Source organism: Triticum aestivum, chromosome 3B (assembly GCF_018294505.1).
Source record: "Triticum aestivum cultivar Chinese Spring chromosome 3B, IWGSC CS RefSeq v2.1, whole genome shotgun sequence".
In the NCBI taxonomy this organism is placed as follows: Eukaryota; Viridiplantae; Streptophyta; class Magnoliopsida; order Poales; family Poaceae; genus Triticum; species Triticum aestivum.
In genome coordinates, this window is record NC_057801.1 from 111,327,861 (window position 1) to 111,399,949 (window position 72,089).

The window sequence follows — 72,089 nt, forward strand, 5'->3', positions numbered from 1 at the left end:
CATCTCCAAAAACCACCTCCAGAGCTATCTTACCGACCGGGTAGGCCGATTTACTAGGCACCACTCCGTGAAAAATGGTGTTCGACGGTTTAAGATTCTTATCCGTTAACCCCATATGCCGGAAGGTTTCATAATACAAGATGTTGATACTGCTCCCTCCATCCATGAGCACCTTGGTGAACTTATAACCTCCAACCTGCGGTGCGACCACCAACGCCCGATGACCCAGATTATCAACCCAGGGTGGATGATCTTCCCGACTCCACACAATCGGCTGCTCAGACCAGCGTAGATAACGGGGCACCGCCGGTTCAACGGAGTTCACTGCCCTCTTATGGAGATTCTGATCGCGCTTGCACAGACTAGTAGTGAAGACATGGTACTGTCCACCATTTAACTGCTTCGGATTACTCTGATAACCTGACTGCTGCTGTTGCTGATTCCCCTGTTGATTATAACCACCTTGGTTGCCCTGATTGCCTTGATTGCCCTGTCCACCTTGGTTACCTTGGAAACCTGAACCGGAGTTACCTCCACCATAACCCGGCCCGTGAAACCCGGGTCCTGAACGGCCAGATGGTCCATGATCATACCGGAAGAGATCTGAGTTTTTGAATTCTCGTATAATAAAGCAATCCTTCCATAAGTGCGTAGCTGGCTTCTCTTGCGTCCCGTGCTTTGGGCAGGGCCGGTTCAATAGGCGCTCCAGATTCATCCCTGATCCGTCGCCCCGTGGGGGCGGTTTACCCTTACGGCGCTGTTTATTACCCTGTATGTTGGTGTTAGCCACAAAATTAGAATTATTGTCCGCTTTGCGCTTACCGTTATTCCCATGACTCGCCTGGTTATGATACTGTCCTTTTGCGCCGACATTCTTCTTTCCCTTCTCCGGCTTCTCATCATCAGACTCGGGATCCTTGGTACTATCAGAATCGTCGTACTTAACCAAAGCTGCCATGAGTTTTCCCATATCATTGCAGTGACGATTGAGTCGTCCCAACTTTAACTTCAGCGGCCTAAACCGGCAATTGCCCTCCAACATTATGATCGCCGAATTAGCATTGATACGGTCCGACGAATGTAAGATTTCTGAAACTCGATGCACCCAATGGGTTGTTGATTCGCCTTCTCCTTGGACACAAGCGGCCAGATCCACAATTGACATGGGTTGCTTGCACGTGTCCTTGAAGTTAGCTATAAACCGGGCCTTCAACTCGGCCCATGAAACGACGGAATTAACAGGCAGACTCTTTAACCAAATGCGAGCCATTCCATCCAACATCATGATGAAGTACTTAGCACATGCCGCTTCATCCACATCCAGCATCTCCATTGCCATCTCATAACTCTCAACCCATGACTCGGGGGGTAAATCGGCAGTATAATTAGGCACCTTACACGGGCCCTTGAAATCCTTGGGTAACCGCACATTATGTAGAGCTGGGGTGAGATATGGCACCCCCCAAGAACTGAAAGCCATTCCTTGTTCCACTAACGTTGTCGGTCGAACCGGAGCGGTTTGATGATTCACATACTGCACTGCCAATTCGGCCTCCCGACGCGCTCTACCATTATCCACTACATCTTGAGCATTCACACCACCACGCGCCGGATTATGCCCTCAAGGGGCGTCACGGTTTCGCGCACTGCTTGACACAGTCGGTTCATCAATGTGCCTGCTGTAACTCTTGCTCGGGCGAGGGGTTGAATTGATTCTGTCTTGGCTATATGAATAGGCATGCTGCTGTACCATAGCTGTTTGAAGGAGATCCCTGGCCCGCCGCGTCTCAACCGCCGCTGGAGACTCGCCCTCCATTGGAATAGCTGCCAATCGAGATGCCGCGGCAATCATGTTATCCAAAGGGGTGGAGAAGTGACCTTGTGGGGTCTGCATGTACTGCGGCGGGTTATCTGTTTATCGAGCCGGGTCCATCACCCGTGGCTGATCCGGCGCTCCGGTCCCAGGTGCTTCAGTCCGGTTTACTGCTGCCGGATTACTGGGTCCTGCTCCTGGTGTGTTGAAGAGATTCATTGCTTCATAAACCGGCGGCAGGCAAGACCGGTGCCTCCTCCTCAACACCTCATTCGAAGCGTTCTGATCCAGCATGAGCCGGTAATTCTGCGCCTGGATCTGCTGTGATTGAGCATCTAAAGCGGCCCGTTCTTCAGCCATCCTGGTTTCCTCAGCTGCCAAGTCCTCCTTGGCCTGAGTTATCTGATCCCGCAGCTTCGTGACCTCCGCATTATGGCGATCTGGAGTCTCTGGGGTAACTGCTGTGGTCAACAATGTCGTCCAGGCGTCCAATAAACCAAAGAGAACTTGAGTCGGCCGGCGCGCAGGGCCTCCTGCCCCGGCTGCCGATCCAGAAGTCAAAGCTGCTGCAGTTGAAGATTGCAATGTGGGCTGTGTAGCGGCCATGAAAATTGCAACCCGGTTTGGCGGTTCAAAGGGGTCCGGAATACTTTCGCCATCGGAATAGCCCCCGAATTGGCCATCTTGTAGCTGGTATAGTGACTCGGTCTCGCCGGTGGATGATTCGCCATCTGAGTAAACGACCGTCTCACCATCGGACACCGGTTCAGATTCCGCACCATGGATGAATCCCATGAACGCACGCTTCATGGCAGGCTGAACCCGGGCAGGGCTCGCATGCTGAGCCGTCTCGATAAGGTCGGTGCAGATGTCCGGCTCAGGGCCCGGTTCGCCGATCTTGCTGATGAACATGTGAATTCTGCCAAAGGGGACCCGGTACCCGTACTCAATTGAGCCGGCCTCGGGGCCCCAGCCTGCGTCGTCGATGTAGAGCTTGCCGCGACGACTCTTGGTCATCTGGCCAACCGCGTATCCCTTGAGTCCTTCAAAGTTGCCCTTCAAGAACTCAAAACCATCATGTGATAGCCCCACGGTGGGCACCAACTGTCGTGGAATCAACACGTCAGATGTCCTAGTGAGAGGACTTAGTCGTGGAGCCATCGCAATGAGGTTAGCTTAAAGGGGTTAAACCGGACAAGGACACGGGGAATTTATACTGGTTTGGCCCCTTGCGGTGAAGGTAAAAGCCTACAATCTAGTTGTGATGGAATTGATTGGGTCTCGATGAGCAGGGAGCGAATCCGCTTTACCTATCTCTCGAGTTGTTGTTTCTTGTCCCTGAACCGCTGCAGTGTCGTCCCTTTATATACACAGGTTGACGCCCAGCGGTCTGTAGAATATCGAGGCTGGCTCATACACGTGTCCGGCTCGGTTTCTACCTTTCCCTAACTTACAACACAAGTTACATATCTCATGTCAGTTTATGACTATGGGCCCTAATCCGCCCTTGGGCCCTAAGCCTCTAAGCTTCAATAGTAAAGCGCCATATTCCTTGTCTTCATGGGCTTCAATACGGATGAGCATAACTCGGCCCCTCCTGGGATGTTTATACTCAGTAGTTATATCCCCAACACTAACCATAGCATGAAACATATGGATCCAAATCAGCCCCTTACGAAGCAACACATAAACTAGGGTTTAAGCTTCTGTCACTCTAGCAACCCATCATCTACTTATTACTTCCCAGTGCCTTCCTCTAGGCCCAAACAATGTTGAAGTGTCATGTAGTCGACGTTCACATAACACCACTAGAGGAGAGACAACATACATCTCATCAAAATATCGAACGAATACCAAATTAGCATGACTACTTATAACAAGACTTCTCCCATGTCCTCAGGAACAAATGTAACTACTCACAAATCATATTCATGTTCATAATCAGAGGCGTATTAATATGCATAAAGGATCTGAATATATGATCTTCCACCAAATAAACCAACTAGCATCAACTACAAGGAGTAATCAACACTACTAGCAACCCACATGTACCAATCTGAGGTTTTGAGACAAAGATCGGATACAAGAAATGAACTAGGGTTTGAGAGGAAATGGTGCTGGTGAAGATGTTGATGAAGATTGACTCCCTCCTGATGAGAGGATTGATGGTGATGACGATGGTGATGATTTCCCCCTCCAGGAGGGATGTTTCCCCAGCAGAATAGCTCCGCCGGAGCCCTAGATTGGTTCCGCCAAGGTTCCGCCTCAAGATGGCGGCGCTTCGTCCCGAAAGCTTCCTTATGATTTTTTCTAGGGCAAAAGACACCTTATAGCATAAGATGGGCATCGGGGGTCTTCCAGGTGGCCCACGAAGCAACGGGGCCCGCCCAGGGGGGTAGGGGGCGCCCCCCACCCTCGTGGACAGTGGGTGGCCCCCCTCTGGTGCTTTCTTTGCCCAATATTTTTAATATATTCCAAAACTGACTTTCCTGGAGTTTCAGGACTTTTCGTGCTGTGCATAATAGGTCTCTAATATTTTGCTCCTTTTCCAGCCTAGAATCCAGCTGCCGACATTCTCCCTCTTCATGTAAATCTTGTAAAGTAAGAGAGAAAAGACATAAGTATTGTGACATAATGTGTAGTAATAGCCCATATTGCAATAAATATCAATATAAAAGCATGATGCAAAATGGACGTATCAACTCCCCCAAGCTTAGACCTCGCTTGTCCTCAAGCGAAAGCCGATATCAAAAAATATGTCCACATGTTTAGAGATATAGGTGTCGATAAAATTAAATACAGACATGAGGGCATCATGATCATTCTTAGAATAGCAACATATATCGTCAAGTGAATTCTTAGGCTTAAAGTAACAAGCTATTCATAATGTCGAGTATGAATCAGAAACTTCATTGAAAACTAGAAAACTATAATCTCAGACATTGAAGCAATTGCAATTTATCATAACATCAGAAAGAGTCAATATAAGAGCTTTTCTGCAAGTCCACATAATCAACTATCATTTAGTCTTTCACAATTGTTAACACTCACGCAATACTTATGGGTATGAAGTTTTAATCGGACAAAGAGAAAGATAGGGGCTTATAGTTTCGCCTCCCAACCTTTTACCTCAAGGGTAATGTCAACAATAATATTTTATGAAAACCTACATCCAATTGGGTATATATATCAGGATCTTTCCAACACATAGTGCTTGCCAAAGGATAAAGTGTAAAAAGGAAAGGTGAAGATCACCATGACTCTTGTATAAGGTAGAAGACAATAAATGATAGGCCCTTCACAGAGGGAAGCAGAGGTTGTCATATGCTTTTGTGGTTGGATGCACAAAATCTTAATGCAAAAGAACATCACTTTATATGGCCACTTGTGATAGGGACCTTTATTATGCAGTCCGTCGCTTTTATTTTTTCCATATCACAAGCTCATATAAAGCTTATTTTCTCCACACTAATAAATCATACATATTTATAGAGAATTTTATATTGCTTGAAACAATGACAACTTACTTAAAGGATCTTACTCAATCCATAGGTAGATATGGTGGACTCTCATGGCAAAACTGGGTTTAAGGATGTTTGGAAGAAAAAGTAGTATCTCTACTTGGTGCAAAGAGTTTGGCTAGCATGAGGGAGAAAGACAAGCTCAACATGTTGGATGATCCATGACAATATACTTTATTTCGGATGTAAGAAAACATAACCCATTACGTCGTCTTGGAAAACATCAACTTTTTAGCATGTCATATTTTGATGAGTGCTCACAATCATAAAAGATGTCCAAGATATTATATTTAATGTGAAAACCTCTCTTTCCTTATTATTTCCTATTAATTGCAACGATGACCAAAACTATGTTTGTCAGCTCTCAACAACTTTTATTCATCATACTCTTTATATGTGAAGTCATTACTCTTCATAAGATCAATATGATCTTTTTATTTCTTTTTGTTCTTTCTCTTTCTTTTATTCCCTCAAGATCATAGCAAGATAGCAAAGCCCTCAGCTCAAAACTAATCTTTATTATATATAGCTCATGGACTTGATTACATAGATAGGTATCAACATAAAAACTCAAAGCTAGATGATACTAAACTTTATTCTACTAGATCAAGATATAACCAAAAGGATCGAATTAAGAAAAAACGGCAAAGATAGAAGTGTGATGGTGATACGATACCAGGGCACCTCCCCCAAGCTTGGCAGTTGCCAAGGGGAGTGCCCATACCCATGTGATTATGTCTCTTTCTTTGGAGGTGGTGGTGATGGAGTTGTTGATGATCTAGGATTCTTCCTTAATTTGTGCTTGAGGATATAATTTTACTCCCTTAGGTCATCGATCTCCTGCTCAAGGCTTAATACCTTTTTGCATAGTTCTTGTTTGTTTTCCTACAAGAGATGAAAAGGAATAAACTCGATATTGGGTTTCTTTGCTCTATCTGGGAGGCTTGACTTTTTAAACTCCACGTGCATGTCCCGGGTTGAGGTAGTGGGACTTCATCTTCATTTGAGCTTGTTTCCTCCTTTCCCTTAGGATCATAGTCTTCTTCCTCCTCCGTGGTCCAACCATAATGCTCCAAGTCCCCGTAGACCTTAGGGTCTGCAAGGTAATCAGCCACGTAGCTTTCTCCTTCCGAATCCTGGGACGACATATTGCTCTAATCCGCGACAGAAACAACTCAAAACAAGAACATAGAATTTTGTCGTGGTACGGTGGTCAAAACCTTCGAGAGATTATATAATGAATTTTTACCCAAAAAAAGAAGTATCCTGCAAGAAAACGGAGTCCATGTGGCACACGAGGTGCCCATGAGGCAGGGGGCGCGCCCAAGGGGGTAGGGTGTGCCCTCCACCCTCGTCGATGCCTCGTGTCCTTTCCGGACTACTTCTTATTTTCCTATTTCTTAAATATTCCAAAATGGAGAAAAATTGCTACATGAACTGTTTTGGAGTCGGTTTACTTACCATACCACATACCTATTCCTTTTCGGAGTCTGAAACATTCTGGAAAGTGTCCCTTATGTACTCCTCCATGGTTACAGTGTCAATAACATTGGTTTCGGGATTTATGGTATTACCTGAGATACAATGTTTGATTCTTTGACCGTACACCACCTTCAGATTTGTGCCTTCAAAGTTGTTGATTTTTATGGCACCGGAACGATAGACCTCCTCGATAATGTAAGGACCTTCCCATTTAGAGAGAAGTTTTCCTGCAAAAAATCTTAAACGAGAGTTGTATAGCAAAACATAATCACCTACATTAAACTCGCGTTTTTGTATCCTTTTGTTATGCCATCTTTTAACTTTCTCTTTAAACAGTTTGGCATTCTCATAGGCCTGGGTTCTCCATTCATCAAGTGAGCTAATGTCAAATAGCCTCTTCTCACTGGCAAGTTTGAAATCATAACTGAGCTCTTTAATAGCCCCGTATGCCTTATGTTCTAGTTCAAGAGGTAAGTGAGATGCTTTTCCATAAACCATTTTATATAGAGACATACCCATAGGATTTTTATATGCAGTTCTATAGGCCCATAATGCATCATCAAGTTTCTTGGACCAATTCTTTCTAGATCTATTAACAGTCTTTTGCAAAATTAATTTAAGCTCTCTATTACTCAATTGTACTTGACCGCTAGACTGTGGATGGTATGGAGATGCAATTCTATGATTAACATCATACTTAGCAAGCATTTTGCGTAAAGCACCATGAATAAAATGTGAACCACCATCAATCATTAAATATTTAGGGACTCCAAACCTCGGAAAAATTAACTTCTTTTAGCATCTTAATAGAGGTGTTATGATCATCACTACTAGTTGGAATAGCTTCTACCCACTTAGTAACGTAATCAACAGCAACTAAAATATGTGTATACCCATTAGAGTAAGGAAACGATCCCATATAATCAAAGCCTCAAACATCAAATGGTTCAATAACAAGTGAATAGTTCATCGGCATTTCTTGATGTCTACTAATATTACCAATTCTTTGACATTCGTCGGAAGACAAGACAAACTTACAGGCATCTTTGAGGAGAGTAGGCAAATAAAAACCGGATTGCAATTCCTTATGTGCAGTTCTATCTCCCGCGTGATGTCCTCCATATGCCTCGGAGTGACACTTGCGTAGGATCTGTTCCTGTTCATGCTCAGGTACACAACGTCTAATAACACCATCTACTCCTTCTTTATAAAGGTGTGGATCGTCCCAAAAGTAATGTCTTAAATCGTAGAAAAACTTTTTCTTTTGCTGGTATGTGAAACTAGGTGGTATAAATTTAGCAACAATGTAATTAGCATAATCAGCATACCATGGAGCACTACAGAAGAATTTATGACAACTAATTATTCATTAGGAAAGCTATCATCAATAGTTAGTGGGTTTCGTGGAATTAACACGTCAGATGTCCTCATGAAAGGACTTAGTCGTGGAGCCATCACAACTGGTTAGCTTCAAGGGGTTAAATCGGACAAGGGACACGGGAGTTTTATACTAGTTCGGCCCCTTCGATGAAGGTAAAAGCCTACGTCTAGTTGTGATGGGATTGATTGGGTTTCGATGATCAGGGAGCAAATACGCTTGCCTGAGTCTCGAGTTGTTGTCTGTTCTCCCTGAACCGCCGCCGGGTCGTCCCTTTATATACACAGGTTGACGCCCGACTGGTCTATGGAGCCCCAAAGCCGACTTATACAAAGTGTCCGGCTTGGTCTCTCCTTTCCTAAATTACATTACAAGTTACATAGTCATGGCGGTTTACCATTATGGGCCCTAATCCGCCTTTGGGCTTCGACCCTCTAAGCTTCATTTAGTAAAGCGCCATCTTCTGGATCTCCATGGGCTTCAGCATAGTCGAGGGTGAACCGGGCCCTCCTGGCTGTTTTACACTCAGTAGCTATATCCCGAACATTAGGCCCCAGATTGATTTGAACCTGTTCATGTCAATTTTCAATACTTCAAAGATATCTTGTAAACGTCTTCCTGTATTTCCGTAAACCGCCATATTGTCTTCTCTTGTAAATTTTGTTAAACCGCTGTGATGTCATCTTCTAGATACAGCAACGGTCCATCATGACATCATCTCTGTATATAAGAAGATTAAAAAGATTCCCCTCATTAATGGTCGTCCCGAAAATTGAGGCGACATGCGCACCCACTCTGCCGCTTCAGGTTCCTTGATTCTCGCGCTGCCATTTATCCGTTCCTCTATAAATAAAGCCCGAGGGCCCTTTTCTCTTTTCCCCTTATGTTCCTTCTTCTTCCTCGCGACACCCTAGTTCTGAAGCTCCGCCGCCGCCCGCGACCCTTGAGAGCTTCATCAACCTGAAACGAACTAGAGCTCGCCACTTCCCTCCGCAGTAGATCTGCATTGGTGAGTTTCCTCCTTCCTGCATCATTAGATCTATGCTAGGATTCATGTGTTCGTCTGTATAGTTCCTCATTCTTCCTCCTCAACACTTCGCTTTTCCTTCAGTCGTGGTTATTTTGATCCAATATCTGTGTAAATCTTGTGCGGTAGTTACTCCGCATCCGTTTTTCATACTATTAGATCTTCCCTTTCTTTCTGTAGAGCATACGACCTTTCTTATCCTGCTTAACGCCATTGTAGGGTTCAGAAAAATTTTCTTTAGTTATCCATGGTAGATCCAAAATTGTACTGTGATATTGTGAAACCTATTTTTGTAACACTTGGCAGATTTTTTGAATCCTGGCCCTTCTGCCTATGGGCGGTTTAACCTTTGATAACCAATCCGCCATATATCATTAGCCATCTCTTAAACCGCCAACTGAACTTGCATGGCAATTCTCCGGTTTAACACCTGAATAGTACACTTAAACCATTAATTTGTAAACCGGCTTTATTTTTCCTTTCAGTTCCCCTTCCAAGATGACTAAACAATTCTCAGCTTGCAATTCGGTTCCGTCCCGGATCACGGAGACACAAATCAACGGATACGTCACCACTGGCGCTTTAGCCTCAAAAAGGGTCCTTCATTGGCGAGTTTCGGAATCTGAATGTCCACCTGAACCTCAAGATGGTGAAGTGATTGTATTTATGCAACACTTGGACCGGGGACTCATCCTGTCAGGACCCCGACTCAATGTCACGCTGATCTAGCATGTAACACCTCATATCACTTTGCGGCCTCACGCACGGTATTCCCACGGGTGACGCCTTACCAGGCCCGGGACCGTTTGTGCCTTTTGGCACACGTATATGATAGTGTCGCTAGCATCCATATGACAAGGAGCCCGGGCTGACATGGCTAGTCATGAACCCAAAGTGGCGCTAACTTACAGGGACAGGCATACATGACCCAGCAATGAACGTGTCGGTCATCAGCGAGTGAATCCGGGATGTAGCAGCTGGGCTAGCAGGACTCCAGAGAATCCGGGCTGTAATAGGCTAACAGGACTCCGGTAGACACCGCGTGACATCTCCCTGAAGGGACAGACATAGGATCGAAGAAGGACACATGTCGGCCAGCCTAAGTGTTCCGGAGCAGTAGCAAGCTACCATGGCTGAGTGGAAGCACTAGGAGACATTTCCCGGTAAGAGAGGCTACCAAGGATAAACAACTAGATAGTCAGATCCCACACATACCAAGCATTTCAATAGCATACACGCAATATGCTCGATATGTGCAAATACAACATGGCATCATAACATGACTCTACGACTCAAGTATTTATTCAATAGGCTCCGGGGAGCGAGATATTACAAACATGGGTCTCATGACCCAACATTCAGAGCACACAAGTCAAAGCAACAAGCGGAAGCTTAACATGTCTGAGTACAGACATCTACAAATGAAAAAGGCTGAGAAGCCTGACTATCTACCAGATCCTGCCGAGGGCACAAGATCGTAGCTGAAGTAACAAGCTAAACGTCGAAGTCCACGCGGAACTACTAGTGAGACTGAAGTCTCTCTGCAAAAACATAAAATAGGCAAACGTGAGTACAAATGTAGCCAGCAAAACTTTCATCAGAACTAACTACACATGCATCATTATCAACAAAGGGGATGGTGGGGTTTAACTGCAGCAAGCCAGCTTTGACTCGGTGGCTATCCTGAACTAAGACTGGAAATAACTCTTTTGAGGTGGCGCACACGAGTCCACATATTCACCAATATCAATACACCACTATGGATCCGCTCCCGTCTCCCTACGAGAACGCCATCCATAGCACTCACACTTATCTTGCGTATTTTAGAGTATCCACTTTCACTTGTCTATGAACTGTATAGGCAACCCAGAAGTCCTTTCCGCGGACACGGCTATTTGAATAGATCATATTAACCCTGCAGGGGTGTACTTCTTCACACACGCTCTCACCACTTATCGCCGTTTACACGACATGTACTCGGCAACCTTCAAGCATAAGCCCAGCGAGGGTGTCGGCCATGACCTGACTAACCACACAAGTCTCTTGTCCAGGTTTATCGCCTATTCGGGTTCCATCCACAAGGAGATCCGGCCGGGGTGTCGCTCATGGCCCCAAATGATGTGAGCACGGTTCCCAAGCCCACCATCCGGGTGCCACTTGGTACTCCGTGCCATTGTGCCTAGTCTGTCCCAAGCCCACCTGTACCGGGTGCCACTTGGTAGACTACTAGCAGTACCTACAAACACCAGAAACTAGTTGCAACTCCTGGACAGAGATCATGTTGATTAATAAGTCGATAGGGGCACTTAAGCATTCCAATGTGTGGTAATAGCTGTTCATGGATCACAAACAAAGAACTCAATTCCTGAGGACGGCTTCAATGAGACAACCCACCATGTACTCCTACATGGCCTCTCACCACTACCTTTACGAAATCATGTTCACACACTTAGCTCACACATAGTAGGACATGTTTCACAACAGTTCAATTCATCCCCGATGAATCAGACCTGACTCAACTCTAAGCAATAGCAGGCATGACAAACAAGCATGAATGAGTAGGCACATCAGGGCTCAAACAACTCCTACTCATGCTAGTGGGTTTCATCTATTTACCGTGGCAATGACAGGTCATGCAGAGGATAAGGGGTTCAACTACCGCAGCATGTAACAATTGAATCATTGTTGTCCTAATGCAGTAAAAGAGAGCAGGAGCGAGAGAGTGGGATTGTATAGGAATGAACAAGGGGGTTTTGCTTGCCTGGCACTTCTGAAGATAGTATAGCTCTTCATTGGTGCCATCGAACCCATCGTCGAAACCACGTTTATCGAGAGGGGACAAACACCGACAAATAAGGAAGAACACAATCAATGCAATGCATAATATGATGCATGATCATGATATGGCAATATGCTATGGTTTGAGCTAATGCAACTAGAAGCAAGTTAAATGAAGTTGGTTTGAATCCAAGATTCAAATTCAAACTCCATATGTGGTTATTTAAGTGCCATTGTTTGATTTGCCCTAAACAGTAGCTATAAGTTGTTCTAACATGCATGAAAATCATACAGATGGATAGATTGGATTTTTCTAATCATTTTTCATATATAATTTTTTCATTTGGAGTTATGGTTGAATTTCTATGATTTTTAGAAGTTTTGGATATTTTCTGGAATTTATAAATCATTTCTGGTTTATTTTAATTCTAGAAAACAAATACTGCATCAGCATTGAGTAAGCATGACGTCAGCAGGGTCAAAGGGCTGCCCTGGGTCAAACCTGACCTGTGGGACCCATACGGTAGTGTCTCAGGCTGGTTTGGGCAGATGACAGGTGGGACCGGTCAATGTTGACTTGACCAAAGCCAAAGCTGACACGTGGGGTCCACCCAGATTAGTACTAATCTAAACAGGAAGTTAGACTAAACTAATTAGGCTCTGGGACCCACATGTCATCGGCGCAGGCACTAACTAAACGAGTTTAGCACCTAAGCTAATGGCGCCACGTCGGCTGCCGGCGTTTAACCGTCGGCGACCTCAGACCGCGGCGGCGTCCGCGTCGGGATTGCGCTACAGGCCATGGTTTGGGAATTGGTTGGGTTCTATGGGGAGCCGAGGCTGAGCCGCGTTTGTGGGTGGTGGAGCTGGACCAGATGGTCGCTGGAATAAATGCTGGCGGCGAGGTTTGCGGCGGTTGTGGTTCGGCCGTGCTCGAGTTCCTCGCTAGGGTGTTCGGGTGGAGGAGCTAGTGGTGGCTATGGGTGTGCAAAGACACGCTGAGCACGGTGGTGCGCTCGGTTGCGGCTCTAGGTGACGGTGGCCACGGCGGCGACATGGCTGGGCGGCGGTGAGCTTCGGGCATAGTGGCACTAGCGCTAGGGAACGTGCGAGGCGACGGGGGAAAAGGGCAAACAGAAGAGGAACTCACAGAGGACTCGCAGAGCAGCCCAGCGGGGTCGGGGAAGCGTCGGAGTTGGCGGATCGACGAGCGGCGTCCGGCGGCCGTGCGTGAAGGAGACGGCTCGATGGCGGCGATGCAGGGCGTCCGATGTCGCTTGAGTTGGCGGAGAGGATGAGGGCGAGGTAGCCGAGCTACCGGGCACGCCGAGGGGTTGAGGGGGAGGCTCTGGGTGCGACAACAGCGAGCGGTGGCGATGAGCTCCGCTCGGGCTGCATGAGAGAGAGAGCAGAGGAGGGGGAAGGGTCCAGGGAGAGTGAGAGAGGGGCCAGGGGTGTCGTGGCATCTCCAGGCGCATCAGAGCAGCGGCAGGAAGCAGGAGGTGGCGCGCGCGTGTGCATGCATGGCGGCCACACGCCCTCCTGCCTACTGGCAGGAGGTTGAAGACGGTGGCGGCTGCGGTGGGCTGGGCTGGGCCTAGAACACCGGCTGTCTACTGGGCCGCTAGTGGGCTGCCAGGTAAGGCCAGGTGACTTCTCTCTGTCTCTCTCTCTCTGGTTTTTCTGTTTTGTTTTCTGTTTTCAAATTATGCAAATTTGTTTTAATTTGGTTTTCAAACCAAATCACTTTTAAAAATTCTGAAAATAGTTATGGGCACTAAATGAATTACTCCAGAGGCCCTCAACTAATTCCAAAATTATTGGAGCATTTAAAAATATTTATAATATTTAAATGCCCCAATTCAAATACAGTAAGAGTTAATTCAAAAATCCAGAATGGCCTAGAAATATGTGCATCATTTTTGGAAGAGGTTTTCACCTTTACCAGAAATCACGAACATTTTCAGAGGGCATTTTGGGTTCATTGAAAAAGATTTTATTTTGACCCTAGTTGAATTCATTAGCTGCTAGGGTTTATCAGTCCCCATTTCAAGTTTCTTTCAAATTTAAACATGATGCAAACACCAGACAGTACCAGAAGCTAGGGATGTGACACAGCCCGCCTGGATCAAAAAATTTCCGGGATGTCCTCGCAAGTTTCCAACTCCATCCACATGATATTGGACCGAACTCTGTGTCCAATATATGCAACTTCCAAGTATTCTGCAAAGTCTACCTTCAAGAAGAGCCATCCGTGGAGTTGTTCCGGGATTTCTTTCATCTAAACCGCCGTAGGAATTCTCGGATGGCCCCAACACAGAGCTTGGTGGTGTTTCAATTCAGAAAAGGAAAGAAGTTGACTTCCCTCATGCAAAACATCATAGCCATCCTAAAGATTGGAACCACACTTGGTTTTACTGCCGGAACACTGCCCCTGATGGAGAAAATCCTTTGCCGGGTTATCGCTCTCACCGGCTTAGCAACGGTCACCCATTACCTTCACGCCTATCCGCCGCAGAACAGAAAAACTTTGCACCTCAACTCGCCAAGCTCCGGGGTCTCATGGCCAACGGTTTGACTGGCATTGATCTTGTCCACTGCTGGGTTTCTTGGGGCATTTTGCCTTTAAGCCGCCGCCCCGGATTGATGCATGAATATACTAGCAACGTCAAAGACCCTCAATGATATCATGAAGTAGTAATGACCGATCTTGAAGTTACTGAATCTGTGAAGAAAATGCTTGATGAACCGATCTCTGCAAGCAGCCAAACTGGGTTGCCACCTTTTTGCGTCTCCAATAAACCGCCAGCGGTAAAGTTCATCTTAATACTTATTGATTCGCCTCCGCATTAATCATGTGCTAACCTTTTCTTGCCTTTATTTCATAGGCTAACAGCTCCTTCTGGAAACGGACTAAACCGGCCAGGGCTCCTCGTGCAAAGAGCAAGGTCACCAAGAAAGCCGCCAAGAAGAAAACCACCGAGTCTTCTGATCCGCCATAAGATGAGGAATCAGACGCAGAGGTAAAACTTGACTCACTTGGTTCCTTTTTCGTACATCTTATTGACAATGACTATTCCCAGGATGATGCTGAGGCCAGCCACACAGACCATGTTGAGGTAATCATTCTTTCTTCCGATCCAGATCTTGTACCGGTTCAAAGAGTTTGCCGTACAGTCCGGAAAGTAAAACAATCTCAGCCCCTTGCTCATTTGGATCCAAAATTTTCTTTGAAGACACAGCAAGTTGAAGAGCGTCGCACAACCCGGCATAGTGGTCAGCAAATCACTTCGTCCGGTTTAGCAGGTACACCAACCCGGAAATGTCGTCTAGAGGTGACTTGTTCTCCTGAAAAACTTTATCCTTTGAAGGGTTTCTTCCGATGCCCACTCAATCCGTCTGACCCGAATTACCAGGCCTCTTCCAACTCGTCTGGCGGTTCATCAACCACTCAGTTGCCTCCTCTCAAGACCATCGCTGGGTAAGCACATTATTCCTCAACTTGTTTCTTCATGTGTCGGTTTATCATATTCTAACTTTTGATGTTGTAGTGCGAAGGCCCGATTAAGTAAGAAAGCCAAGACCAGTGACCCTACTGATGATGTTGATCCAGAGAAGACCCCAGAGAATGATGGCAAAAATCCTGAGATTGCCATAGATAGCTTTGCTCCGCAAAACCCAGGCGCTGATGCTAACCCGCCAGAAGTTGAACCGGATGTACATGTTGATACATCACATCCTCATGCCCCTCCAAGTCCAACTGTTGATCAGCAGGATTCAACTGTTGATCCGCCAAGCCCAGTTAACAGACCGCCGAGCCCTACTGCCAAAGCGCCAAGCCCTGTTAAGAATATCAATCCATCAAGCCCGGACAAAGATGATGATGTTGTTGTTACTGGCACTGCATATACCGCCCCTGGTAATCCGGTTGCTCTATCAAAGCACACTGTCAAGGATGAATTTGCTGCTATGAGCAAGGGGAAGGGGAAAACTGATTTGTCAGCCTATGTTGATCTTTCTGCTCAAGACCTTCACTCCGGTTTCTTGAACCGGCTTTACACCAGCCAGGATTATGAAGTCGTTTTGGTAAATCTGATGAAGGAGCGCTATGAGGTAAACAGTTTGATCTTTTACTCTGTACCTTCATTGCATTGTAGCCCCCAAGGGCCGGTTTGTCTTTACAAAGTTAAACCGGGACTTTTATATTCCGTACTGTACTTTGTTGATTTTCCTTGTGTATTGTTTGATCAAACACACATTAGCCCCCAAGTGCCATGATTAAAACTTGTATTAATCCGTGGGACTTCAAAAATTAGTAGGAAAAAATGATCCACATTAGCCCCCAAGTGCCAAGTGTATAACTAGTTATATGCTCGGGACTTTCAAAGATATTGACATACTCTCCTGACTGTTGCAGCCTGAGATAAATCAACAAGTCTCTCAAATTGCGGATCTTCCAAAGAATCTTAAATCCCAACAAGCAGGAACCACCAAGGCAAAATATGAATTAAAAACCGCCTTAACCACCATGGAGCAGCTCAAAGAGTGGTTCAAGTCTGAAAGGGCCAACTGGGACACTAAAAGGCTGGATTGCTGAAGCGGGCGGAAGATGCTGAATCAGCTCTTAAACCGGTGGCGGAAGAACTTAGTGGATTGAAGCGCCAAGTTAATGCCATGACTTCTGCAATATTTGGTAAGTATCTTTTGCCAAGGCTTTGTAACTGTTTAGCTTTGAATTTTCTCCGGTTTAACATGAAATTATTAAACAGTTGTAGGTAGCCGCATTGCTCATCTGGGCTCTGATATGCGGAAGAACTTAAAGGCCGCCTATACACTGATTGAACAGTTGTATACTGGTGCCCAACGGATTATCTGCGCATCTTCCTATGACAATGCGGCCCCAACACTGATCAAGGACACGCTGGCCAGGTTATCTATGACGCCAGCACAGATAGAAGATTGAAGCGATCCGCTGCCAGGGCTGGCACTTTGTTGGCACTTACTCGAGCCAAGGCGTGGATAGCTGATCTTGATCCGGTCGATATAGCCAAGGGCTTCCCTAGTGAACAAGAAAACGGGGAAGTGTTTGATAACGAGGCCGTCAGACGTGTGACGAGGGAGATGCGTCCTCTGGCGAGTCAGTTGGCAGAAGAAGCTAACTTGACGGTTCACCGATCCTTCTATGATGCTAACAACCGAGGCTGTCATTCCATAAGTGCAAAATCTTATTCCGCCAATCTGTAAGCACACTTACGCCCCTGACGTTGATCCGACTGAGCTTATAAGTGAAGAGGCTGTCTTTCAGGCCTTAACCCGGATTGACTGGACCACCACTGACTTCTAGCCATTGGATGGGGAGGAGGAGGCTGAACCGACGCCAGATGACCCATCTACTTCACATAAACGTGGCGATGAAGCTTGATTCGACAATCCGGTTGATATGTCAGAAACTTTTCGGTTTAAAATAATTCCATATTTTGAGCCGCTAAGTGCCTTGTAATAGGGTAGCAAAAATACTTTGATCTACTGCCATCGTGTAGTAGGAGATACTTTATGTGATCCGCCATGATAATTTCAATGTTGGTTTATGTATCATAATATGCAATCCCTTTGTCTGCATAAAAAAAAGTGTCCTGGCGGTTTACCGCCGGACGGGTCATAATGCCCAAGATAAGGCCCGATTGATAATCAAACCGTAAAAAATATGAAATGACTCATACCTGTGATGTCATATCATTTTAGTTGGTTGACCAACTTTGATTGTAATAAGGGTGAAAACCCAAATCTGAAATTCTTATATAACTCCATCATGTACTGATGGCGTATAATAAGTCATACCGGGTGATGATAACACCACATGATCAAAACTGGCGACAAGTAGTCAAAGCCAGGCTGGGTTAACGAACTCCGGTTTGATAATAAGGTCTGTCAACGTGTAGTTGAAAACCAAGCCGGTTTAAGGAACACCTGGCTAATAAGATGACTGATGAGTCATACCAGGTCAAAGAAACTGGTTTAACATAAAATTTATCAAAAGAAAAGTGACAAACGCAAATAAAACCGTGTAGTCGAGGCTTTTCAAGGGCTGCCAGGCCCAAATTCGAGGCTTTTCATGGGCTGCCAGGCTGCTGAGTTGAACCATTTAGCAAAGCCTTTTAAGATGGACCTCCAACTAACCAATCACAGTTTTAAGTTTGACGAGTTCAAGGTCTCAATGAGAGTAACTGTCAAACGTTTGGAGGGTCGTGCCAGGATTACCTGGATAGGAGTGTCTTACTTGATGAAGGCAGGTTAACCCGGGGTTTTAGGTAAATATACCAGGCTTCCAAGAAGTGGGTCGATACCCAGCTACAGGGGTCCTTTCAAACTCCTTGGTATTTGACACAAGGAGCCCCCAAGTAACGTGATGAGCTGTGCTCATTGGGTGCCTATGTTTGAGCTGTGCATAGCATCCAGACTCTCTTTGCCCCCTTGGGTGTGAAGCTCCCAAGCTATGTTGTGGCGTGATAGCCGGTTTAACAGGCAGTACTTCACTTTGTCAGCTGAAGCCCCAATGTAACTCAAAGGATATATGAGAAAAACAGCAGAGGCCCTGCTTATAGCAAGGATGCAGGTTTATTTATTGATCATAATATATACATTGTCGAAATATGTACATAAGAAAGCCTATAGCTCAAGTGTAGTAAGGCCGTAGGGGAGCTATGTTCCACGGCCGTCGGGTCTCCTCCTCAGAATTGCTTGATTTGTCTCGAACGTCAATGAGGTAGTATGATCCGTTGTGCAAATTTTTGCTGACCACAAAGGGCCCTTCCCAAGGTGGGGATAACTTGTGCATGTCAGTCTGATGCTGGATGAGCCGGAGCACCAAGTCGCCTTCTTGAAAGGTTCTTGTCCTAACCCGATGGCTGTGATACCACCGCAGATCTTGTTGATAAACCGCCGATCGAGCCAGAGCCATGTCCCGCTTCTCATCTAACAGGTCCAGCACCTCTTGGCGTGCTTGCTCGTTGTCCGCTTCAATATAATTAGCAACCCGGGGTGAGTCATGACGAATATCACTTGGTAGGACTGCCTCTGCCCCGTATACCATAAAGAAAGGTGTGTAACCTGTTGATCGATTGGGGTGGTGTTAATGCTCCATAATACAGAAGATAATTCTTCCACCCAACAACCCGGCGTCCGCTTTAAGGGAATCATGAGCCGGGGTTTAAGACCCTTCAAAATTTCTTGATTGTATCGCTCCGCTTGACCGTTGGATTGAGGGTGCGCCACAGATGCTAAGTCAAGCCGGATGTGCTCTCTCTGACAGAAATCCTCCATCTCACCTTTGGAAAGGTTTGTACCATTATCCGTGGTAATACTGTGTGGAAAGACAAAGCGGAAGATAATCTTTTTGAGAAATTGAACCGCCGTAGCTGCATCACACTTGCTGACAGGCTCCGCTTCAACCCACTTGGTGAATTTATCAATTGCTACCAACAGGTGGGTCTTCTTATCCTGGGAACGCTTAAAGGGCCCCACCATATCAAGCCCCCAAGTAGCAAAAGACCAAGTGAGCTCTGCATGAATTTTTTTGACAAGCATCACATCGCTTTACCAAATCCTGCGCATCAGCATGAGCTGTCAACTAGTAGAACCCATGACGAAAAGCTTTGGCAACCAGTGACTTCGAACCGGCATGATAACCGCAATCCCCTTCATGAATTTCTCGTAGGATCTCTTGGCCTTCTTCCAGAGAAACACAACGCTGAAATACGCCTGAAACGCTACAGCGGTGTAACTTGCCGTTGTGAATAACCATGGACTTGGATCGCCGGACTATCTGTCGAGCCAGGACTTCATCATCTGGTAACTCGCCCCGGTTCATATACGCCAGATATGGAACCATCCAATCCGGTACAATATGCAAAGCGGCCACCAATTGAGCCTCTGGATCAGCTAAATCCTCTTCTGTAGGTAACTTAACAGACGGGTTATGCAAGATATCTAAAAAGGTGTTAGGAGGTACCGGTTTACGCTGAGATCCGAGCCGGCTCGAAGCGTCTGCTGCTTCGTTTTTGCGCCAATCGATATGCTCAACCTGGTACCCTTTGAAGTGACCCACCATAATATCCACCTCACGTCTGTAAGCCGCCATGAGTGGATCCTTAGAATCCCAAGTGTCAGAAACTTGCTGAGCCACCAGATCAGAATCTCCAAAACAACAAACTCGACTTAAGTTCATCTCTTTAGCCACACGGAGACCATGGAGTAACGCTTCGTACTCATCTGCACTGTTAGTACAGGGAAACATCAAATGGAGAACATAGCAAATTTTATCACCTCGAGGGGAAGTAAGGACAACTCCAGCCCCCGAGCCCTCCAACTGCCTAGATCCATCAAAATGAATAGTCCAGTATGTATTATCCGGTTTGTCTTCTGGCGCTTGCAACTCGGTCCAGTCATTGATAAAGTCCATAAGGGCCTGAGATTTGATGGTTGTTCGAGGCACATACTTCAAACTGTGTGGACCAAGCTCAATTGCCGACTGTGCAACCCGGCCAGTTGCTTCCCCGTTTTGAAATATATCGCCCAAAGGAGCAGAACTAACCACTGTGATGGGATGGCCTTGAAAGTATTGCTTGAGTTTTCGACTTGCCATAAAAACTCCATACACCAACTTCTGCCAATGTGGATAGCGTTGTTTTGACTCAATCAGGACTTCACTGATGTAGTATACAGGTCGTTGAACCGGATATTCCTTCCCAGCTTCCTTACGCTCAACCACAATTGCCACACTGACCGTTCGGGCATTGGCAGCCACGTATAATAGCAAAGGCTCATTCTCAACCGGAGCTGCAAGAACCGGCGGTTCAACCAACTCCGCTTTAACTCCTGAAAAGCCGCATTGGCTGCGTCACTCCACACGAAATCGTCTGTCTTTTTCAACATCTGATTCAAAGGAATTTCCTTCTTTCCCAAACGGCTGATAAACCGGCTAAGGGCTGCAATCCGACCCGCCAGACGCTGAACATCGTTGATACACTTCGGTTTAGCCAGGGATATAATCGCCTTGATTTTTTCCGGATTAGCCTCAATGCCCCGGTTGGATACCAGAAAACCTAAGAGTTTGCCTGCCGGAACACCAAAAACACATTTATCCGGATTAAGCATCATTTTGTAAACCTGAAGATTGTCAAACGTCTCCTTGAGGTCATCTATCAGTGTTTCCTTCTTCCTGGATTTTACCACAATGTCATCCACATAGGCATGAACATTACGCCCAATCTGTGTGTGAAGACAATTCTGCACACAACGCTGATAAGTTTCCTGGGCACTCTTAAGCCCAAAGGGCATAGAAACATAGCAAAAGGCTCCAAAAGGAGTGATGACGGCTGTCTTCTCCTGGTCCTTAACTGCCATCTTGATCTGATGATATCCTGAATAAGCATCCAGAAAACTCAGGCGCTCACAACTCTCCATCGCATCAATGATCTGATCAATACGCGGGAGAGCAAAGGGATCGGCCGGACAAGCTTTGTTCAAGTCCGTGTAGTCCACACACATACGCCAAGTGTTGTTTTTCTTAAGACAAGCACCGGATTAGCCAGCCATTCAGGATGAAACACTTCAACGATAAACCCAGCAGCCAACAGCCAGGCTATCTCTTCACCAATTGCCTTGCGTCTTTCCTCATTAAAGCAACGAAGAAATTGCTTGACCAGTTTAAACTTGGGATCAATATTAAGAGTGTGCTCAGCGAGTGCCCTCGGTACACCTGGCATGTCAGAAGGCTTCCATGCAAAAATGTCCCGGTTCTCACGGATGAACTCGATGAGCGGGCTTTCCTATTTTGGATCCAGATTTGTGCTGATGCTGAATTGCTTTGACGAATCGCCAGGCACGAAGTCAACAAGTTTGGTTTCGTCAGCTGGTTTGCAATGCAGGGTTGGGTCATGCTCAGTGGTGGGCTTCTTCAGAGGGGTCATATCTACCGGATCAACATTTTCTTTATAAAACTTTAGCTCCTCTGTAGCACAAACCGACTCAGCATAATCCGCATCACCTTCCTCGCAATCCAAAGCGATTTTTCGACTTCCGTGAACCGTAATCGTCCCTTTATGACCCAGCATCTTGAGCTGCAAGTAAATATAACACGGCCTCGCCATGAATTTTGCATAAGCCGGTCGCCCAAACAGTGCATGGTACGGGCTCTGGATTCTCACCACCTCAAAGGTCAATGTCTCAGACCGGGAGTCATGTTCATCACCAAACACAACCTCCAAAGCAATATTACCTACAGGATATGCTGATTTACCTGGTACCACGCCATGAAAAATAGTGTTGGACGGTTTAAGACTCTTGTCTGTCAACCCCATGCGACGGAAGGTCTCATAATACAGAATGTTGATACTGCTTCCTCCATCCATGAGTACCTTGGTGAACTTATATCCTCCCACCTGAGGTGCTACCACCAAAGCCAGTTGACCCAGATTGTCAACCCGGGGCAGATGATCCTCCCTACTCCACACAATAGGTTGTTCGGACCACCGCAGATAATGTGGTACCGCCGGTTCAACAGCATTAACTGCCCTCTTGTGAAGCTTGATCACGCTTGCACAAACTAGTGGTGAACACATGATACTGTCCACCATTCAACTGCTTTGGGTGACTCTGGTAACCCGACTGCTGCTGATTTCCTTGATTACTCTACTGGTTATTACCACCTTGGTTGTTCTGGTTGCCCTGATTATTCTGAAATCCAGAATTTGAACCGCCACCACCATGGAAACCTGGTCCTGAACCACCTGATGGACCTTGATCATACCGGAAAAGATCAGAGTTTTTGAACTCCTTCATAATGTTACAATCCTTCCAGAGATGCGTTGCAGGAGCCTCCTTGGTCCCATGCTTTGGGCAGGGCTGATTCAACAAGCGCTCCAGATTCATTCCGCTGTCGCGCTGGGGCGGTTTACCCTTACGACGCTGCACATTAGCGTTAGCCACAAAATCTGAATCCGCTTTACGCTTACTGTTATTCCCATGGCCTCCTTGGCTGTGCTGCTGTCCATTTGCACCGCCGTTCTTCTTTCCCTTCTCCGGTTTCTCATCATCAGAATCGGGATCCTTGGTATTATCAGAATCGGCATACTTGACCAAGGCTGCCATGAGGGTTCCCATGTCGTTGTAGTGGCGCTTGAGCCGTCCCAACTTCATCTTCAGTGACTTAAACCGGCAATTGCGCTCCAGTGTTATGATCGCTTGGCCAACATTAATCCGGTCAGACGAGTGCAAAACCTCTGAATCCCGGTGTACCCAATGAGTTGTTGACTCGTTCTCCCGTTGAACACAAGCATCCAGATCCACAATGGACATGGGATGTTTGCATGTGTCTTTGAAATTGGCTATAAACCGGGCTTTCAACTGATCCCATGACTCGATGGAGTTAGCTGGTAGATTTTTCAACCAAGTACGGGTCGTTCCTTCCAACATCATCGTGAAGTACTTTGCATAGGCCGCTTCATCTACATCCAGCATCTCCATTGCCATCTCATAACTCTCGACCCATGCCTCAGGTGGCTGATCTGCCATGTAATTAGGCACTTTACATGGACCCTTGAAATCTTTGGGCAGACGCACATTACGGAGAGCCGGAATAAGACACGACACTCCCCAGGAACTGAAGGCAAGCCCGGTGCCTCGGTCGACTGACGCTGCAGGCTGAACCGAGGCGGGTTGATGATGACCCAAAGCGGCCTCCCTTCGTGCCCTGCCATGATCCACCACATCTTGAGCATTACGATGCCGCGCGCTGCTAGACACTTCCGGTTCATCCATACACCTGCTATAGCTTGGGCTCGTACGAGGGGTTGAATGAATTCTATCCCGGCTATAAGAATAAGCATTCTGTTGTACCACGGCGGTTTGAAGAAGGTCCCTATCCCACCGCGTTTCAATTGCTGCTATTGAATCGCCCTCCATCGGAATGGCTGCCAGGCGTGACGCTGCGGCAATCATGTTATCCAGAGGACTTGAGAAGTGACCCTGCAGTGTAGACATGTATTGCGGCGGGTTATCTGTTCGCCGTGGTGGTTCTGTTATCCGTAGTTGATCCGGAGCTGTCCTGGGCGCATCATTCCGGTTTGCAGCTACCGGATTCCTCGGCCCAGCGCCTGGCATTTGAAAGAGATTTAACCCTTCGTAGACTGGCGGCAGACGAGACCGGTACTTCCTTCGCATTACATCCTCTGGTGCGGTCCGATCCAGCATGAGCTGATAATTCTGCGCCTGTATCCGCTGTGACTGGGCATCCAAAGTGGCCCGTTCTTCAGCCATCCTAGCATCCTCAGTTGCCAGGTCCTCCTTAGCCTGTGTTATCTGGTCTTCAGCTTCGCAATGTCCGCATTGTGCTGATCCCGCGTCTCCGGGGTGACTATCGTGGTTAACAAAGTTGGTCAGGCATCCATCAAACCGGAGAGGACTTGAGCTGGTCGGCGCGCCGGGACTCCTGCCGCGGCTACTGATCCAGTGTTCATTGCTGCTGTAGATGAAGACTGCAAAGTGGGTTGTGCTCCGGCCATGTAAACAGCAACCCGACTTGGCGGTTCAAGGAGGTCCGGAATACTGTTGCCATCGGAATATCCTTTGAACACACAGTTATGAACCCGGTACAAGGACTCGGTTTCGCTAGTAGATGACTCGCCGTCGGAATAGACGGCCGTCTCGCCTTCAAACACTGGTTCAGATCCAATCTCATGGACACATCCTACAAACGCATGCTTCATGGCAGGCTTAACCCGGGCTGGACTCGCACGCTGAGCCGTTTCAACGAGGTCGGTGGAGATGTCGGGCTCAGGGCCCGGTTCGTCGATCTTGTCGATGAAGACATGAATTCCGCCAAAGGGGACCCGGTACCCGTACTCGATTGAGCCGGCCTCGGGTCCCCACCTTTCGTCGTCGATGTAGAGCTTGCTGTGATGACTCTTGGTCATCCGGCCGATCACGTACCCCTTAAGTTCTTCAGAGCTGCCCTTCAAGAACTCGAAACCACCATGCGATAGCCCCACGGTGGGCGCCAACTGTCGTGGAATTAACACGTCAGATGTCCTCATGAAAGGACTTAGTCGTGGAGCCATCACAACGGGTTAGCTTGAAGGGGTTAAACCATACAAGGGACACATGAGTTTTATACTAGTTCGGCCCCTTCGATGAAGGTAAAAGCCTACGTCTAGTTGTGATGGGATTGATTGGGTTTCGATGATCAGGGAGCAAATACGCTTGCCTGAGTCTCGAGTTGTTGTCTGTTCTCCCTAAACCGCCACCGGGTCATCCCTTTATATACATAGGTTGATGCTCGGCCAGTCTATGGAGCCCCGAAGCCGACTTACAAAGTGTCCGGCTCGGTCTCTCCTTTCCTAACTTACATTACAAGTTACATAGTCATGGCGGTTTACCATTATGGGCCCTAATCCGCCTTTGGGCTTCGGGCCTCTAAGCTTCATTTAGTAAAGCGCCATCTTCTAGATCTCCATGGGCTTCAGCATAGTTGAGGGTGAACCGGGCCCTCCTGGCCGGTTTACACTCAGTAGCTATATCCCCAACAGTGGGTCATCAAGAACATTCTCTAACCTAGATAAGTTGTCTGCAACGGGGTTCTCAGCTCCCTTTCTATCAATAATATGCAAATCAAATTCTTGTAGCAAGAGAACCCATCTAATAAGTCTAGGTTTAGCATCTTTCTTTTCCATAAGGTATTTAATAGCAGCATGATCAGTGTGAACAGTTACTTTCGAATCAACAATATAAGGTCTGAGCTTATCACAAGCAAACACAATTGCTAAAAATTCTTTTTCGGTAGTAGCATAATTTCTCTGGGCACTTTCTAGAGTTTTACTAGCATATTGGATAACATTTAATTTCTTATCAACTCTTTGTCCTAGAACAACACCTACAGCATAATCACTAGCATCACACATGATTTCAAAGGGTAAATTCCAATCAGGGGGCTGAACAATAGGTGCATAAATCAATGCTTTCTTAAGTATTTCAAATGCTTCTACGCAATCATCATCAAAGACAAAAGGAACATCTTTTTGTAAGAGATTAGTCAGAGGCCTAGAAATTTTTGAGAGGTCTTTAATGAACCTCCTATAAAAACCGGCATGACCAAGGAAACTTCTTATACCTTTGATATCCTTGGGACACGACATCTTTTCAATAGCATCAAGTTTAGCTTTATCGACTTCAATACCTCTTCCACAAATCTTATGCCCCAAGACAATACCTTCATTAACCATAAAGTGACACATCTCCCAATTCAAGACAAGACTAGTTTCTTCGCATCTCTGCAAAACTCGATCAAGGTTGCTTAAGCAATCATTAAAAGAAGTTCCATACATGGAGAAATCATCCATGAAAACCTCAACAATCTTTTCACAAAAGTCAGAGAATATAGCAGTCATACATCTTTGAAAGGTAGCAGGTGCATTACATAAACCAAAAGGCATACGTCTATAAGCAAAGGTACCGAAAGGGCAAGTAAAAGTGGTCTTATCCTGATCCTATTTTCACACAGGTATTTGAGAGAAACCAGAATAACCATCTAGGAAGCAAAAATGTGTATGTTTGGATAATCATTATAGCATTTGATCAATAAAAGGCAGAGGGTAATGATCTTTCCTAGTAGCTTTATTTAGTTTGCGAAAATCAATTACCATTCTATAACCTGTAATAATTCTTTGTGGGATCAATTCATCTTTATCATTAGGAACAACAGTAATACCTCCCTTCTTAGGTACACAATGGACGGGACTTACCCACTAACTATTAGCAACGGGATAAATTATACCTGCCTCCAGAAGCTTTAGTATTTCATTTCTTACCACTTCTTTCATCTTAGGGTTTAACCGTTGTTGGTGATCAGCAACTGGTTTAGCGTATTTTTCCAATTTTATTTTATGCTGGCTAACTCCCTTAAGATCATCAAGAGTATATCCAATAGCAGCACAATGCTTCTTCAGAGTTTTCAATAATTTCTATTCTTCCCGCTCTGAAAGGTTAGCACCAATAATAACTTGATATATCTTCTTTTCGTCAAGATAAGCATATTTAATAGTATCAGGTAATGGTTTAAGCTCAAACACGGGATCACCCTTGGGTGGAGGGGGGTCTCCTAGGATTTCAACAAGCAAGTTGTGTTTCAAAATGGGTCCCTGTTTAAAGAATACTTCATCTATTTCCCTTCTTTCATTCATGAGCATATCATTTTCATGGTCTAGCAAATATTGTTCTGAAGGATCATTAGGAGGCACGACAATAGAAGCAAGACCAATAATTTCATCTTTACTAGGCAATTCTTTATCATGGGGTTGTCTATGGAATTTAGCAAAATTAAAATCATGAGACATGTCCCCTAAACCAATAGTAACAATATCATTTTCGCAATCTATCTTAGCATTAACTGTATTCAAGAAGGGTCTGCCAAATATAATGGGACAAAAGTCATCTTGTGGGGATCCAAGAACAAGCAAATCAGTAGGATATTTAACTTTCCCATACAAGACTTCAACATCTCTAACACTCCCAATTGGTGAAATAGTATCTCTATTGGCAAGCTTAACTGTAACATCAATATCTTCTATCTCAGCAGGTGCAATATCATGCATAATTTCTTTGTATAAGGATGAGGTATTGCACTGGCACTAGCACCCATATCACATAATCCATGATAACAATGATCTCCTATTTTAACACAAAGAACATGCATGCCAACAACATGTCTATGTTTATGTTTAGTATCGGGTCTAGCAATTCTAGCAGCTTCATCACAGAAGTAAATAACATGCCCGTCAATATTATCGACCAAGAGATCTTTAACCATAGCAATACTACGTTCAACTTTAATTTGCTCGGGGGGGGGGGTGTAAGTGTTCTAGCATTACTCTTACGAACCACAGTTGAAGCTTAAGATGACCCTTTATTCTAACAAGGAAAGGTGGCTTCTCAATATAAGCGGCATGCACAATAGGATCAACATTATAAGTGATAGTGTTTTCTTCAACTTTAATAGGTTCAACTACTTTTACTTCAATGGGAGGATGATATTTAAACAACTTCTCTTTAGGGAGATCAACATGAGTAGCAAATGATTCACACAAATAAGCTACTATCTCATAGTCAAGTTCATATTTAGTGCTAAATTCATGAAAAGCATCGGTATCCATAAAAGATTTAACACAATCAAACTTAGGTATTATACCTGACTCCTTACCTTCGTCGAGTTCCCAATCTTCAAAGTTGCGTTTAATTCTTTCCAATAAATCCCATCTAAATCCAATAGTCTTCATCATAAAAGAACTAGTACAAGAAGTATCGAGCATCGAGCGATTATTAAGAGAAAGCCGAGCATAAACTTTTTGAATAATAATTTATCTTGAGAGCTCATGATTGGGTCATGAATATAACATTGACTTAAGCCTCCCCCAAGCTTGAGAAATACGTTCTCCTCCGCGAGGCCAAAAATTATATATATAATTGCGATCACGATGAACCAGACGCATAGGATAAAGCTTCTGATGAAATTCCAATTTCAATCGGTTGTAGTTCCATGATCCAATATCATCACATAGCCTAAACCATGTCAATGCCTTTCCCCACAAAGATGCCAGGACCCCGATCCTATGCCACACCGATGTAGCATGTAACACCTCATATCACTTTGCGGCCTCACGCACGGTATTCCCACGGGTGTCGCCTTACCAGGCCCGGGACCATTTGTGCCTTTTGGCTCACGTATATGATAGTGTCGCTAGCATCCATATGACAAAGAACCCGGGCTGACATGACTAGTCATGAACCCAAAGTGGTGCTAACTTACAGGGACAGGCATACATGACCCAACAACGAACGTGTCGGTCAACAGCGAGCGAATCTGGGCTGTAGCAGCTGGGCTAGCAGGACTCCGGAGAGTCTTGGCTGTAGCAGGCTAACAGGACTCCGGTAGACACCGCGTGACATTTCCCCGAAGGGACAGACATAGGATCGAAGAAGGACACATGCCGGCCAGCCTAAGTGTTCCGGAGCAATAGCAAGCTACCATGGCTCAGTGGAAGCACTAGGAGACATTTCCCGGTAAGAGAGGCTACCAAGGATAAACAACTAGGTTGTCAGATCCCACACATACCAAGCATTTCAATAACATACGCACAATATGCTCGATATGTGCAAATACAACATGGCATCACAACATGACTCTATGACTCAAGTATTTAATTCAATAGGCTCCGAGGAGCGAGATATTACAATCATGGGTCTCATGACCCAACATTCAGAGCATACAAGTCAAAGCACAAGCGAAAGCTTAACATGTCTGAGTACAGACATCTACAAATGAAAAAGGCTGAGAAGCCTGACTATCTACCAGATCCTGCCGAGGGCACAAGATCGTAGCTGAGGTAACAAGCTAAACGTCGAAGTCCACGCGGAACTACTAGCGAGACTAAAGTCTCTCTGCAAAAACATAAAATAGGCAAACGTGAGTACAAATATTCCCAGGAAGACTTACATGAGAAATATCTACATATGCATCATTATCAACAAAGGGGGGTGGTGGAGTTTGACTGCAGCAAGCCAGCTTTGACTCGGTGGCTATCCTGAACTACAACTGCAGGTAACTCTTTGAGGTGGCGCACACGAGCCCACATATTCACCATATCAATACACCACTATGGATCCGCTCCCGTCTCCCTACGAGAACGCCATCCATAGCACTCACGCTTATCTTGCGCATTTTAGAGTATCCACTTTCACTTGTCTATGAACTGTACAGGCAACCCAGAAGTCCTTTACCGCGGACACGGCTATTCGAATAGATGATGCTAACCATGCAGGGGTGTACTTCCTCACACACGCTCTCACCACTTATCGCCATTTACACGACATGTACTCGGCAACCTTCAAGCGGAAGCCCGACGAGGGTGTCGGCCACGACCTGACTAACCACACAAGTCTCTCGTCTAGGTTTATCGCCTATTCAGGTTCCATCCGCAAGGAGATCCGGCCGGGGTGTCGCTCACGACCCCAAACGATGTGTGCAGGGTTCCCAAGCCCACCATGCGTGTGCCACTTGGTACACCGGGCCACTGTGCCTAGTCTGTCCCAAGCCCACCTGTATCGGGTGCCACTTGGTAGACTACTAACACTACCTACAAACACCAGAAACTAGTTGCGACTCCTGGACAGAGATCAGGTTGATTACTAAGTCGAGAGAGTCAATTAGGGATCCCAATGTGTGGTAGTAGTTGTTCATGGATCACAAACACAGAACTCTGTTCCTGAGGACGGCTTCAATGAGACAACCCACCATGTACTCCTACATGGCCTCTCACTGCTACCTTTACCAAATCGTGTTCACACACTTAGCTCACACATAGTAGGACATGTTCACACACCTCCAATTCATCCCCGGTGAATCAGACCTGACACAACTCTAAGCATAGCATGCATGACAAACAAGCATGCATGAGTAGGCACATCAGGGCTCAAACAACTCCTACTCATGCTAGTGGGTTTCATCTATTTACTCTGGCAATGATAGGTCATGCAGAGGATAAAGGGTTCAACTACCGCAGCAAGTAACAGATGAATCGTTGTTGTCCTAATGCAGTAAAAGAGAGCAGGAGCGAGAGAGTGCGATTGTATCGGAATGAACAAGGGGTTTTTGCTTGCCTAACACTTCTGAAGATAATATAGTTCTCCATCGGTGTCATCGAATAATCGTCGGAACCACGTTTACTGAGAGGGGACAAACACCGACAATAGAGAAAGACACAGGATCAATGCAATCCACAATATGATGCATGATCATGACATGGCAATATGCTTGTGTTTGAGGTAATGCAACTAGAAACTAGATTAAATGAAGTTGGTTTGAACCAAGGGTTCAAATTCCAACTCCATATGTGCTTATTTAAATGTCAATTATGCAAATTGCCAAATACAGCAACCTTAGGTTGTTCAAACATGCATGCAAATGCCATAAACAGATTCCTTGAATTTTTCTTATAATTTTTCATATATAATTTATTTCATTTGGAGCTATAGATTAATTTCTATGATTTTTCAAAGTTTTGGTTATTTTAATCATTTAAGATTTATTTAAAATCCAGAAAATAGATTACTGCGTCAGCATAACGTCGGTGTGACGTCAGCAGGTCAACAGGGTCAGCCAGGTCAAACCTGACCTGTGGGACCCACTGGTCAATGACTCAGTTAACTAACTGAGATAATTAGTGCTAAACTAGCCCTAACTAAGCTGTCAACAGTGCGGGGCACACGTGTCAGTGTATCATCTAATTAACTAGTTAATTAACACTAATTCAACCTAACACTAATTAAACAGGGGCATGGGCCCACTCGTCAGTGAGAGAGAGGGGTTAATTAGCGTGTTTAGCTGCTAAAGACGTTGCCACGTCAGCCCGCCAGAGTTTCGCTGGCGGTGACCAAATCCGATGACGGAAACACAACGGGAAAGCGCTACAGGGGATGGTTTCAGACGTGGTTTGCAGCTATGGGTTGCTGGGCTTCGCGCACATCCAGGGGTGGCAACAGCTCGAGCTGGGGTGGCCGGAGCTCACCGGAATGGAGCTCGCGGCGGCGCCGGAGTTCGGCCCTGAGCGGCACGGGGTGTTGTGGTGCAATTCAGGAGCTAAGAGCGGCGGCGTTGGATTCGTGGGGACCCGCTGAGCTCGCGGCAGTGCTCAAGTGCGAGTTGTGGCCGCGGTTACCACGGTGGCGCCATGGACGCCGGTGGTGAGCTTCGGCCGCGTTGAGGGTTGCAGCTACAGCGAGCAGATGAGCGCGGGGAGAGGGGGGAAAAGAAGAGGAGCTCACAGCGGGGTCGATGACCGTCTCAGAGGGCTCGGGGAGGCGCTAGACGCGGCAAAACCGATGACGGCGATCTCAGGCATCCGAGGAAGAAGACGATGATGGTGATGGTGTTGCAGGGCACTCGGGGAGGCGGGCGTCATCTCGGAGAAGCTTCGGAGCTCGGCGTGGATGCTAGCACGGCGAAAACGTTAGCGCTGGCCACACGAGCGGCAGCGGTGGCCGGTGGGGCTCTCTGTTCGGCGAAGAACGAGGAGGGAGAGGGGAAAATGGCCAGGGCAGAAGGAGGGATCCACGGAGAGTGAGAGAGAGGCCAGGGGTGTCGTGGCATCTCCAAGCGCATCAGAGCAGCGGCGGGAAGCAGGAGGTGCCGCGCGCGTGTGCGCGCACGGCGGCCACACGCCCTCCTGCCTACTGGCAGGAGGTTGAAGACGGTGGCGGCTGCGGTGGGCTCGGCTGGGCCTAGCAGGCCAGCTGTCTACTGGGCCGCTAGTGGGCTGCCAGGTAAGGCCAGGTTGGTTCTTTCTCTCTCTTTTCTATTTTCTGTTTTTCTAATTTTTGCAGATTTGTTTTAATTTGGTTTGATAACCAAATTATTTTTGCAGCTCTCTGGAAATTATTGTGGATGCAATAAGGTTTATCCTAGAGCTCCACAAAACATTCCAGCATCATTGGAGCAATAAAAATATTTATAGAATTTATTTGCTCCAACTCAAATACAATTATGATTTAATTCAAAAGGCCCAAAATAAATATTCCAGTCACTCCAAAAATATTGGTTTGCATTTTACCTCATGCCAATATTTTCATAGAATAACAGGAACATTTTCTTGGACTCATTTGATGAGATTTAAATGTTGGTTATTTTTAGAGGTCTTCTGAGGCTTTTGAAAATTCCTCAATTCAAATTTCATTAGAATTTAAACATGGTGCTCACATGAAGGGCTAGCCTAGTGCATACCAGAACTAGGGATGTGACAGCTCACCCCTACTAAACAAGAATCTCGTCCCGAGATTCAAGCGTAGGGTAAGATGAAGGGGGAACGCAAACTAACATAATCTTCACGATCCAGGTGGCACTTCAAAGAACGTTGACTCGATCACCATCATTGTCTCGATGTCTTGCCCCGAGAACTCCAACTAACATGACAATGAGAGGGAAAGGAAAACTCTAGAGGGATCGATCTTATCGAAGGTCGAACAACTCATGATAAACTCATGGTGTGGGACATTGAAACATCTCTCGAGCTGAGACACAAAGCATTCGTCCAGAAGGATGGAGTGAAACACATGACAAAGGTTCAGTAGGTAGGCAATAATTCCACACCTAAGAAGGTGGTGAACGGTTGTCAACGTAGCGAGGAGTTGAGTTGCCATGATACCATAACGATGCACCTTAGGGAAGGTGACTCGTAGAAATATCCCCTTAAGTGGCAAAAAGAATTACCTTTGATTCAGAGATCATTGAAACTCTTTATACCAGCCTAAGGCAATTCTCGAGCGATCGTTTAGTGGGGTTCGGTAGAATGGCATACCCGGATTAGAATGGATGATGTGGATTACCTTGTTGAGAACAACACAAGGGGTGATTTTAGTAACTGGGGAGAAGCTCAATAGTAGAGAGTGAGTCCACTGTTTGAAAAGTTATGGCATAATCGAGGAGACTGAGAGCAATCCCAGTTAGTGCCGATGATAACACCTAGCACTTGTGTGTGCTCTCAAGAACTTGAGCATTTCCATACTCATCAAGGTTTTACCAATTTCCGTGTCAAGGATCCTGGCAACACAACACACTACCATGATGAATAATGATGGATGATGCAGATGCAAAGGAAGATAACACCTTCTCAGATTTCACCTTAGCAATGCCAAGGTTGCAAGATCTGGATAATCGACCGAGAGACATTTAGCACTCTGCTTCTAATGTTCTCCTTGATGTGCTAGTGTATCCCATTCATAGATATGGTTTGATATCTAGAACATCAAGTAAAAGGTCGGACTTCGGGAACACAAAAATCCATAAGGGGCAACTAGGGAGTAAATCCTACGAAATCCCTATGGGGAGGTGGCCAACTTCCTCAATCAAGATACTACAATAATGGGTCTTCCAACTGGGTGTGTTGGCCACGACATCCACTTCACCGGGTTACAGAGAGACCATTATTATAGTTCTTGGGAAACGTTCCAACCATCATATCTGCCTGAGATTCAAATCTGGTTGGGGTCAGGACAATCCAGACTCATCAAGTCTAGGAATAAAAATGAAAGTTTGCAACACAAATCGACGAGATGACGTTGCGAGATTCTCGGGGAATGAACTACGATAGCAAGCTCCAAAACATGAGCTGTTTCTGCTACAACATGTGAACATGATGTCCCGGACAAGCATGACCACATAGTAGTCTTATGATAAAACACTACCAAGTTCAGGTTAGGATCCATCATCTAGGGTAACGAAGTCTCGTGCATGACCTAGGATTAGCACGACAACTCCCTTTACTTGAACAAATCAATCAGTGGCTTGGTGTGCTAGGGCATACAATGGCGTGGAGGTAATTAATCTACCAAACCATAGAATACATTCACACATGCATAATTGACTTGCGATGATTCCAGAGGAAACAAAACTAACTCTCTCAAATTCACGGCGGCAACTTGCATCGAATGCACATGAATGAGAGGAGTCACTTCTTTCATCCAAACATATACTTCATGAATGGGGCATGAAGAAAATGCTTACACAAGTTTCCAACACCAGCTAGATGTTCAACATGAATCATGGAGGAGACAAAATGCCGCTGATGGGCTCAACAGCAACTCATCGGAATTTCCATATCACTGGACTTCCACCATTATGTGAACAATCTGATAGTATTGGTCAGACCAAAGGATATAATGGTGTATGCTCGAGGGATCAACCACGAGTAAGACAACATTAAGAACACCGTTGGTTCTGATTTGTATCGACGATAGCCCATACTCAAATCAAAGATTGGGTAAGATGATAGGTCCATTAACTAACCACGAGGGTCAGTCGATGAAAATATCAACTTTATTCAACACACATATAATATATCCCCTGAAACGAACTAAGTCGAACAAGTCTTTATCTTCCAACTCTCCAAGTTGTTATTTGGCTTAACCAACTAGCTTAGGGGTATCCAACACGGATTCTTGGAGAAGGGGTGGTTAAAAGAGAACCAACTAGATCACGAACTCAACATAGCGGCCAGTTGACAACCTGGTGATACCTCTGAGAAGATATTCAGAAAATCATGAACCACCGGTATGTTACTAAGATAGAGAACTATCTTTCTTTTCAGGGCAAGATGATATGATCAAAGAGTGAGGGATTCACACAATCCTAACTCATTGATTGAAGAGTGCACCGGAGATAAGGACTAGGTAACACAATCTATCTTAGAATGATGATTCAAATCCAACACACTAAGAATGAGAATACTTTCTATTTACTACCAAGCAACAAGTTGCTCGGAGTATTAATTTCACACATCACAATTCACTTGTCGGCATTCCGATTACAACAACACGAGGACCGAGGAATGAGTGATGATGGTGAGAAGTATCACTACATCAAGAATTCATGAGAGATGCTGCAATTCTCATAACATTCTTGACATAGGGCGGTAATACTTTAGGGTAGAACAGAATCAAAAGCTAGATTGGCATTTTGATCTGCGGAATACAACTACTTTGACCCAATCCTGGATATGGAAGAGGTACTGGAGTTTGTTTCTCCTAGTCATTCCAGAATAGAATGGCTTGACGGACCACAAGAGTAGTGGGCATCGAGGAACACGAAAGCATAACTACTCCTGACTATCAATTGATAGACGAGGGCTAGAGGACAACTAAAGAGGGACAACTCAAAGAACATATAACTTTCTGAGTTGTGGACGCATAGATTAGTATGTCGAACCAAGTTCAACAGGTTTCTTCCGGATAACCCATGCAGAAAGGTAGAAGTGGCAGAATAACAGCATAGAATCGAGAACTCGTCAAGAGCACTCTGGTTGTGATCTTTCGGTTCAGCGAGGAACTTCTGCCATGAATAGCTCATGGTACTTGGAAGAAGGTAATACCACGAACCTCGAGGACTATTGCAAGGTTACTAATATCCTGAAGGGACTAGCAAACACTATCAACATGAGGTAAGTGGACTGAATCTCGGGTTCAAAAACCCAGTAATAGAATACCTACTATTAAAATGGCATCGCGGGATGCTTTCGAGAATGATGGCCAGAATCATCACACTTGAACACAGAACATGGCTAGATTACTAGGTGGCACTCTAAGACACCTAGGGTCATAATAATAACTCCAACATATATGTCAAGGCAACAGAGTACCTTAACTCACTGTTTAGTGTGGTTAATCTGGCCCAAAGGAACATCAAAATGGGAGGAAGGGATTTTGCAAATGCTTCAGACTATTTAGAAACCTGGGATGACTCGGACAGCATAACGACTGTAAATGCTCAAAAGATTTGAGACATGCTACAAAATGGTGGCATAACCACTCGATCATCACAATATCAAGAATCTAAGGCCAGCTATGAATACACGAAAGTAGTAGCAACTGAACTGAGGCTTGAAACCATCAATCCTATAGGTCTACGGATTAGTAACACGTGATCCTGATAGAAAGAAGAGAAAGCCTAGTTCCTTAACCCCGTAGGAAGATAAGATGACTCAGATCAGAAGGACATAAGGTATAAGGAGTAAAAAGAGCCTTACGTTCCCAACCACAATCAATTCCCTTATATAACTAAACCATTTCTAGACTCAACTTCGACTAGTTTGGCTTGGTAATCCTACAGGCAGTCAAGCTCTGATACCAAAGCTGTCAGGACCCCGATCCTATGCCACACCGATCTAGCATGTAACACCTCATATCACTTTGCGGCCTCACTCACGGTATTCCCACGGGTGTCACCTTACCAGGCCCGGGACCATTTGCGCCTTTTGGCTCACATATATGATAGTGTCGCTAGCATCCATATGACAAAGAACCCGGGCTGACATGACTAGTCGTGAACCCAAAGTGGCTCTAACTTACAGGGACAGGCATACATGACCCAACAACGAACGTGTCGGTCAACAGCGAGTGAATCCGGGCTGTAGCAGCTGGGCTAGCAGGACTCCAGAGAATTTGGGCTGTAGCAGGCTAACAGGACTCCGTTAGACACCGCGTGACATTTACCCGAAGGGACAACATAGGAACGAAGAAGGAGACATGCCGGCCAGCCTAAGTGTTCCGGAGCAGTAGCAAGCTACCATGGCTCAGTGGAAGCACTAGGAGACATTTCCCAGTAAGAGAGGCTACCAAGGATAAACAACTAGGTTGTCAGATCCCACACATACCAAGCATTTCAATAACATACACACAATATGCTCGATATGTGCAAATACAACATGGCATCACAACATGACTCTGCGACTCAAGTATTTTATTCAATAGGCTCCGAGGAGCGAGATATTACAATCATGGGTCTCATGACCCAACATTCAGAGCATACAAGTCAAAGCACAAGCGGAAGCTTAACATGTCTGGGTACAGACATCTACAAATGAAAAAGGATGAGAAGCCTGACTATCTACCAGATCCTACCGAGGGCACAAGATCGTAGCTGAGGTAACAAGCTAAACGTCGAAGTCCACGCGGAACTACTAGCGAGACTAAAATCTCTCTGCAAAAACATAAAATAGGCAAACATGAGTACAAATGTTCCCAGGAAGACTTACATAAGAAATATCTACATATGCATCATTATCAACAAAGGGGGGTGGTGGAGTTTGACTGCAGCAAGCCAGCTTTGACTCGGTGGCTATCCTGAACTACAACTGCAGGTAACTCTTTGAGGTGGCGCACACAAGCCCACATATTCACCATATCAATACACCACTATGGATCCGCTCCCGTCTCCCTACGAGAACGCCATCCATAGCACTCACGCTTATCTTGCGCATTTTAGAGTATCCACTTTCACTTGTCTATGAACTGTACAGGCAACCCAGAAGTCCTTTACCGTGGATGCGGCTATTCGAATAGATGATGTTAACCATGCAGGGGCACTACACCACGGTAGAGCTTTGGCGACACATCAATCTGTTGGCATAGGGTACTTTTGCCGACATAAAAACAGTAGCCAACACCAATGCTGACAAAAGGTAAAACAGTTGGAGGACTTACTGTGGGCGAAAGTATTGCCGACAGTTATTTACTTCCCGACACATTTTCAGTCGGCATACACCCTACCTATGCCGACACATTGCCTGCGTACATACACCCTACCTTTCCCGACAGTTGGTTTGTGGACATACACCCTACCTCCGCTGACAGTTGGTGTGTGAACATACACCCTACTTTGGCCAACACATGGATTGTCCTTCTAGGTCTATACCTTTGCCGACAGTTATTCTGTTCAGCTAGGTATATACCTTCGTCGACACTTATTCTGTCTACCTAGGTATTTACCTTGGCCGACAATTGCTCTGCAAGAATGTGTTTACCAACAGATTAATTGTTGGTAAGGTAGCATAAAGCCAAAACAATAATTTGATACATATGCATATACAGTGTTCAAATGTTATCCACAAATAGCATCAAGATGAACACATATTGCACAACAGTGACGATAAGTTAAAAATCATACATATATACTCACATAGGTTCACAAACAGAACAATAAGCACAGTATGACCATCCAGAACACACAAGTGACATAAGGACCACTATTTCTGGTCTGGAAGAGTTCACACACAAGTTACATCCATGAGCACAAAGTTTCTAATCCAAAAGACTTGAAGCACCAAATGGTCCAAAACACACATAAGATTCATGATACAATGGAAGTAGGCTGATCCAAAATACGGCAAACAGCCAAATGTTCCATGACACTCCAAGTCCTCACATCCAAGCGCTAGGTGGCTACGTACCTGAAAATATTCCATACAAATTTGTCAAGAAAGTGCAATCAACCCAGAAGTCGTTCAAAACTCATATGAAGATTGGCAGGCTAGATAGGCACATGCTAAGTTGTACTTGATTGTTTATGTGAATACTCACAGAAACAGAAAGATACAACTACAAACTAGTCCCCGATGGCATTGAATTAATGTGCTGATTGTTGTGTATATTAATGTTTCTTTTCCATGCTTATTTCATTGGAAGTTGCAGACTGGAAGGAAATGAACTATGATAGTTTAAGATAAAAAAGTACACATATACATGTACATTAGCAAGACTGGTAACTTGCATGTAAACTGAACCAATGGAACTAAAGGATTTGGTCCTGAACACAAATAGCATGACAAGCCATTGAGAAGTTAATGAATTCATCCGGTGCACATATACACAAGTTTTAGCACAGACTATTTACTTAATAGCAGGACATCAAAAATCACTTAAATGCATCAATGGAGAAACCTAGCAGATCAGAGGATGGGAGAACACTGAAGCCAACTAATATGAGGCAACCCATGCCACTTACATTTGACTGGATTAGAATCAGACCCATGTTGTCTCAGTAAATTATGAGAATAATCAATTAAAATACAACTTTTGCAGTGTAGTTTCAGAAATAAAACACATATACACAAGTTTGTCAAGTATGTGTCGAAGTTCAAAAACAGTAAACTTGATGTATGTAGTATGTTGTAGTACCTCTATGCACTGGCGGAGGCTCATGGAGGACAAACAGGGGTGTGACACCACCTTCTCTGTCATCCATTTATCATGTCGTGCTGTGCCCCACTAAGCATCAGCCAACGGCTTGCTGCTGCATCTGCACGCCACGAATGTTAATGCCTGTCATATTGTGCGCCACCGATAATCACCAGCGGCTTGTTGTTGCATCTGCATGCCAGCACTGCTACTGCCCTTCTCGTCATCTCATGTTCCTGCCATATTGTGCGCCACCGATCATCACCAGCGGCTTGCTGATGCATCTGCACACCAGCACTATTGTTGCCCTTCTCGTCATCTAATGCTCCAGCCGTATTGTGCGCCACAAATCATCACTGGTGGCTTGCTGCTGCATCTGCGTGCCATGTAAAAAGATGTGATCCATGTGAGCTTAATTCATATGTTACGACTCGGTCAGCCAAGCTATTATTGTATCAATTAAAGAAACTTGATTCAGATTAGAAGTACTTAAGCCGCACCTTACTTAAGCCGCACCTGTTTTCAATTTATCACACATATTTTTCTTTTAGTTTGAATTTAGCGCCACTTGGCTGCTTGTCACGCTCCACCACTGCCACTATGGTTAACGATGAACAAAGACGAAAGAGGGGATGCCATCTGGGGCATCCCCAAGCTTAGGCTCTTGGTTGTCCTTGAATATTACCTTGGGGTGCCTTGTGCATCCCCAAGCTTAGGCTCTTGCCACTCCTTATTCCATAGTCCATCGAATCTTTACCGAAAACTTGAAAAAACTTTACAACACAAAACTCAACAGAAAACTCGTAAGCTCCGTTAGTATAAGAAAATAAATCACCACTTAGGTAATGTTATGAACTCATTCTAAATTCATATTGGTGTAATATCTACTGTATTCCAACTTCTCTATGGTTCATACCTCCGATACTACTCATAGATTCATCAAAATAAGCAAACAAGACATAGAAAGTTGAATCTGTCAAAAACAGAACAGTCTGTAGTAATCTGTATCAACCATATACTTATGGAACTGTAAAAATCCTACCAAATTAGGAAAACCCGAGAAATTTGTGTACCAATCCAGATAGAAAAGAATCAGATCAGAAGATTGTTTATGTGAATTATCAAAACTAATTTACTGGGTGCAAAAGTTTCTGATTTTCAGCAGGATCAACACAACTATCACCGTAAGCTATCCTAAAGGTCTTACTTGGCACTTTATTGAAACAAAAGCTATAAAACATGATTACTACAGTAGCATAATCATGTGAAAACACAAAAACAGTAAGGGGTAAATATTGGGTTATCTCCCAACAAGCGCTTTTCTCCCAACAAGCGCTTTTCTTTAATGCCTTTTTAGCTAGGCATGATGATGAAAATGATGCTCACATAAAAGATAAGAATTGAAACATAACGGGAGCATCATGAAGCATATTCCTATCACATTTAAGTCTAACCCACTTCCTATGCATAGGGATTTTGTGAGCAAACAACTTATGGGAACAATAATCAACTAGCATCGGAAGGCTGAACAAGCATAACTTCAAAATTTTAAGCACATAAAGAGGAAACTTGATATTATTGCAATTCCTACAAGCATATGTTCTTCCCTCATAATAATTTTCAGTAGCATCATGAATGAATTCAACAATATAACCATCACATAAAGCATTATTTTCATGATGCACAAGCATATATATTTTACTACTCTCCACATAAGCAAACTTCTTCTTTATGGCATACGTATCATCACAATAATCATCATAAATAGGAGGCATGCTTTCATCATAATAAATTTGCTCATCAAAACTTGGGGGACAAAAAATATCATCTTCATCAAACATAGCTTTCCCAAGCTTGTGGCTTTGCAAATCATTAGCATCATGGATATTCAAGGAATTCATACTAACAACATTGCAATCATGCTCATCATACAAAGATCTAGTACCAAACATTTTAATGCATTCTTCTTCTAGCACTTGAGCACAATTTTCCTTTCCATCATTCTCACGAAAGATATTAAAAAGATGAAGCGTATGAGGCTAACTTAATTCCATTTTTTGTAGTTTTCTTTTATAAACTAAACTAGTGATAAAACAAGAAACAAAAAGATTCGATTGCAATATCTAAAGATATACCTTCAAGCACTCACCTCCCCGGCAACGGCGCCCGAAAAGAGCTTGAGGTCTACTACACAACCCTCTTCTTGTAGACGTTGTTGGGCCTCCAAGTGTAGAGGTTTATAGGACAGTAGCAAATTTCTCTCAAGTGGATGACCTAAGGTTTATCAATCCGTGGGAGGCGTAGGATGAAGATGGTCTCTCTCAAACAACCCTGCAACCAAATAACAAAGAGTATCTTGTGTCCCCAACACACCGAATTCAATGGTAAATTTGTATAGGTGCACTAGGTCGCCGAAGAGATGGTGATACAAGTGCAATATGGATGGTAGATATAAGTATTTGTACTCTGAAAATATAAAATCAGCAAGGTAACTAATGATAAAAGTGAGCGTAAACGGTATTGCAATGCTAGGAAACAAGGCCTAGGGTTCATACTTTCACTAGTGCAAGTTCTCTCAACAATAATAACATAACTGGATCATATAACTATCCATCAACATGCAACAAAGAGTTACTCCAAAGTCACTAATAGCGGAGAACAAACGAAGAGATTATTGTAGGGTACGAAACCACCTCAAAGTTATCCTTTCTGATCGATCTATTCAAGAGTCCATAGTAAAATAACACGAAGCTATTCTTTCTGTTCGATCTATCATAGAGTTCGTACTAGAATAACACCTTAAGACACAAATCAACCAAAACCCCTAATGTCACCTAGATACTCCAATGTCACTTCAAGTATCCGTGGGTATGATTATACGATATGCATCACACAATCTTAGATTCATCTATTCAACCAGCACAAATTACTTCAAAGAGTGCCCCAAAGTTTCTACCGGAGATTCAAGACGAAAATGTGTGCCCACCCCGATGCATAAGTTCATTGAACCCACAAGTTGATCACCAAAACATACATCAAGTAGTTCACGTAAATATCCCATTGTCACCACATATAAGCATGGCAAGACATACATCAAGTGTTCTCAAATCCTTAAAGACTCAATCCGACAAGATACCTTCAAGGGGAAAACTCAATTCATCACAAGAGAGTAGAGGGGGAGAAACATCATAAGATCCAACTATAATAGCAAAGCTCGTGATACATCAAGATCGTATCACCTCAAGAACACGAGAGAGATAGAGATCAAACACATAGATACTGGTACATACCCTCAGCCCCGAGGGTGAACTACTCCCTCCTCGTCATGGAGAGCGCCGGGATGATGAGATGGCCATCGATGAGGGATCCCCCCTCCGGCAGGGTGCCTGTACGGGCTCCCGAGAGGTTTTTGGTGTCTACAGAGGCTTGCGGCTGTGGAACTGCCGATCTATTGTGCTCCCCGATGTTTTTAGGGTATATGGACGCATACACAAGCTACGAGATGTGCAGGCGGATCGTTGACATGAGGAAGTGTCTTCTTCCTGCCCAAAATGAGGGATTGAGCCACAGAGCAATGGCGGGAGCGTCACAAGAAGTAGATGACTAGACGATCATTTCTCCTACTTTAGAATGCATGCAATTGTTTATTTAGGTGTGTGCGAATGATCTGTATAGTCACTTATGTAATTGGATGTTTATTTCAATTATATATATGATGTCTACTACACAACCTTCTTCTTGTAGACGTTGTTGGGCCTGCAAGTGCACAGGTTTGTAGGACAGTAGCAAATTTCCCTCAAGTGGATAACCTAAGGTTTATGAATCCTTAGGAGGCGTAGGATGAAGATGGTCTCTCTCAAACAACCCTGCAACCAAATAACAAAGAGTCTCTTGTGTCCCCAACACACCTAATACAATGGTAAATTGTATAGGTGCACTAGTTCGGTGAAGAGATGGTGATACAAGTGCAATATGGATGGTAGATAAAGGTATTTGTAATCTGAAATAATATAAACAGCAAGGTAACTAATGATAAAAGTGAGCACAAACGGTATTGCAATGATAGGAAACAAGGCAAAGGGTTCATACTTTCACTAGTGCAAGTTCTCTCAACAATAATAACATAAATAGATCATATAACAATCCCTCAACATGCAACAAAGAGTCACTCCAAAGCCACTAATAGCGGAGAACAAACGTAGAGATTATGGTAGGGTACGAAACCACCTCAAAGTTATCCTTTTTGATCGATCTATTCAAGAGTTCGTAGTAAAATAACATAGAGCTATTCTTTCCGCTCGATCTATCATAGAGTTCATACTAGAATAACACCTTAAGACACAACCAACCAAAGCCCTAATGTCACCTGGATACTCCATTGTCACCTCAAGTATCCGTGGGCATGATTATACGATATGCGTCACACAATCTCAAATTCATCCAACCAACACAAAGTACTTCAAAGAGTGCCCCAAAGTTTCTATCGGAGAGTCAAGAAAATGTGTGCCAACCCCTATGCATATGTTCATGGGCGGAACCCGCAAGTTGGTCACCAAAACATACATCAAGTGGCACGTGATATCCCATTGTCACCACGGATAAACATGGCAAGACATACATCAAGTGTTCTCAAATCAAAGACTCAATCCGATAAGACAACTTCAAGACGGAAACTCAATTCATCACAAGAGAGTAGAGGGGGAGAAACATCATAAGATCCAACTATAATAACAAAGCTCGCGATACATCAAGATCATGCCATAGAGAGAACATGAGAGAGAGAGATCAAACACATAGATACTGGTACATAGGCTTGTGGCGGCGGAACTCTCGATCTATCTTGATATTCCATGTTTTTAGGGTACGTAGGCTTATATAGGCGAAAGAAGTTGGTCGGGAGGTGCTCGAGGGGCCCACGAGATAGGGGGCGCGCCCTACAGGGGGGCGCGCCCTCCTATCTCGTGGCTGCCTCAAGGATCTTGTGACGTGAACTCCAGGTCTCCAGGATCATATTCTTCCAAAAAATCACGCTGCCGAAGGTTTCATTCCGTTTGGACTTCGTTCGATATTCCTTTTCTTCGAAATACTGAAATAGGCAATAAAACAGCAATATGGGCTGGGCCTCCGGTTAATAGGTTAGTCCCAAAAGTAATATAAAAGTGTATAATAAAGCCCGTAATCATTCAAAACAGATAATAAAATAGCATGAATGCTTCATAAATTATAGATACGTTGGAGACGTATCAGCATCCCCAAGCTTAATTCCTACTCGTCCTCGAGTAGGTAAATGATAAAGAAAGAATTTATGAAGTGTGAATGCTAGAAGGTGCACAAGTTTGATCAATGATAATTTCAATCCCCTTTCTAGCATGATAATATGTCATAACAATAGTTCATCTCATAAAACTTCTCACGATAAAGTAACAAGCAATTCACATGTCAAAGCATAGACCATAAACTTTCTTGAAAACTAGCAAACTTCATTCTCAGTCATTCAAACAATTGCAATTCATCTTATTTTCAGGAATATCAAACTCCACATACTCAACTATCATATAGTCTTCTACAATTGATAACACTCACGCAATACTAATGGTTATGGAGTTTCAATCGGACACTGAGAAAGATAGGGGCTTATAGTGTTGCCTCCCAACTTATTCACCTTTGGGTGATGTCAACAATAATAGTTCATGCTAACTTACATCCAGTTGGATATATATATCAGGATCACCCCAACATAAAGTGCTTGCCAAAGGATAAAATGAAAAAGGGAAAGGTGAAGATCACCTTGACTCTTGCATAAAGTAAAAGACATAAAGTAAAAGATAGGCCCTTCGCAGAGGGAAGCTGAGGTTGTCATGCGCTTTTAGGGTTGGATGCGCAAAATCTTAATGCGAAAGAATGTCACTTTATATTGCCACTTGTATATGGACCTTTATTATGCAGTCCGTCACTTTTATTGCTTCCATAACAAGAGATCGTATAAAGCTATTTTCTTCACACCAAAAGATCATACATATTTAGAGATCAATTTTTATTGCTTGCACCGATGACAACTTACTTGAAGGATCTTACTCAATCCATAGGTAGTTATGGTGGACTCTCATGGCAAAACTGGGTTTAAGGATATTTGGAAGCACAAGTAGTATCTCTACTTGGTGCAAGGAATTTTGGCTAGCATGAGGGGAAAGGCAAGCTCAACATGTTTGAATGATCCATGACAATATACTTTAACTGAGATGTCAGAAAACATAAACCATTACATTGTCTTCCTTGTCCAACATCAACTCTTTAGCATGTCACACTTAATGAGTGCTCCCAATTATAAAAGATGTCTAGGATAATGTATTTATATATGAAATCTCTCTTCCTTCAATATTCTTTCATGAATTGTTCAAATGACCAATACAATGCTTGCTAACCTTCAATAAATTTACAACCTCTACTTCTTAGATGTGAAGTCATTACTCCCCATGGGATAAGCAAAAGAGACATAAATAATTTCAGATTTATGACAATCAACTCATTCAACCTTTTACTCATAGGATATAAGTGAAGCACACGAGTAAATGACAAACTACTGCAAAAAGATATAAGTGAAGATCAATGAGTAGCTAAATAATTATGTAGCTATATGAAGACTCTCTCATTTAAGAATTTCAGATCTTGGTATTGTATTCAAACAGAAAGCAAAACAAAATAAAATGACAATGCAAGGATAGCACAACTCATGTGAAGAAGCAAAAACTTAGGCTCAACCGATACTAACCGATAATTGTTGAAGAAGAAAGGTGGGATGCCTCACAGGGCATCCCCAAGCTTAGATGATTGAGACTTCTTGGAATATTATCTTGGGGTTCCATGGGCATCCCCAATCTTGAACTTTTGTGTCTCCTTAATTCCTCTCATATCATGGTTTCTCTTTTTATCAAAAGCTTCATCCACAACAAACTCAACAAGAACTCGTGAGATGGGTTAGTATAAACCAATGCAAAACCTTATCATTTTCTACTGTAACACATCACTAAAATTATTATTCAACATTGCATACTAAATTACTCTGCATATATAATACTCCTATCCTCAAATAGAATCACTAAACAAACAAACATATGCAAACAATGCAACCATAACAGCAATCTGTCAAAACAGTACAGTCTGTAAAGAATGCAAGATTCATCATACTTCCCTAACTCCAACAATTATGAAATAAAATTTCCACTGTAGTAAATTTATCATAGCTCATTATGCAAAAAGTTTCAACATTATACCATGCTCTGACTTTTCTAGGGAATTTTAGCAACAGCGGTAAACTTTCTGTTTTCAAACAGCAACATGTATACTAGCAAAATAAGCATGGCAAAGGTTATCCTTGACATTTTTATTGAAACTAAAGATGCAAAACATTATTATAAATAACATCAAGCAAATACTAACAAGATAAAATGATGCTCCAAGCAAAACACATATCATGTGGTGAATAAAAATATAGCTTCAAGTAAGGTTACCGATGAACGAAGACGAAAGAGGGGATGCCTTCTGGGGCATCCCCAAGCTTAGGCTCTTGGTTGTCCTTGAATATTACCTTGGGGTGCCTTGGGAATTCCCAAGCTTAGGCTCTTGCCACTCCTTATTCCATATTCCATCGAATCCTTACCCAAAACTTGAAAACTTCACAACACAAAACTCAACAGAAAACTCGTAAGCTCCGTTAGTATAAGAAAATGAAACCACCACTTAGGTAGTGTAGTGAACTCATTCTAAATTCATATTGGTGTAATATATACTGTATTCCAACTTATCTATGGTTCATACCCTCCGATACTACTCATAGATTCATCAAAATAAGCAAACAACACATAGAAAGTAGAATCTGTCAAAAACAGAACAGTCTGTAGTAATCTGTATCAAACGTGTACTTCTGGAACACCAAAAATTCTACCAAATTAGGAAATCCTAATAAATTTGTATACCAATCCAGAGCAAAAAGAATCAGATCATAAGCACGTTTCTGTGAATTAACAAAACTAATTTACTGGGTGCAAAAGTTTCTGATTCTCAGCAGGTTCAACACAACTATCACCGTAAGCTATCCTAAAGGTCTTACTTGGCACTTTATTGAAACAAAAGCTATAAAACATGATTACTACAGTAGCATAATCATGTGAACACACAAAAACAGTAAGGGTTAATATTGTGTTGTCTCCCAACAAGCGATTTTCTTTAATGCCTTTCTAGCTAGGCATGATGATGACAATGATGCTCACATAAAAGATAAGAAATGAAACATAACGGGAGCATCATGAAGCATATGACTAGCACATTTAAGCCTATCCCACTTCCTATGCATAGGAATTTTATGGGAAAACAACTTATGGGAACAATAATCAACTAGCATAGGAAGGTAAAACAAGCATAGCTTCAAGATTTTCAACACATAGAGAGGAAACTTTACATTATTGCAATTCCTACAAGCATATATTCCTCCTCATAATAATTTTCAGTAGCATCATGAATGAATTCAACAATATAACCAGCACCTAAAGCATTCTTTTCATGATCTAGAAGCATAGAAAATTTACTACTCTCCACATAAGCAAAATTCTTCTCATTCCGAATAGTGGGAGTAAACTCAACAAAATAATTATCATGTGAGGCATAATCCAATTGAAAACTAAAATCATGATGACAAGTTTCATGGTTATCATTCTTAATATCATACAAGTCATCAGAATAATCATCATAGATAGCAACTTTGTTCTCATAATCAATTGGAACCTCTTCCGAAATAGTGGAATCATCACTAAATAAAGTTGACACTCTTCCAAGTCCACTTTCATGTTTATCACAATAAGATTCAACATCCTACAAAATAGTGGGATCACTACTTCCTAAAGTTGACACTCTTCCAAACCCACTTTCATAAATATAATCATCATAAATAGGAGGCATGCTTTCATCATAATAAATTTGCTCATCAAAACTTGGGGGACAAAAAATATCATCTTCATCAAACATAGCTTCCCCAAGATTGTGGCTTCGCATATCATTCGCATCATGGATATTCAAGGAATTCATACTAACAACATTGCAATCATGCTCATCATACAAAGATCTAGTACCAAACATTTTAATGCATTCTTCTTCTAGCACTTGAGCACAATTTTCCTTTCCCTCATACTCACGAAAGATATTAAAAAGATGAAGCGTATGAGACAAACTTAACTCCATTTTTTGTAGTTTTCTTTTATAAACTAAACTAGTGATAAAACAAGAAACAAAAAGATTCGATTTCAATATCTAAAGATATACCTTCAAGCACTCACCTCCCCGGCAACGGCGCCAGAAAAGAGCTTAGTTGACGGGTTGTGAGTGAGTTCCGCTTACCTAGCCTCCCCAGCAACGGTGCCAGAAAAGAGCTTGATGTCTACTACACAACCTTCTTCTTGTAGACGTTGTTGGGCCTGCAAGTGCATAAGTTTGTAGGACAGTAGCAAATTTCCCTCAAGTGGATGACCTAAGGTTTATCAATCCGTAGGAGGTGTAGGATGAAGATGGTCTCTCTCAAACAACCCTGCAACCAAATAACAAAGAGTCTCTTGTGTCCCCAACACACCCAATACAATGGTAAATTGTATAGGTGCACTAGTTCGGCGAGGGGATGGTGATACAAGTGCAATATGGATGGTAGATAAAGGTATTTGTAATCTGAAATAATAAAAACAGCAAGGTAACTAATGATAAAAGTGAGCACAAACGGTATTGCAATGATAGGAAACAAGGCAAAGGGTTCATACTTTCACTAGTGCAAGTTCTCTCAACAATAATAACATAAATAGATCATATAACAATCCCTCAACATGCAACAAAGAGTCACTCCAAAGCTACTAATTGCGGAGAACAAACGTAGAGATTATGGTAGGGTATGAAACCACCTCAAAGTTATCCTTTTTGATCAATCTATTCAAGAGTTCGTAGTAAAATAACATAGAGCTATTCTTTCCGCTCGATCTATCATAGAGTTCATATAGAATAACACCTTAAGACACCAATCAACCAAAGCCCTAATGTCGCCTAGATACTCCATTGTCACCTCAAGTATCCATGGGCATGATTATACAATATGCGTCACACAATCTCAAATTCATCCAACCAACAAAAAGTACTTCAAAGATTGCCCCAAAGTTTCTACCGGAGAGTCAAGAAAACGTGTGCCAACCCCTATGCATAGGTTCATGGGCGGAACCCTCAAGTTGGTCACCAAAACATACATCAAGTGGCACGTGATATCCCATTGTCACCACAGATAAACACGGCAAGACATACATCAAGTGTTCACAAATCAAAGATTCAATCCGATAAGACAACTTCAAGAGGGAAACTCAATTCATCACAAGTGAGTAGAGGGGGAGAAACATCATAAGATGCAACTATAATAAGAAAGCTCGCGATACGTCAAGATCGTGCCATAGAGAGAACACGAGAGAGAGAGAGAGAGAGATCAAACACATAGCTACTGGTACATACCCTCAGCCCCGAGGGTGAACTACTCCCTCCTCGTCATGGAGAGCGCCGGGATGATGAAGATGGCCACCGGTGATGGATTCCCCCTCTGGTAGGGTGCCGGAATGGGCTCCCGAGAGGTTTTTGGTGGCTACAGAGGCTTGCGGTGACGGAACTCTCGATCTATCTTGATATTCGATGTTTTTAGGGTACGTAGGCTTATATAGGCGAAAGAAGTCAGTCGGGAGGTGCTCGAGGGGCCCACAAGACAGGGGGCGCGCCCTACAGGGGGGCGCGCCCTCCTATCTCGTGGCTGCCTCGAGGATCTTCTGACGTGAACTCTAGGTCTCCAGGATCATATTCTTCCAAAAAATCACGCTGCCGAAGGTTTCATTCCGTTTGGACTTCGTTTGATATTCCTTTTCTTCGAAATACTGAAACAGGCAATAAAACAGCAATATGGGCTGGGCCTCGGGTTAATAGGTTAGTCCCAAAGTAATATAAAAGTGTATAATAAAGTCCGTAATCATTCAAAACAGATAATAAAATAGCATGAATGCTTCATAAATTATAGATACGTTGGAGACGTATCAATATACATGTTATTCTACTATAGACAGAGCAAATCACATGGCTTCTTAGCAGCAATCGTCTCTGTTATTATTGATCTTCGCACACATTTCTGATTACGGACATGTTTGCCGCGTATCACACACATCTTGTTCAGTTGAACCGTTTCCATTGTGTTGCCTAATCACACACAATTCATCCTAGTGAACCGTATGTTGTATATCGCACACGCCTTCATCTGGCTGCCCGTTTCTTTTGTTCCTCCTCATCCCAAACAGTTAATTCAACTGAACCATATGCCCTGCATCGCACATGCAACTAAAATTTGAACCATGTTTATGCATCCGTCATCGCAAACATTTTGCACCTTTTCGACATTTTTTTACACCACCATTTGCGATTATGGCATCGCACACAGTTTCGTTGAAGGGTCTTTGTTCATAGTGTCATGTTTGGACCATCTTGCAGTAGTGCATAGGAACCACCGTACTGTTAAGTGGGGTCCAAGTGAACAAAGTCAGAGTGACTGATGTGATGCTCAACCAAAATCCTATGTCTTTGAGTGAAAACAATGAGAGCAAATCTTATCCAGTGCTGGATGAGTTAGTTTTACTTGTAGCCCAAGTCAAGCTGCCACGTGTGTTTGAAATCCGACCGTTGGATACGTGTCGGTTCCTTAGTGACCCAGGGTCATTTCGGACATATCAGGTCTGGTTGCCTCCTAGCAATAAATAGCCCACCCCCTACACCATAAATTGGGGGCTGCTCAGAGTTAGTGCACGACTTCTGTCATTTGAGAGCAACCCACCTCTGAAGCCTTTGAGAGAGAGATCCTTGCGAGGACAAAGCCCAAAACACCTAGAGCCAGAGTGTGAGGCATCACTGAAGTCTTTCTGTCCTTGTGACCTGAAGAATTATTGCACTTGAGGACTGTGAATCCTCCAGCCGATTAGGCGTCGTGTTCTGAGCATCCAAGAGCCATTGTGGATTGCCAGTGAACAAAGTCTGTGAAGGTTTGGAAGCCTACCTTGAAGACTTAACAGAGTGATTGGGCAAGGACTAGGTGTCCTTAGCTCAAGGGGAATGAGGTGAAGACACGGTCTTCTGAGTTCAATCTTAGCCTCCCTAACTAGACGTACAGTTGTCACAGCAACTGAAACTGGTCTACCAAATCCTTGTCTTCACCAAGCAACGGGTTCTATCTGCCATTCCCTTTACTTTTCAGTTTGTCTTCGTGAAGTCATTGCTTGCATGTCTGATCTAATTGACTTCATCGTGTGAAGACTATTACCTGTTTGGCTTCATATTGTCCTCCATTCTGATCCATACTTCCTAGCTGATAATAGTCTTCGTACTTTCACTATATTGCTTACTTGACTATGGCTTGTCTAGTGTAGTCTATCTTCCATTGCATATCTATAGGTTCATTTCATCGGTTTGTCCTCAAAGAACTCATGTTTTGAAGACTTTCATAAAAATCGCCTATTCACCCCCCCCCCCCCACCCCCCTCTAGTCGATAACTAGCACTTTCAATTGGTAGCAGAGCAAGGTGCTCCCTTGTGCTGTGTGATTCGGTTTAACCACCTTGAGTTTAGCTATGTCGACTGCAGCGATAATCAAGGTCTCTGTTGCGTTCCCAGTCTTCCATCGCACTGATTACCCCTACTGGAAGAATAAGATGTGCATGCATCTTGAAGCCATTGACGTCGACCTCTGGTATGTCGTCAAGGCAGACGTTCCCAAGGTCGGTGAAGGTGTCACCGCTACTGATGTCAAGAGGTTAATTCAACTTGACTCGACCGCCAAGAACATCATCTGTGGTCATCTGACCAAAGGACAGTATGGCCGTGTGAGTGCACTGGAAACTACGAAGCTGGTCTGCGACTGGCCGTCCAAGGTCAATGAAGGCGTCTCAAGTCAAAGAGACTCAAGGATTGATGTTCTTCGCAACCTCTTCAACCACTTCAAGAGAAATGACAATGAGAATGTCCAGCTCACATTTGATCGCCTCACTGATATCACAAATGAGCTTCACGCTCTTGGCGCCACTGAGATCACCAAGCACGAAATCGTGAAGAAGCTTCTGAGATCACTTGACAGCTTATTTGACACCCTAGCCCTGATGATACAAGAACGCCCTAACTTCAAAAATCTCGATCCTTCTGACATACTTGAGAGACTCAACACAAACAAGTTCCAGCTATCGGAGAAGAGAGACATCTATGACCCCAAGTATGGCCGAACCCGTGCTTTGAAGGCAAAGGTTGTTTCCTCATCTGAAGAAGAATTTGACTGCAGTTCTGAGGATCCTGAAGACATTGGAAAGGAGCTTGCTATGCTCGTGAAGAAGTTCCAGAAGTTCTCCAAAAAGAATTGCTTCGGAAAGTCTTCAAGATCCAGCTCAAGAAATGATGAGGCTTCCACTTGTGACCACAAGAAGAGAACATGCCACAAATGCAAGAAGCCAAGCCACTACATCTCTGAGTGCCCTCAATGGGACAAGGATTCTAAGAAGAAGAAGAAGAGCAAGGAATATGATTCTGACGACAAGAAGAAGAAGAAGAAATCCTCAAAGTCTTCTTCCAAGTCTTCATCAAAGTCTTCATCTTACAAGAAGAACTCGTCTAGCAAGGCTCGTGCGTTCGTTGGCAAGGAAATGGATTCAGAGGAGGAGTCTGCTTCTGAGGAGGTGGAGGTGGAGTTTGAGGAGAAGTCTGATTCAGGCATGGCAAGCCTGGCTCTAGCTTCGGTGTTCATCGCCAAGTCCATCTTCAACACTGAAGACACGATGGTCACGTTGCCATGCTGAAACCGATGATGAGGACGACTCTGCTCCGACCTACTGCTTCATGGCATGAGGTGCCAAGGTAAACTCATGCGATGCTTACTTTCAAACATCCAATGAAGATGACTCTGAATGTCAATCCAAACCTAGCTACAAGACTCTTGCTAAAATTGCAACTGAACAACAAACTAATATGGAACATATTCAAAAGTTGCTAGACAAAAGCGATGACCTGCTAGACGCGGAAATGAATCAAACTCGGTCCTTAATTGAAGACACTAAAAATCTTCATGTTAAGTATGAAGAACTTGAAATTCGTCATGAAACACTCTCACCTACTCATGAGAAGCTTTCCTATGATTATCTTCAAAGGAAGCAAGAACTTGAGAATCTAAGAGCATCTCATGAAGATTTTCAGAAAGAGAGCGATTCACTTCGCGCTCAACAGATCAGTTCCGCTCAGGAAGACTTTGTGCCACCATGTTTAAAATTTCTTGAGCGTTATAATGTTGTCTCTGATGCTGAATGTTCTAATGCTGCTAATGTTGCAATATCTTCAACTGCTGTTGTGGAGACTAACCCCTCTTCCGAGGATACCACTACTATTGCTGATGAGAATGCTAGGTTCAAGACATTGCTTGAAATAGGCAAGTATAAGAGCCTCAAAGGGCATCAGACACTATGTGATATCCTCAAGAAACAGATTCTGAACTGGAATCCTAGGAAAGAGGGTGTTGGGTTCGAGAGGAAAATGAAGGTTGATGGTTCATACTGGAAACCAGAGTAGTACCCCAAAACCACATGGGTTGCTGTACAGGGCCCTTTAGTTGACCCATCTACCTTATCTGGCTTCACTTGTGCTAACCCCATTATTATTGATGAATCCTTTGATGCCAATTATAAGTTGCTTAAGAATCAGAATGGTGAAGTGTTTGCCAGGTATATTGGTACTAATTGCGGGAATGGACCACCCTTGAAGAAGATCTGGGTACCCAAAAGTTTTCTTGAGAAGCTTCCTGTGAATGTCATCATGACACCACCTGGGAAGAAGACAAACCCCAGACCAAAGGTTTCATATGGTCCAAATGCTTCATACAGACAGAGGACCCCCCAGGGTCACCCTAACTTCAGTGTTTTGCAGGGAAACCATACTCAGACTTATGAATATGAGCGTGTTTCTTCAAACCTCTATGTTCATAAGACCAAGAACTTTTCTGCTTATTCTTATGAGTATTATTCACCTCCTGCAAGGCTATTTGCTAGGGCTCTAAAGCCAAAGTTCTCATATGCTGCACTTAGACTCATTGCTTCTAGGCCACCCCTGAAGATGTGGGTGGTTAAGAAGAATTAACTTTCTTTTGCAGGGAAAGGTCTCCAACCAGAAATCAAAATCTTCAGGCACTAATTTTGGGGACCTAAAACATCTTGTGGGACCAAGATAAAGTGCCAAAATAGTCTTACTATGTATTTCGTCCCAGGATTTCTTGACAATCATCCCATCTACCCTAACAAGGATCTGAACTTTGATAGTATGCTTGTTCATCAAATGTTTATGCTTCACACTTCTCTTTGGGAAGCCTATCCCCCAAACTGCACTGTAAAGTACGGCTCCGAAGGCTACTGAGTGGATTATGGATAGTGGATGAACTAACCACATGACTGGTGATCGAAGTCTTCTTATGGATTCAACCCTATGACTATCTGACAAAATTCACATCACATTTGCTGACAATGGTAAAAGCAAGGTATTGGGCCTAGGTAGAGCTGCAATCTCAAAGGATCAGCACATGGATAAAGTGATGATTGTTGAACCCATTGGTTTCAACTTAATGTCTGTCTCAAAGCTTTGTGATCTGAGCATGATTGTGATATTTGGAAAATATCGTTGCCTTGTGCGTATGGAATCTGATAAATCTCTAGTCTTTGAACGGTATCAAAGAGATGATCCGTATATGGTAGATTTCTCCGCAGGACCACGACTTGTCGTATGTCTTCTAGCAAAAGCTTCAGAGTGCTGGCTCTGGCATCGGAGGCTAGGGCATGCGGGCATGAGCAACTTGCACACTCTCGCGAAGAAGAAGCATGTCATTGGCATCAAGGGCATCAAGTTCAAGAAGGATCATCAGTGTGGTGCCTGTGAAGCCGGAAAGATGACTAGGGCCAAGCATCCCTCGAAGACAATCATGACAACAACACGTCCCTTTGAGCTGCTTCACATGGACTTATTTGGCCCTACTCACTACTCTACCCTTACTACCACTGCATGCCGCTATGGCTTCATCATTTTTGATGATTACTCAAGATATACATGGGTGCACATAATTCTCTACAAGACTGAAGTACAGGATGTCTTCAGACGATTCGCCAATCATGCCATGACCAACTATGGCATCAAGATCATGCATATTAGAAGTGACAACGGCACAGAATTCAAGAATGCCGGCCTCGACACTTATCTTGATGCATTGGGCATCACACATGAGTTCTCTGTTCCATACACACCTCAGCAAAATGGCATCGTGGAGCGCAAGAATAGAACCCTCATTGAGATGGCACGTACGATGCTTGATGAGTACAAGACTCCAAGGAAATTCTAGCCTGAAGCCTTTGATACTGCTTGCCACATCATCAACCGTGTTTATCTTCACAAGTTCCTAAAGAATACACAATATGAGCTCCTAACTGGTAGGAAGCCAAATGTCAGCTATTTCAGAGTCTTTGGTGCTAGGGGCTGGATCAAGGATCCGCGTCACACTTCAAAATTTGCACCGAAAGCACATGAAGGTTTTATGCTTGGTTACAGAAAGGATTCGCACTCCTACAGAGTCTTAAACCTTTTTCGCTACCAAGTCGTTGAGACTGTGGATGTGCAGTTCGATGAGGCTAACAGCTCGCAAAGATAGCACCTGCCAAATGTGCTAGATGAAGCTACACCAAGTAAATCTATCAAGCTAATGGGTACTGGAGAAATCATACCTACAGAGGAACAGGCTGAAGAGGAAATCATCATTTCTGCACCTAACCAACATGAAGACACTGCTCAGCCTGAAACCAATGTTGATGATGAGGACAATGATCAGCAAGGGCAAAATCCCCGTCTAGTTCATCCTCGTGTTGCAAATGAGGTCTAGATTGCGAAGATAATTGATAGCATCAATGCACCTCGTCCACTGACTCGTTCAAGGTCAACACAGCTAGCAAATTTCTGTGGGCATTTTGCATTTGTCTCTATATCTGAACCCAAGAAAGTTGATGAAGCATTCATGGAACCTGAATGGATTCAAGCTATGCAAGCAGAGCTTCAACAGTTTGAGCTGAACAATGTACGGGAGCTAGTAAAGTGTCTTGATCCTCGCAAGCCCAATATCATCGACACCAAATGTATCTATTGCAACAAACAAGATGAGCATGGTCAAGTTGTCAGAAACAAGGCTTGTCTTATTGCTCAAGGATACAAACAAGTTGAAGAAATTGACTTCGATGAAACCTTTGCTCCTGTGGCTAGGCTTGAAGCCATTCACATACTGATAGCATATGCCAACCACAACAACATTCTTATATACCAAATGGATGTAAAGAGTGCCTTCCTCAATGGAAAAATTGAAGAAGAAGTGTATGTTGCACAACCACCTAGTTTTGAAGGCCCAAAGCATCCTGACATGGTATACAAGCTCAACAAGGCACTGTATGGCCTCAAACAAGCACCTCGCACTTGGTATGACACACTCAAAGACTTCCTGAAGAGCAAAGTCTTCAAACCTGGTTCTGTAAATCCCACTATCTTCACGGAGACATATGATGGTGAACTGTTTGTATGCCAAATCTATGTGGATGACATTATCTTCACCTACACTGACAAGAGATATAGTGATGAGTTTGGGCATATGATGCAAGAGCAATATCAGATGTCCATGATGGGTGAGCTGAAGTTCTTCCTTGGTCTTTAAATCTGTCAGTAGAGAAATGGCATCTTCATATCACAAGAGAAGTACCTCAAAGATTGCTTGAAGAAGTTTGGAATGCAAGACTGCAAAGGGTACACAACGCCAATGCCAACCAAAGGCCAATTGGGCCCCGACAACAATGGTAAAGAGTTCGATCAAAAGGTATACCGCTCCATGATTGGTTCTTTACTCTACTTATGTGCATCTAGGACTAATATAATGCTTAGCATTTGCATGTGTGCCCGATTCCAAGCGGCACCAAAGAAATCGCATCACTTAGCTGTGAAGCGAATTCTTCGATATTTGGCTTACACCCCAACACTAGGATTATGGTATCCAAAGGGCTCAGAGTTTGATCTAGTTGGATTCTTAGATGCTGATTATGCTGGTGACAAGGTCGATCGCAAGTCCACATCAGGCACATGTCACTTTCTTGGACGATCTCTTGTTTATTGGTCTTCAAAGAAGCAGAATTGTGTATCACTCTCCACTGTTGAATCTGAATACATTGCTGCTGGATCTTGATGCGCTCAGCTTCTATGGATGAAGAAAACTCTCAAGGACTATAGCATCAACATGAAGCATGTGCCACTCTACTATGACAATGAGAGCGCCATCAAGATTGCTCACAACTCAATTCAGCACTCGAATACAAAGCACACATTCAAATCCGCCATCAATTTCTCAGGGATCATGTGTTGAAGGAAGACATTGATATCATTCACGTCAACACTGAAGAGCGATTGGAAGATATCTTCACAAAGCCCTTGGATGAGAAAAGGTTTTGCAAGCTGCGGTGTGAGCTAACTATCTTAGAATCCTCGAATGTCCTGTGAATGGACACAAAACCTAACGCGTATGCATGTTGATGACTTAGATGTGCAACACACGAAGTAACGTATATCTTCAATCGATGAAGACTTACCCTCTAAGTGTGAATACATTAATGCGGAATTTTACTTCGGAGCACCACGATAATTGTGCACCATGTCTGGGTCTAATACTTCCTATACGGTGGGTAACGCCACCACCAAACTTTTCTCGAAGATTTTCATTTGGCGTCATGATTGCATTATCTTCATATTTGGTTTGTCTTCAACATAGATTTGTCCTCAAAGTTTATCTTTGCAATGTTAATTTGTTCTTTTCTGATATATATATATATATATATATATATATATATATAGGGCTGGACTATTCTGTTACCCACAACAGAATATTATTCTATTACCCCACCTCCCCTCCCCCCGCCCCTATAGGCGCGATGCACACACCACCGTCGAATCCCCCCGACCCCAACCCGCCTTCTTCCGCCGGAGGCAAGCGTCATGGGCGAGCGAGCGATGGCGGCAGCCGGAGCGAGGGAGCCCGTGGCGCCGTGACTGGCCGGCTGCGGATCCGCCCTGCCTCCTGTCTCCCTCCGTCGCCGGATCCAACGACGGGGCCGTCATCCCTCCTCCTGCCTCCCTCCGTCACCGGACCCATCGACAGGGCCATGATCCTTGCCTCCTGCATCCTTCCGTCGCCGGATCCATCGTCGGGGTCGTGATCCCCACCTCTTGCCTCCCTTCATCGCCGGATCCAACGACGGGGCCATCATCCCCGCCTCCTGCCTCCCTTCGTCGCCAGATCCATCGACAGGGCCTTCATCCCCGCATCCTGCCTCCCTCCGTCGCCGGGGCTCCTTCTCCGGGGTAGTGATCCCCGCAAGGTGCTGCCTCAACGAACCTCTTCGCCAGACGTCCACCACAAGCAGGAGTTGCGTCAATGGTGCCGCCTCCCAAGAACATGCCAGTACGACGCCCACGAGAGGTAGAAGAAGAAGTCAGTCCACTAGAGGTAATGTCTACTTCCCACATTTGTGTCAGTCCATCAGTTCATCAGTCCTGCTGTGAAGAAGAACCTGATGGTACATTGCAAATGCTTGCATCAGTTCATTTACACCCCTGCCACTTGATGCACAATTAGGATGTCGAGGTTACTATCAGTACCTCTAATATGCTAGCTTCAGTTCAAGCCAAAAAACATAAAAGTTATGCATCAGTCCAAGTAGATAGTGCTAAGGTTCAGCTACCACTGAAAGTTGTATGTTGTTATTTCTAAGAGTACAAGTCATGTAGTTGTGTCAGTTCGAACGAGTAAAAAAACTGTTACTGAAAAAAATATAAAATTGTTACACAGTAAGTTCAATGATACATAAACTAGCAGTACTTGTAATGTAGATGCATTGATGCACAATTAGGATGTCGAGGTTACTCTGAGTACCTCTAATATGCTAGCTTCAGTTCAAGCCAAAAAACAGAAAAGTTATGCATCAGTCCAAGCAGATAGTGCTAAGGTTCAGCTACCACTGAAAGGTGTATGTTGTTATTTCTAAGAGTACAAGGCATGTAGTTGCGTCAGTTTGAACGAGTAACAAAACAGTTACTGAAAAAAAAATTCTTACACAGTAAGTTCAATAATTCATAAACTAGCAGTACTTGTAATGTATATGCATAAGTTCTAGATGAAAATTGTAATGCAGTACTTGATCAGTTCATTACACCCCTGCCACTTGATGCACAATTTGGATGTCGAGGTTACTGTCAGTACCTCTAATATGCTAGCTTCAGTTCAAGCCAAAAAAAACGTAAAGTTATGCATCATCCCAAGGAGCTAATAGGCTTTATATAAGGTTCAGCTACCACTGCAAGTTGTGTCATCTTATTTCTAATAGTATATGCCGTGTAGTTGCGTCGGTTCGAACTAGTGAAAGAATGTTGTTGAAAAAAATATGCACTTGTTAGACAGCAAGTTCAATGATACATAAACTAGGAGTACTTCTAGTGTAGTTGCATAAGTTATAGATGAACAAAAGAGAATTGATGCATAAGTTCAATGTCCAGTTTACAAGCAGTGCTAAAAAATAGTACATCAGTACATCCGTGTTGAACATGAACGTTCATCCAGTTCGACTGAAAACGAAACCAGATTAATACCAAAACTATTGAATGTCATTTGCAGAAGCATGCAAGGCGGCGCACGCAGCGAGCGTTTCATGAGCCAAACAGATATGGGGCACCACCTGGTTGGGTAACACCAGAAATACCACCTGGATACTTCAGCAATACACACAGATTTCAAGATACACCGGAATCATCAGAAGCACGGACAGGTTCTTCTATGCAGCAAACACCAATATCTGGGAATGCAAGCTTTGCCGCTGCTTGGTTGCAACAAGGCCAGCAATATCACCAACAACAAATGTTTTCCTTCCCCGGCGCATGCAAAAAGCCAAGGACAGGAAGCCGTGGATGGGTTGCAACAAGGCTTCCACCAGTCGCTCCGTCAACATCAATCATCCGTGCTGCAAAAGCGGTTGCGACGGGAAGACCAGGCCAAAGAGACAGAAAGTTTGGCCACTCTAGCAGGTTCAAAAGTACAAGATATGAGCCATATAGACAAGAGCAACCTCACAATGAATCTGAGGGGAGACGGCCATACAATGAGAGATGGAGATCTTCGTCAATGTTGCTCCCTCCAAGAGATGCATTGCTGCATGTGCCAAGGGTGACACCACCCATGCCCATAAACCAGGGTGAACAACAAACACCGGAGGCAGCAGAGAGCTATACACATGTAAGTATCGATATAGAAAAAAACATACAAGCACAGTCCATACCATGGTGTTGTGACCACCCCATCTAATATTTTCATAACTATGTTTTTGTTTGCTCACTGTTGCGTGCAGCCACCTGACATTGAAGCTTACGTTCTGCCAAGGCTAGAGATGTGGTTTGAAAATTTCGAAGAAACAAAGAACTTCTACAACGTATATGCGAAGCACGTGGGTTTTGCTGTCAGGGAAGGCCCCAAGTTTAAGACCAGAGCCTACCTTTATTGCACGTGCTATGGAGTTTATGAATCCAAGGTGTCTGAAGCAAATAGACAGCGTAACAAGATGACAGCCAGAACTAACTACGGGGCTAAAATGAGGCTGAAGAAGGAAAAGGATGGAACATTTGTCATAAAAGAGATAGTCCGGGAACACAACCACAGGCTACAACCAACCACAGAAATGCTTGTCTTCTTGTACTCCCACAAAAACTTTGACAAAACAATCTTGGAGTACGTTAAGTACCTGTAGATCAAAGGCATTGAACACACGCAAACCATGAGCATACTGGGCGGTGATGACCCTGGTAGCTATTTCCTTGAAATGAATGCCAAAGATAAGATTAACCTGTAAGTACAAACTTGTTCTCCTCCCATAAACCGCCTCCGTCTTTTTTCCTCTGTCAGTACAAACATATTACGCAACGCATGACCTGATGCCAGTTCAACATGCATTTTTCAATGAATTTTTAATATGCAGGAAAGCAAAGAATTCAAGGATTGATGATGTGGACGATTTCCTAAAGACTGTCAACTTCTTTAGGGAGATGAAAGCTATAAACAGGGAATTCTTCTGTGACATGCAACTCGATGAGTCTGGCAGAGTTAAGAACATATTCTGGGCGAACGCAAGCTGCCGAGGGGCGTATCAGGACTTTGGGGACTGCGTATCGTTTGACACAACATATAAGACCAACAAGTACCATATGCCACTTGGGGTGTTTGTCGGAACTAACAACCACTTACAGACTACATTCTTTGGTTTCGCCCTGATAAGAGATGAGGATGCAGATTCATTCAAGTGGTTGTTCAAGACATTTTTAAGGTGCATGAGAGGGAAGGCTCCTACATGCATCCTCACAGGTACAACCGCCAAAACCACCCCCAACCACCACCCCCCATCCAAAAAATCAAATAACACAGTAAAAATGTTGTGTCAATTCTATTGGTATATATGCACAACCATCTGCTGACCACTCCGAGTCTATTTTCGCATTACCAGACCAGTGCCCGGCAATGGCTTTGGTGATCCCAGATGTTTTCAAGAACACAATACATAAGTTATGCCGCTGGCACATTATGAAGAAGTACAGGGAACACCTCGCGTACCTGTACTACCTGCACGATGACTTTAAGGATGAATTCACATCAATGCTCAACTGGCCCCTCATGCCAACTGAGTTTGAGGATGCCTGGAAAAGACTCATGGATAAGTACAACCTCCACGATGATGCCACAATGGTGGGCATGTGGAACGAGTGGGAGAGATGGATATCAGCCTACTTCAAAGAAATTTTCTGTGCCAAAATGACATCCACACAGCCAAGTGAGAGCATGAACTATGTGCTCAAGAAGAACTTCGTAAGTGAGAGACAAAACCTACACCGGTTTGTCAGCCAAGTAAACTCCTGCATCAAAACCAGGAGGCAGACAGAGAACCAGGAAACAATGGGTAACCAGGTATAGCTCTATCACTTATCGTAAGACAAAAAAACATGCTTACTAAAGTAAAACTTTATTAGAAGTTTTTGCTGTGAGGAAACTAACAATTTGGTCATCATTCTTGCATGTGCAGAAGGAACAAAACACGCTGACCTTCTATGGGTTTGACACCCAGATGGCAAAGCTCTACTCACGAGTTGTGTACAGCGAGATCAGAAATAGGCTAAAACTAAGCACACTCTTCACGGCGACAAAGACGGAAGAGCCCACAAAGTACCTCGTGCGCTACAACCACCCGCAAAAACTGCCTGTGTGGGCTCAACATGCGTTCCAGGTGGTTGCAGACCCCGTGGGAGAAACATATGAGTGCGAGTGCAGGCTATGGGAACACACAGGTGAGGACTACAAAAAAAGATGTTACATACTGTACTATTTTTTGCAAAGTTTTGTTCGAATGAAATGACAAAAAACATGCACCTCTTCCAAAAACAATATAGGTCTTTTCTGCGTGCATGTCATGTGCATGATGCAGACAATTAAGGCTGCCAGCGTTCCAGAGAAATACATCCTCAGGAGATACACCAAACACCCGAACATCCAGCCAACATTCAACAGAAATGATTTGAGGATAGTAGCGTCAAACAAGGCATCCCAATACTACATTGAAAGCTCACTGCTGACGCTGAACATGAGGGTGCACAGAAAAAGCTTGAGAAGCCAAGAGCAAATGGCGAGGTCACGGGTCGTCATGGACAAACTTGAACAAGAACTCAACGCCATGCATTCTACTGAAAATGGAGGTGTCGCGAACAATGAAGCCATTGAGCAGGATATTGCTACAATGTTATCCGAGATGAACCATCTGGGATCTATTGACCCATTCGACAATGAGGAAGAGGAGCAGCGGCAACCGTAGCTTGCCCATGTGCACACTTTGGAGCACCAACAATCTCACATGCGAGATCATGAGCTTGATGGTCCTATAGGCGAACGACAAGACAATAGCACATCCTACCAGCAGCAGCAGGAAAGGGTGATTAAACCACCCATATTCTCAAACACAAAGGGGAGGAAGAGCAAGACGCAAGCAGGGAAAGCTACGAAAGCAGCACACCATGCCCCATCAAGCGCGTGGAATTTGGCCCGGACAGCAAACCTCTCGGGATAAGGGCATGCGGATTCTGCAACGTCGTGAGCAACCATAACTACTGCACATGCCCACTTCGCACAGATGCCACTATCAACAAGAACAAGCAGATTGGAGCCACCCAGGTTTCCACCAATGGAGACAACACACATAACAACTACACTTGCCGCAAGTGTGGGGGAACTGACGGACATAATGCCTGCACGTGCAAAGTGGGCAAGGAGGTCAGTGGAGCTGAACAGAAACAGGGCAAGGTACAGAGTCCCAAACAATCAAATGAAGACGATGAAGAAGAAGAGTTTGACGAGAATGGCGACCAATCAAATGAAGACAATGAAGATGACAGTGTCGGGGGCGAGGAAACTAAAACTGACGATGAAGCTGCCAAGGCTGAACCTGGAAAGGGCGCCGGCAAGGCACAACATTTGAGGCCAGTTAGGAGAAGCTCAAGACTGAACAATACATAGTGGTTATCCTGCTGCGTCAACTAAAAAATAAGCTTGTAGTCTCAGTTGCATCGGCACACAATGAGGAAACATTTCAGAAACACTGTCGTTACCAAAACTTATTTAGCTTTATCGTCGATTTCTCGATCAGTACTATAGTTAAGATATAATTTATGATTTTTGCCCGCTGGAGCAGTGACATTATTATGTAAACCATTTGATAATCATTTTGAATGCAGTCACAAATACATTTGAAAAAACTTATCTGGATATATCTGACGCAAAACTCTACTGTCAACCAGCAACTCAGCAAAAAAATATGTCAAGAAAAATTTAAACTCTTGTAGTACATTAGTACTGATAATTCTCAATCGTCATTACAAGGCAGAGTACACATCAGTACTGATATAATTTCTCATTTGTGCTCGCAGGAGCAGTGACATTATTATGTAAACCATTTGGTAATCCTTTTGAATGCAATCACAAATACATTTGAAAAAACTTATCTGGATATATCTAACGCAAATGCTATTGTCGACCAGTAACTCAGCAAAACAATATGTCAAGGAAAAATTTAAACTCTTGTAGTACATCAGTACTGATAATTCTCAGTCGTCAGTACAAAGGCATAGTAAAACAAACACACCCGTGAACGCCTCAAAAAAACATCATTTTGAAAAAACAAAGCTATGTCTGCTTCTGCCAGCCCCAATTCAGAAAGACCATCAGTACATAAAAATAATTACCTCAAGCAAAATCTGAATATAATACATCCTGTACTGATGAAAATCTAATTTATTTGTAAATATAATTACCTCAAGTAATCCGCACAACGCAGGGCCTACCGTCCAGGGCCCATAGGTCAAGAGAGAGAGAACGAGCGACGTGTATAAGCGCTCAGGTAATTGTTCAGAGGAGTTTGACTGGTGAGCCTCGGCTACGCTTATAAACAGGCCTAGAGACCCCTCGACTAGTGAGGTGGGACTAAACCCATAGCGCACGCGCATGTTGCGCTGCACAGCCGCGCGGACGAGCTATCCGGGCCAAAAACAACGACTCAGGCCGATGGCCCAACACAGTACTTCTCTCCATTACAAAAATCCAGCAGATCACACACGACAAAAAAACAAAATGCAGATAATTTTAAAAAAACGTCACAAGAAATCAGTACATAAACAAAAATATTGTAAAAAGTTCAAACACATCTTAATGGTAAGAAGTAAAAAAAATAAAAAAAATATTTTTTTGGAAAATTAAACATAGAAGATTGTAAATAAAAATTTCAGAAACGAATTATAAAAAGTTCAACTACTACAATTCATCAGGTTCAAGTACAAAAAAAATAGTACTGTGCAGCAAAGATCAAAATTTTTAATTTTAAAAAATACTAAAACTATCATTATTCAACTATAAAAAAGAAAAAATGTGCTCCAAAATTCATGTAAAAAAGTAAGAAAAAATGTTATAACAAACAAATTTGATTGGTAATTGACAATCTAAAATAGTTCAGTACTATCATTAACAGAATGTAAGTTCAGCAAACTCAATACCCAAAAAGGAATTCTAAAAACAACATCAGCGTACAGCACCATCTGCGAGTTATGAACATGAAAATATACCAGTCCAAACAAAGGATACCCATCAGTTCAACTATAGAATTGTTCCGGTACTAATATAAAGAATATATAAATAAAACAGTTATACTTGAGCAAAACAATAGGAAAAGCATTACATAACTTGTTCCAAACCATACAATTCAACCATCTCACATGCAAATGTTTTAAAAGAAAAAATACTGCAACATAATCAACCACACACAAATCTCACAACCGGCGTCATTTGCCACATTTAAACCTACAGCACATAAATTCTGAATGTCAGAGTCATCTTCTCTGGAGAACATAATCATAACCACATCACCATCCTCAAATCCAGACTCTGCCACAAACTCCTTCCACCCAGTAGTTAGGTTGATGCAACCATCAAAGTCGATGTGGTAGGCAACATCCATCAACTGATACCCATTTTTGTCTAAAGTCTCCATCTTCAGAACACCGAAACTAGGAGCAACAATCCTGATCCTGGGTGACATTTTCTGCAAATGGGCATGGGAGTACAAAACAAAGTGAACACCTGACATAACTGAATTTTTACACAGATATAGGAACGATTTGCATAACAAACTAAAAAAGAAAAAATCTGAACCAAAACAATAACACAAAACTAACTAGACATGTGAACTGACTAAATTGAAGAAATATACGTATCAATACACCTACAGTAAAAACATCTGACAAAAAACAAATCAAGGATTATACAAAAATGGATAAAATACTATTAAGTAATGCACAAAAACACACAGAAATCCCTACTATTAAATTCTAACAAAACCAAATAAAAAAATATAGACAAACTATTCATAAGACTAAACTGCAGATTCAGTCCATGGGATTCAAACAGAGACCAACAAAACAGTAGAAAACAAAACGAATAGAAACACATACCCACGATTCCTTCAAGTCACCAACCGTCAGGCGACGAACATATGGTGTATGAAACCCATGGTTGATGTACAACAGACAAGAAAGTTGCCAATGGTGCTGAGTCTGGGTGAGCTCCAAACCAGATTCGTACACACAACCGTCAGCTATGTGTGCCATATTTGCTAGGCATCCGCATGAACAATCCTCCATGGAACACACAGGAACAGGGAAAAAACAACGAAGAGAAGAGGGAGGAACCTAGATCTGATTCTAGAAGAAGGAAGAAAAAGGAGGGGGGAGACTTGGCCACACACCACACATAGATGGATAGAATTTATAGACAGGAAGACTCGCAGATTATAAAAATAATAAATAGGCAGGTGGGCAGCCAGCTGGTAGGAAATAGTTATTATACAAGCCATGCAACATTTGACTGCAAATCAGTTCAACTTCAGATAAACAAGCAGTTCAAAAGTGCACATGTCAAACATATGCAGACAAAACAACACATTCAGAGATAAAACAGTTGAATTCATTTAGTCATTCAAACATCTGCTCCCTCACAACAAAAATCTTTAAAACATAATATTCACTACTTCAGTCATAACGATCAAAGAAATGACGCCATTTGGCCCTGGTGGATGGATGTGGAGCCGTGGCTACTCTCGCCCTAGCCCAACTAATGATCTGAATATGGTTCCTTCCCCTGCCCTCTAGGAAAAGAAGCTCCAATTCATTGGAGTTGCAAGTATCCATCACCTCGCGCGCAAGGCGTCTGTTGAACTCTGCCTCCAGTTCCTCCTCGGCAGCACGTCGCGCCATCTACCTGCGCCTGCGCCTCCTCCTCCTCTGCTCCGCTACTACAGGCCTCACATCTATGGCGTCCCCCTCCTCCTCTATGACCTCTCCCAGCTCAGGATCCATCTCGTTTTTCTTTGGTTGCAGCTCGTAGAATGAAAGTGACAGAGGGCTCGGGCTTTATAATCAAAGTGCAGAGCTATCGGTACAAAGCCAGTTCCGATGTCAATGCATAGTAATACAACTTTGACACGCAGCAGTCCAACTACACATACGGCAGCAATTTAAACAACACTGAAAAACATGCAACTTAATTACACAGTTTGACCAGATTACAGGAAATCGCAGCATACAGTCAGCCGCCATACACCACCTCCGCCAACGACAAAATAACATGGGAATCCGGAGTAGAAACAACTCAAAGAAGCAAAATTGACAATGCAAATCTTTTCATACAATCCTCGTATCTCTCCCTGCAACGCCAATTCGAAAGTAAAACAACAGAAAAAGAAGAACAGATTTCCATGGCGGGCATGGAAAACGACCAAGAATACCAAAACTTGTAATCAGAAATTACAGATAAAATTAATCTCCAAAAACTCTAGCATACCGATAATTCTCACATCAGAAACAACAAACACGACGTAAATTGAGGCCCACGAACACCACGGTAAACACCAACGCCCAAAACACGTCCGCCGCCAAAATTCCCATGGCGTCACCTCTGGTGACTACAGATCACAAAACACAACCAGTTGAGCGCGCGCACGTGCGGAACCCCTTACATGTCTCCTCTAGCAACGAATGGCCCGCAGCATCGCGTCGGAGAACGACCGGAAGCTCCATGTTGCATCCCCTGTTTCCGTCCGTCGTACACGCAGGAAGATCAGTTCAGGTGGAAAACCACGTCAGTCCAAACTGTGAACCACGTCAGTTCAGAAAGGGTAACTATATATATATATATAGATGTTCTGTCCTCTACAGCATTCACTTATAACTATGTCTTTGAACTTGCCATTTTCTGAACTAAGTGAATGTGATCAGACCTTAACCCCTTCTATGCTTCTTCCTCAAATTCTATTTGTCTAGTCATATGCATTCTATTGACACGTGTCAAATGTTTTCACTGCGTCCTTGTCAGCTGAAGATACAGAGACACACATTTAAAACTCTTTTCAATGCTATATATCTTTTGCCTGAATACCGGAGAAGCCAGAACGACCACCCGACAAACCAGGCACGTGTGGGAACATAGAACAACTCTCGATGAGTTGCATGCATGCCAAGTGTCCATCAGATGTGAACCGCCAGGAGCACCTGCATAATTGCACTACGCAGCCGTTCACCTTTTAAATACACACCCACGCGGTCATAATCTCCTCTTCCACCTCGCCATCTCGCTCAAACCCTATAGCCACCGCTAGCTCACATCGACACCGGAGATGAAGCACTTAGTTGCCGCGACCTCTTCAACGTTGTCCTCACGCCGGCCGCAGACCTCGTCTTCTTCGCCCCCGCCAAGTTAGTGTGCGGGAGATTGGACTGCTCGGCATCCATTCTGCCCCATTTAGCAGTTCTTCAGCGGTAAATAAAACTCGCTTTTTATCGCTTTTTCGATCTGTCAAATCCATCCACTTCACCCAAAAGTGGTTTCTGCACATCCAAATCTGGGTCTTTCTATTTGTGAATCTCATATCTCGCAAGGTATATTCACTTATGCTTCATAACTAGTTAGATTACTCACTTGTACTTATTCATGGATTCGTACAAATCTGGAACCAACTCACTTCAAATAAGTGAATGTCTTCACACTATGAGGTCAATGTCTTCCAACTGATTTATCTTCAAAATCTTATCTGAATGCATATGACCTCTTCCCCTTCCCTCACATCTCTAATGCTGTCATAGGTACATGTCCGTGGGAGAATCCCTTAGTTCTCATAGTCTGCATTCATTTGCAGAATACTTACAACATCACATTGACTCTCCTAAAGCCAGTTCTTGTTTCACAAGTCGTCGGAAGCCTTTCACTATTTTGAAGCCTCTCTGTCTGGATATTATGGCTACTGAGAAATCTGCAAGGAAAGGTGGCAGGCAATGTCGTGGCAATACTGCTCTAGACCTGCCCCCAGATCTGTTTGAACTTTACAAGTCTGATCCTGAGGAGAACTACAATCAGTGCAAGATCAGAATCCAGTGGATCTGAAGATATTGGGTTGATCAATGGTTCAAGTATAACTTCATCACCCCTGAATAAGAATGCTATCAAGCGCCCGTGGGGCGATATTCTTTACAGGAATTTGCCACCCAAGACGAAGCCTGAAGCTATTGCTCAAGGTTTCTATCCGTGCATGGTCCGAGGGCCTCATCCAGAAAATGTCGAGCCATCATCTCTTCGATGGTGTCACGACGATGATCTCTTCAAGCGCAACTTTCAGTTTGCAAAGGAGTCTTTCGCCAAGAACAAGAAGGCATTCGGACTCAACTTCAACCCTGGTCCGTCTACTCCAAGGACTGATGGCACACGTGATGCCAATCCAAATGGCATCGGCCCCTTTGATGGCTTCGATGGGCTCCTCTCCAATATTGTTACTCAGAGGGCCACAGTAGATCAGTCTGCTAATGATGCAGACTCTGAGGATGCTCCTGCACCACTGAAGATGAAGAAGAAGTCAAAAGCTTTAAAGCCTTCTGCAACACCAAAAGCTTCGACTGTGAAGCCATTGAAAACTACACCTCTTGAACTCAGTGTGCAGTCTGAAGATTTATCTCATGTCTCCAAGAAGACCAAGAATCCCAAGAACATTTCTGGGCATGACCCTGCTCCTGTTGCCATTCTGCGCAATGAGGACAACACCATTGATCTCTCAAGTGATGAAGATCTTGCTGATGATGCTCTGGAAATGTTGATCAAGAGCAAGCAAGAGGCCGAGATCTTCCAAGATGTGCCTCTATTTGATGCTCATATACTAAACAACTTCATTGATGAATGGTTTGAGGATCAAAGCATCAACATTGATGATTTACAGCTGCCCGGGATTTGCATGGTGTAAGGACCTCCGATACGTAATACACTCATTTCTGGATGAGGAATTTATGTCCTTCTTACCCTCGTGCGACGACAAGTACGGCGCTCACTATCTGGTGAGTTGTGGATGTGTAAAGCAACATAGGATCGCTAACACCTGGGTCAGCTAGGATTGGGTTGCCTGCTAATAAGGATATTATTTCTTCCAATCTGGCCATAGCCGCATCCGTCCACTCGAAGTTGTTGGTGCGTCTAAGTAGTCTATAAAGTGGTAATGCTTTTTATCATAATCTAGAGATGAAGCAGCTCAATGCTGCTACGCATCCTGGTAGTTTTTGGACCTGCTTTAAGTCTGTTGGTATGGCCAACTGTGACAAGGCTCGGATTTTGGCTGGGTTTGCTTCAATTCCTTTGTTGAAGATAATGAACCCTAGCAGCTTTCCGGCTGGAACGCCGAAAACGCATTTTTCTGGATTGAGCCATATGTCATATGTTTGGAGGTTGTCAAATGTGAGGCGAAGATCGTCCACCAATGATTTGACGTGTTTAGTCTTGATGACCACATCGTCCACATATGCTTCCACTGCTTTGCCGATTTGCTTTTCCAAACATGGTTCAATCATGCGTTGGTAAGTGGCACCAGCATTTTTAAGCCCAAAAGGCATAGTTTTGAAACAGAAAGGCTCGTACGGGGTAATAAACGATGTTGTGGCCTGGTCAAACTCCTTCATTTTAATTTGATGGTATCCGGAATAAGCGTCGATGAAACACAATGAGTCGTGTCCCGCGGTCGCGTCTATAATCTGGTCAATGCGGAGAAATGGGAAAGGGTCTTTGGGGCAAGCCTTATTGAGGTCTTTGGAATCGACACATAGGCCCCAAGACTTATCCTTCTTCGCACCATGACCAGGTTGGCTAGCCAATCTGGGTGTTTGATTTCTCTGATGAACCCGGCTTCGAGTAGTTTGGCTAGCTCCTCCCCAATAGCTTGTCGTTTGGGTTCGAAAAATCGTTGCGGTGTTTGTTTGACCGGTTTCAACCCCTTGGTTATGTTGAGGCTGTGTTCAAATAGTTTGCGTGGGATCCTGGGCATGTCCGAAGGGTGTCAGGCGAAAATATCCCAATTTTCATGCAGGAATGCTCATAAGGCGGCATCTACTGTCAGATCCAGCTGTGCTCCAATGGACGTTGTTTGTTAGGATCCGGGGGTGCACTTGAAATTTAATTATTTCATCAGCTGGTGTGGAAGAGGTGGATTTAGGCCTCTTATCAAGAATCACATCATCCTTGTCCACCGTGGATCGCAGGGTGGTTAGTTCTTCGGCCGCAAGGGCTTCGGATAATGCCTCGAGGTCCAAGGATGCGGTTTTGTTTTCGGCGTGGAGTGCTTTATCCGGATCACTTGTGACTGTGATTATTCCATTGGCTCCAGCATTTTAAGCTTCATGTACCCATAATGGGGTATGGCTTGGAAGCGTGAGAAGGCATCCCGCCCCAAAAGGGCGTGATATCCGCTATTG